Source organism: Aplidium turbinatum, chromosome 1 (assembly GCF_918807975.1).
Source record: "Aplidium turbinatum chromosome 1, kaAplTurb1.1, whole genome shotgun sequence".
NCBI lineage: Eukaryota > Metazoa > Chordata > Ascidiacea > Aplousobranchia > Polyclinidae > Aplidium > Aplidium turbinatum.
The window spans coordinates 15,511,173-15,572,120 of NC_137472.1; the positions used below are offsets into that span (position 1 = coordinate 15,511,173).

Consider the following 60,948-nt stretch of genomic DNA (forward strand, 5'->3'; position numbering starts at 1 on the left):
GTCTCAACTTTCCTCTTGCTGATCTTGGAGCAGTCTAGGAGATGGCGGGTCAAGCTCAAGAACTAGCGCGTTTTGGTAGAGAGTTAATTTTAATTTTATTTGTAATTGTTTATGTGTGTGTATCTTCTTGTTGCCCGCTTGAAGAAGGGCACCTGCTTGTGGGAAACGGGCCACTGCAGTCTGACACCTCATTTGGCGGAGATGCCAGAGAGGAGCGGCCAGAGAGAGGGTAGCTTTCGCTGACCCCAGAGTCGTCTTGGAATGGGCCGCTGCAATCCTGTCATCCCAGAGCGAGTGGGACAACGGAGAGGGACGGTTAAAGATCTCCCGCTGCAATCACTCTTCCGGCATCAGGCCGTTGCAGATGAGTGAGAGGGATGGGTTAAAGGTGGGTTGTTACGCCCTTGGCTGTCTAAACTTCTTCAAAGATGATCTACGACCGTACTGTGCTAGTGAGACCCACCGCTGCAATCAGTCATCCCTACCACCGAGGACGACTGAGAGGGCGGTTGAAGAGTGGATCTCGACTGGTTCTTCTTTCTTCTGACCGTAGGAGGAGGTTTGGAAGGAGTAGAAATGTCAGATGACAAAGGAATGTTATGCTTTTGTGTTATGTCTTTCGTTTTTGTCATGATGACCCACAGGGCTTGAATGGTGGACCGTTTTGTGTCCTGTATATATGTGTCGCCTATGTCCAGAGATATCTTCTTTTGGATGATGGTGTGCTTGGCGACATTCATCATGGTCAGAAGGATCAGGTTGTTCTTTTGTCCTCCAGGGAGTTGGTTGTAAAGGATCATGTCCTTTGTTATTTCCATGTCTTCCTTGGTTAGGTCAAGATATTGTTGTTTTAGGCGCTCCCATATTCCTTGTGCAAAGGAGCACTTGGTGAGGACGTGGGCCACATTGTCTTCTGGTTTTCTGCAGAATTTGCAGTTTGTTTTTCTGTCGGAATGTATTGATCTATTAAAATCTCCCCATTTGTATCCTCCATGTGCAATCCGATAGGACATGGAGGATAGGTGAGGTGGAAGGAGGATTTTGATTCCCTTGTTTTTCAAGAGGATCTCATTCCAAGGAATCTTCTTTCCGTTTTCATCAATCTTGTCAATCTTCTTTTCATTTTGCGTTTTCAGATTGATGTAGATATTTTTGTAGGAAGTATTTTCCCAGTCGTGTTTCAAGCCTTTGAGTTTGCAAAAGGACTTGAAGATGTCCGCATACATTTCGTTTGGAATTGGGGCATGCGGAATGCTGTTGGAGAACAGATGAGGATTAATGTGTCTCATTCTGTAGCTCAAATTGAACATGGCCCATTCGTGCCAGATTTCGGTGGCGTCTTCTAGTGAGAAGAGGTGGCGAATTCTGTCGATGCGGCTTGTTTGAAATTTTGATTGGATGTCCACCATGTTGATGCCTCCATCTTTGACAGGAGGAAACGTCTTGCTTCTCTGGAGCTGTTCGAATGGTGAAGGATACCAGAGGAAGTCGAAGAGGATTTTGTTTAGTTCTTTGATGTGTTGTTTCGTTGGCATCAGCACTCTACTGAGATGCAAAGTGACGGGTACCAAGAGAGTGTTGATGATCGAGATCTTTCCATAGAGGGAGAGTCTTCGTGGTTTGTGGATGTTGGCGATCGTTTGAGTTTTCTTGATGGCGGTCTGCCAGTTCATCTTGTCAAGTTGTGTTTTGTTTGTGCCTAGCCAGATGCCCAGGATCTTGTCGTTGTTCAAGATCGCAGCTTCTGGAAAGAGTTGCTGAGCTCTTTGGGCCAGGTCAGGTTTGGACGCCAGGATCTGGGTCTTTCCCTGGTTCACTTTCTGGCCGGACATCGTTTGGTAGATGGCTAGTTCTTTGTTGATTTCCTTGAGAGATGGAATGTCTCTTGTGATGAATGTGGTGTCGTCTGCATATTGCTGGATTTTGATTGTCAGCTTGGAAAAGCGAAAACCGTTGATCAGATGGTTTTTCTCTATGCGTCGGGTGAGAACGTCAGCACAGATTATGAAATAGAGCATGCTGAGGGGACAACCCTGTCGTATGCCCCTTTTAACGTTTATTCGTTTTGTTAAAGCTCCATTGATTTCTATCTTGCTTTTTGTTTTGTGGTAAACTAATGACAGGTAATTCATCATTATTGGTTTTACTCCGAGTTTCTTCAAGATTCCATAGAGGAAGGAGTGACTAACTCTATCGAAAGCTTTTTCAAAGTCAGTTATCATGACGTACAAGTCCCTGTGTTGTGTTTGAGAAGCTTCCAGGGCAGCTTGTATATTCATTGTAACATGCTCTATTCTGCGGTTTGGTAGTCCACATTTCTGATTCGGACAAATCAGGTTTGTGATCATGGGTGTGAGTCTGTTGGAGAGGATTTTGCTCAAGATCTTGTAGTCTGTGTTGAGCAGAGAGATCGGTCTCCAATTTTTGAGCTTTTCTTTTTCACCTTTTTTAAATATTAGCTTCACTTTTGCTTCTCTCATTGAGGGAGTCATTGTTTTTCTCAAGTAGCAATTTGTAAGCATCTCTAGAATGTCGTGTTTCAGGAAATGCCAGCATTTTTGGTAGAATAATGAGCCGAGACCATCTGATCCAGGTGCAGAATCCTTGTTAAGAGAATCGATGGCGGTTTTTACTTCTTTGAGACTGATCAGCTGTTCCGCTTGTTCAGCTGCGTCTTCCTCAATTTTGGCCTCTCCAAGAATGTTTAAGTAGTTGTTTTGTTCTTGAGAGTTTATGTTGTCTTTTACACCCCATAGGGAGTGGTAGAAGCTGTGTACTTCTTTGAGAATGTCTTCTTTCTTGGTGAGAGTTGTGTTGTTTGCGTCGTGTATCTCAGTGATAGAGGTACTTTTACAATTTTGTTCCTCTGCTTTGAAGAAGCTTTTAGATGGCTCTTCATCGCTAGTTGGGATAGTTCTGGATCTGATTTGCGATCCGACTGCTTTATAATCGTAGAAGTTGTTGATTTTCTCCAAGAATTCCGGGCGACGATCTTCCAGGACGTGGTTTGGATGAGCGTCCAGAGTGTGGAGCTTATTTTTCGCTTGATTGTAATCTTCTCTACGCTTGAGTGCGACATCTTGCGAGAGTTCAATCAGTCGATTTTTCAACATTTTCTTGCCATGATCCCACCTTATAAGCATGTCTGGTGGTTCTATTTGTGGTACGTTTATAGTCCAATTTTCCCAAGCCGTTTCGAGCTCTGTTATGACGTGAGCATATTCTAATATGCTGTTATTGATTTTGTATGAATATTCACCCCATTTGGTGTGTTGTTGATATTGGAGATGAATTATTGGTAATGTGCAGTGGTCTGATGATGTGAAGTATTCATGTTTGATGTTATGATAATTTTCAAGTGCATGTTCATTTATGTATATTCTATCTATCCTGGTCTTACTGTTGTGGTTTTGGCGCGTGAACAGTCTTTTGTAAGGATATTCTTGTCTGAATATGTCTGTCAATTGGTTGTGATGTATTAATGTTCTAAGTGCTGTTTTATCCGGTGTAGTGAAGAAAAATTGCGGCTTAGCAGTGTCCAACGGATCAAGGATCACGTTAAAATCACCAAGTAAGACCACATGTTGATGTTCATATTCCAGCATATCCTCGGAGAGCAGTTCAAAACATGACTTTCTCTGTCCGTTGCTCTGCGGAAGGTATGCATTGAATATGTTTATGTTATTTTTACCACATTTGATGTTGAGGTGATGTATTCGATTTTGTACTATGGTGTGGTGTGTGATTTCGGACCTATCGTGTATGTCCTTCTTTACGATGAACATTGTCCCTGCATAGAAGGGGGTTCTATCAGGTTCTATGTTGTTGTATGTTATGTAATTGTTATGTTGAGCCCACGTCTCGAGTTGATCGGTGGGGATTCTGTGTGTTTCCTGAATTGCCAGTACAGAGAGTCTGTGAGATGTAAAGAATTGTTTGACATCTCGCAATTTCTTGGATATTCCGTTGATGTTCATTGAGCCAACCTTGAGGTTACCCAGTCCGGCGTCCGAATCGTCACTCTCCGTATCTGCGAACATGATTATAGATAGGGAAAAAGCAGGTTAAAGTTTAAGAGGTTGGACTAGACCGTGTAGATGGCTGGGTCGTCGCCGTCTGAGTCCGTGAGCTCACCCACCGAACTGAAGACATTTCGATGGGGAGGAGAGGTCCCGGGCAGTCCAGCCCGCAGAGACTCTCTCGAAGAAACGGACTCCAAGTCAGTTGACGAGTTGTCATTGTCAACTGAGACCGACGCATCCTTGGAGCTGGCGTGGGATGCGTCGTGATCTCTGGGATTCGTCGTCTTCGGAGATTCAAGTTGAGTAAACGATCTCCGCGTGTGTGCGAGTTCTTTTGGAGTCGATGTCTTGGACTCTGTGTTGGACATGGGCTTATCCAATTCAGCATCTGGCGAGAAGATGCTGCGCACGTGGGTTTTGGGTTTGTGTTTCCCTCCTTTGCCCACGGTGATAAAGCCATCGTCGCTCGTGGGGGGGACTTCCTCTTCCTGTTGTTTGGGGCGGTGGGGGTTCTGCCTCTTCCTCTTCCCCTTCCTCTTCCACTACACATTTCCCGGAACTTTTCTCTTGCGTCACATCCAGGCTTGTGAAAGTCTGTTGATCCGCAAACATGGCAGGGTAGACGGTACTTGGCCGGTGACGAATCCCGGGAGCGTTTTGAGTATACTTTGTCGCTCCTGTCCCGGGAGTGTTTTGTTCTTCTTTTAGGCGATCCTAGAATAAAAAGTGTTCTTAGAGCAGCTATAAACAGGCCACTTCTGCAGCTTTTAATGTCACGTTCATCTTTTTATCTCCAGTGGAAACTTTCGAAACACTTTTCCAAATATTTTTTTGTTTTGAAAATTTTTGACATAAACTGATATCTCCAACAGTTGCGAACTGAAAACCTAATTTTAGGGCACAGAAATTTGTAAAAAATTGTTTACGATTCACCACGACTCAAAACCTTGGCCACGCTCAAAGCCGATTGAACAGACTTTGCATGATGTGCATTAAATCAGACGTTGCAAAATCTTCATGACTTGACGGTGTGACCCGCAACTTTGCATTGGATTGAATACTTTGTTGAGCTATTTTCATTGCCTGTATTGTGTGCTTATAACTTTTTCTCCACTTATACTAAAGTTACCAGCTACAATAAGTTAGATTTGCATCATGATTGGAACAAATAGGTTACTGGCACGTAGACTTGTCAAGGAGAGGAGACGTCATCACCGACTCAACAACAGCTCTTCCACGATTCCATTCAACAAACAGACAAAAGTGGATAACAGGGTTATCAGCAAACACGCCCGCACTGCCCAAACACTACATAGGCAGGATACTTTCAGCAGTCCTAGATCCCCACACTGCGAATCCATCATTCAGGACGTCGATCACCTGGTCAAGGATCGCCCAGTCACCAAAGTCAGTGTCGGATATGAAGCAGTATGTGTAGATGAAAATATATGGCAGTATACGACTCTATAATTTTTTCTGGACAAAATAGTAAACAACCTTAGCAATTTTGCTGCAAGTGTAGTCAAGTGATTTTTGTTGATTTTCATACTGAAAGAAGTTTTTTTTTCGTATTGATACGTTGTTAAAATCTAAACATAAATAGAATTCAATTTCACGCTGAGGAACGTAGACCAAGTTCAGCTTAAAACATATGATGCAACGTATGATACAAATTCGTTGCTATTATTTTTGCTGAAAAAAACGTGGGGCCCGTTTTACGTATTGTATCCCGACCAGTCCTGGTTTCTCTCGGAGGCCCTGGTTGCAAAAGTTAAATTCTACTAACTTGTCGAATCTACTTACAATCAAAATATTTTCTGAACAAAAACTACTTGACAACTAGGCTGTACAGTAACAAGTTGTAACTTATGGCAAATCATCGATCAGTAAAATGCATTGTAATGTTCAGAAGTGTTAAATGGGTGTTAATAAATTGAAAATCAACAGCTCAAACTTAAAGTATGACTTGCAATATTGACTTGACATGGCTTCATTCTCATCTAGAGGTTAATCATTCGGATTAAATGACGGAAAGACAACAATCGTGTCAATTTTCAAACATGCTATAGGCCTGCGATATGACATAGCCAGGTGGCTTTAACGGTATTTACCAACGTCTATCCGAACACTCGCTAAACGCTGTCACCACTCGGCCATGCAGTGGAGACCCATTTGTAACATGATGCTCCACACAGAGTTTCAGTCGTCCTGTATGGTTTCAATTATTTATTAACTAGACCCAAAGCATATGGTTAACCGGTTTATTCCCGTTGTCTTTCAAGATTGATTTTGGTGTAAATTCGATATTATGCAGAAAAGTTTGTTGTTGTTCAATTCCATCGCTTCTCGCACAAGGCTTGGTATGAACCAATGCATGAAATATCGTAGCTGCGGAAGTCAGAGCTTACAACGGCACAATTGCTTCGAGTTCCACCATCTGGTTGTCCACTGTGTCCCCATAAAGCCTCACCATCAGATACACGATTGCCATTGATCCATCTCCAGTTTCCTTCAGAACTTATATCGTTCATTCCAATGTACATATCGCCTGCTCGCAAAGCCCCTCTGATCATTCTAAAAACAAAGTGAAAGCTGCAGCTCATTGCAACAAGCAGCATAATCCGTAGGAAGGAAAACAAACAGCTTATTTTCAACTGAAGAAAACTTTTAATAATAAACTGCGTTAAAAGTTTAAGAGCAAAAGATTAAGTGATTAAACGTTTATATTTGCAGTTCAAGAGTACTTGTGGACATTTTGCAAAGTATTAAGTCTGAAGCATTGAGGCAGGCCAACTCACCGGGACCGACAGAGAAAAGTCTTCCTTTGGTGTTATTGCCTAAAAACGATTCCAAGTAGGGACGAATGGAGAAAACTGGCATAAGTTTTAGACCGCAATATTATTTGCTTAATTTTGTTGTAATGTTAGTATTTCTGCAAAGCTTAAATGCAACGTGAAGCGTCATGTGTTGTGCAATGAGTTCTCACTTCACTGCTAACTTTTTTTTACGTTAGGGTGTTTTTAGCTATTACTTCATGAAAGTGATAGCAATGAGTAGAAATGAAACGATGACAGTTGTCGTCGTCGTGTGAGCATCTGGAGTTTAGAGTCTATCCTTTTTCAACTTCAGATTCACGATGTTTTCGGACTAAGCTGGAAGGCTACTAGAGAACAGCCACTGTTTTATGTCATCATCGAAGACACGCAGACCTTTCACTCCATTAGGTGGTTTGAAGATAGTGCAATTATTGATCATTTGGTCTGTTTCTCAGCACACACATTCACAAGAAGAGAAAGAAGCCATTCCCCATTGGTGCATGGTTGAGCAGAAAAGCCCAACGACCGTGTGAAGACGGTTGAGGCGCACCCACGCCTGTTTTTATAGTGTCAGACCGGTGGGACGGGTGTCGGCATCGGGGATGAACGAATGAAGTCTGGTGGTGTTTTACTTCCAATTAGAGTTCCATTTATGGTCCCCCCCCCCCCAATTAACCGCAGAGTTGTTTTGTCCGTAATTTGCTTTGATCAGAAGTTAAGCGGCTTGCACGAATGGGTGTCTTGATTTCAGTCGACCGGGGTGTTCGTTTGGGGGAGCAGAGATCTTGAAATGGAGAAGTTGGTTGGGCTCCAATGCCAGTTGACGGAGAAACAGAGGGAATTCTTCGTGACAAAGCTTAGAAGGTTGGATGCCAGCAAGAATGAAAAGATTCTCCAATGGTGTAGATTTTTGCAGAAATGGAGAAACATTGTATGCATTTATTGATTGTTTTGAAGAACTCGCAATCAAATTTTATGTCCCACAGATGATAAAGAATGGCCTAATCCTTAATGTCCAATTTCTATTCAGAATCTTTTAAAGAGTTCCGCTAAATGAAGAACGTTTTTTGAAATGAGTAATTTTGAGAGCTTAACTCAATTTCAAAAGTTTAACTGAATTTCGAAAGTTTAACTGAATGCGAGAGTTTAATAATTATAAATTGCTTTTTTTTGCAAATACAATCACTTAACTAAATAGGTCATCTGGATTGTTTGAACTGCTCTAATAATTTTAAAATAACCTTTTCAGAGATGAAGTGTTGACTCTAAGCCTACAATGTTAATTTCAAATAAACAACACAGCAAACCAACAAAATCCAAGGGGTGCACTTCTTCGTCTTACGTTTATGGCCGCAGCAGGCCACGTTGCCAAAGCACAGCAGCCAATGGATTGTGTGCACTTCATGATGTTAAATAGTTTTGCTTAGAGAAGCTATAAAAGTTAGCAAAATTGCTGTGAGTGTTTGAGCAAATAAAGCAAATATTGGTTGTAATCTCACTTTCTGATTTCAATGTCTCGAATGCCATAAACTGCCAGATCAGCTTCATTACTTTTGCAAAACCGTCTACTCGCTTCATAATTTTGACGTTCACTTGATAATTTGTATTGATAGCCATTGGATAATCCAATCCACCCGTCGTCTAATCGTGTCAGTGGAGGTCTGGTTGCTAAATACAACAAAAAATTAAAAGACATGCTCACGGCTATGTACCACAGTAGTATAGGAAATATTCTGTCATTATTTTACAGTATCATATGTTGTTATATTTGTTCAATCTGACCATCTTCATGTGTACTCAAACGTTCTACAGGTACCTAGTGCAGCATGTGGATCTATCAGTATGTAACTCTGATGCAGAAGAATGTGGCTATAAATATGGAGACATAAATATAGACTATCAACAAAATTTAGAAGATTTAATAGAAGAAAGAGATAAATGCTTGGGGCAGATGAGCTGTTAGTGAAAATTTTACTATTGAAATAATTAAAAATTATTGAAACAGAGACTTTTGGGCCATCATGTTATACTAATCATGAAACTTGGGCTTACCTTACAGTAACATAATTCACAAAAAAATTAATGCCTTTCAACTCTTATGCTACCGAAGTACACCAAAACAATCATAGAAAAAACTCATTACCCAAAGAAGGAACAACTACAAAAAGAATTGGATTGCAAGACAGATGGGTATTGGGCAAACGATTTGATAGCAAAACAACAGAATAAATTTGCAGGACAAAATTTGAGAGGATCGACAGATCATCAAAAGGTTGTTGAAGGAATGCTGAAAGGAAAGAGGTGCAGAGGAAGAAGGAAACGAACTTGCGGAAATGATGTAAAACAGTGAGCTGACTTGTCAAGCATTGGAAGCAAAATAAGCCAAAGGGCGTGACGTGAACGGCCAACTTTCAGCTTAGAGACGACACATGATGATCATGATGATTATGATAAAAGATGGCCGGATGAGTTGTTAGTGAAATAATTCAAAGTAATTGTAACGGATTTTTGAATTATTGAAACTGAAACTGACTAATAATTAAAAAATTTACACAATTAAAACGAATTTTAGAATACCTTTAATATGTAATAATATATAATAATAATTAATAATAATAGGCCTACCTTTAATATTTAATAATAATACCTTTAATACCTTTAACCGGCTCGGTGGCTTAGTGGTTAGTGCGCCCGCCTCTGTATCGGTAGGCATGGGTTCGATACCTTGTCGGGTCATACCAAAGGCTTTTTAAAAATGGTACTGAATCTAATTTCTGCTTGGCACTGAGTAATGGAGTGGATTCGGGTAATAATGTACTCAGTTGCGCCTCTATACGGCTGCATTGACACTGTCTGCTTTGTAAAGCGCTGAGGAGCAACGCATTCTGCGATGGATACAGCGCTATATAAAAACTAACATTATTATTATTATATCTTATCGAAAACTAAACCTGAACCCTGTCAGTTTAGTTTTATTTTGTTGCTGATCATATTAGCCTACTTGCCCTAACACTATAAGAGTCTATGAAAAATTAAAGTAAAAATATTGACAAAACACTATAATCTTAACAAGTGCCCGATACTGAAATGGCATACTAAGTAAAAAGATTTATTATGTTGGAACACAAATTTATGTTACGTCAAACACGTTTTAAAAAGATAAGCTTAACGTCCTCTCGTTTGACTAGGCTATTATTCATGTTTAATTGGTCATGCAATTAAAAGTTAATAAAGTGCCGGTGCTTCAAGGGTTTCTCAAACTTAACTCGCCCTAAAAGCGCTAAATCCAAAAAGATATTTGTCAGTAGATCATAACGAGTCAATTGACCCTTATTTATAATGAATACTTTTTAACTATTACTACATATATCTAGTATTATCTATTCAGAAGTCAAACGTGTTGACGACGGTGTAAAACAAAATGCTGCTGAAATAACTATTGGAGTCGTCAGTTGACAAAATGCCTGGGCTGTTCAACAAAAGCAGCATCAAGAAAATGCTCACTTGTGGTTTTATCCAACTAGTTAAATACTATAGCCTACCACGGCATTAGATACGCTGCATACATCAGCCTATAAAGGAGTCAATCGAACGGTTTTGTTGTTAGGCCTCTAGGGTTAAGTAGTTTGAAGTTAGCAAAGTCAACGTTGCACAAAAACAATAAAAATAATTTACATGCATCAAATTTATTCATTTCTTACCCGTACTGGTTTCCATAGTTGCTGAAAATTTTAACAAAACAACAATTAGTTTGTACACTACATTTTGAACACTTTGATGAAAAACTTTCAGTGAAAATTTTAAGTAGGCTACTCGCACTAGCCTAAGTCATTTGATGAATCACATTTAAAAAGAAGCATAACATACGTTATTTTACAATTTTACTAAATCGATTTTAGTGGCGTTGATAGGCTACTTGTCCTAAAATAGTGAAGCCTACTACATCAAAATTAATTACTAGTTCACTAAAACCCTAATAGCCCGTTTCACCTTAATATGATCATCAGAGGAAACTTATCAAACAGAATCCACTTGAATACGTTCCTTCTGATAATAATCTTATTAAGGTGAAACAACTAGTTAAGGTTTTTAATAAACTAGAAACTAACTTTGATGTAATTCGCTTTGCTTGGCTTTTCGCTTCGCATTGAGCACTTTTTGTAGTATTGATAACATTTATTGTGTAGCCTATCTGTTTATTATATCATGATTCTTGAAAGGAAAACTTTAATTTTAGCATTCTAAACGATTTGAAATATTAATGTTACTTGTCTGTCGTGTCTCCACTTGTCTTCTTAACGTTGCTATTTCCTCTGAAATAAAATTTGCTTTAGGTTTATTTGCATAATAATAACGAATGTAACATATTGCTTTTTCCCATCGCTATGCCATAAATGAGTGGCTGATGTAAACGGTTGTCCTTCAGTTGACAAAAACCTTCTATTGGAGGTTGAATGAGACTACTGAAACGACGCAGTAGTATGAAATAGACTCGTAGCCTACTATTGTATTTGGGACAACGTTTTACAGTAGCGCTGTACAGTATAAGGTAATAAGAAATGAGTAGCTGTCAATACTAGTGTCATATCGCCAAAACACATTTCGTTATGCCTCATCCGCCGAACCGACTGCAAAGATTGAAGTGATGGAAACTCCTTCGAAACCAGGTATGGTGCCAAATTACTGTACACACCCTGCTTACTGGATGTGGTTCGTTTTGGAGACAGAAAACTTCTTTTTTCAAAAGCTGAAGTTTGACATAAAACATGTAGATTGGTTTCAGTGTTGAGACTATTTGTAGGGGTTCACTCATTTTACTTCATTTTTGTTAATTTTGGTTTATTCATTTCATTCATTCAGCGTATTTCTGAAGAGTTGTACATCAACGTTTTGCAAATAATAAATAAAAGCTATGAGATGGTTTTGATGCGGTTGGAGGGAAAAATAACTTATCAACTCACCATTCCTTAATTTTGTTTTCATTTAAATTTTTATTTTCTTTCGAATTATTATTTTTTAAATTAAACTTTTGCCCGTTATTATCTGTAAACAAACAACAAGTAAACCTATAATTTATTAGTGGCATTTTGTCGTTCATACTATAGTGCCGAGTGCCATAATTGGTGACTTTTTTTTTTGGTCAAGAAAGTGTGGGGAAAGGTCATCAAGAATTCTTACGATTTCACGTCTACTGAGATCCATTGAAAACATTTTACAAATTTTTAATCGTAAAATTTTGCTATAAGTAGAAATTGTTTTTATTTTGTACGATGCATACGATAACGTGTCCAATGGCAGGTGATACACATCAGCTATGAACAGGTTTAATAATAACTCCATGTTGACACCTATTAAATGAGAAATTATTACCACCGAAGTTGAACTCCAAGCAAAAGTTTAAATAATGAGGGTCGTTGGACCTGGATCTAATTTCTGGAGAAGATGCTTTTCATTTGGAGAAGAATATTATTCAAACAAAGACCAACTGTACTGTATATGTCACCTCTTAGTTCTTCCAAAACGGCATTGTCTGGAATGCCAGGTTCTCCTTTGTTTCCTTTTTCGCCAACCCATCCCTTTTCACCCATAACTCCTCTCTTGCCCGGAGGACCTTGCATGCGCCCTCTAGTGTTATCATTTGCAAGAATGGAAGCTCCGCTTGAAGACGTAGTTGATCGCAAGCACGTTAACTGTTCTTGTGCGCAGCAATTCAAAACAAATAAAGAAAGGAGTGCAAGAAATTTAAGATACATCATTATTGTAGATTTATCTGCAACAAATAAAAATCAATCTATGCATGTTTTTGTGTTCATGCGATAAGCTAAAGCTTAGATTGTCTTTTTTTTTTTTTTATGGAGGCCTACTTAGCTGACGATTCAAGGTCTTGTTCCTTGAGAAAAATTCAGTTTTATATGACGTAACAAGTAAATAAAATCAGACCGGTTCGGAAACTTAAGTAATTTGTTGATAGGCTACTGCAACCAAGTGCGGCTTCTTTAGTATCGGTATCTGGAAAAGCACAAGTAAACAGAAACATTAATATTACTTGCTAAACATCACGTATTGTAAGCCTACTTACAGTGCTCTTTACCGGTTAATTTTTGCTCAAGTAGGCTAATTAATAAAGTAATGAAATTTAACTGGTGAAATCAACAAAAGCACAGTAAAAATACAGAGTGGCTATTAGCGGTTAATCAATTTTTATGTTTTAAATTATTTGTGCTTTTCCAGATACTGAGAAGCCGCCTTAAAAGTGGCGAAAGCTTCTTCAATGAATTGCACAAATTTCCAAATCTGCCTGGTTTTATTCAATTGGTTTGTTAAATCGTTCGATTACAATAATGAAGGTTCATTGAGTAACTTTTTATTCACATTAACGTCATAGAGAAACCGGAACAGGCTTCAAGATACATCAGAGCCTACCCATTGTCTTCTTAATAGTGGGATCTGGTTTGGAAACTGAATTTCTAATGTGACCAAACAGAGGTCAAAGGTTCATCACACACTGAGTTGAAATGCAATCAAATATTTATATACAATTGAAATAATTTAATGTAAGAAAAGTAAGATGGCGTTCTGTGGATTATCGTGCTGCTGGTTTCAAATTTAGTGAATTAGGTTCGATTCCCTGGCAAGTCAAATATTACAATGTTATGAAGAAGAAGCGTTCTTTCCGGCCGTCAGCACAAGGCTGAGCACTCACAAGTACAGCAAGCAGCAGTTGCGATTTGGTAACCATAACAGTGTAGCTTCCATGCTAGCCATCCAGACCTCCAATAAACGATAAGTTTCTGGGCAGCCGATTTGTAGCAAGAATTGACAGCGATACCCACGCGATAGACACAAATTACAATGTTATGTTAATGGTAGCCTAACTGTAATCTTAAAAAATTCAATAAATTTGGCATACAGATGTTTGCATTATAGTTTAAGACCGAAGAAGAACTTTCACATTAGCGGTATCACTGGGTTCGATTCGAAGACAAGATGCATGAAAATGAACGTGGGCACGTAAAATGTGGAAAAAAATTTACACAACAAATTGATAAAAAACTTTCAAGTCTGCTGCAAAATAACACTTTTTGGTACAGATTGTCACTTTGTACTTAGCCGAAAGCTTTTTTAATTTTTTTCGCATGAAATTATAAAAGCGTGCGGCGATTCTTTCAATAATGTTATGATTACTAATTACTTGCACATAGCTGGAACTTAAAAAGGTGGCACAAGACTTTCTTCATAAAAAGTTAATAATAGCCTACAAGCTTTTTAGATATTTCACGTTGGTTTAAACCGCAGAGAAACAAGTTCTTCATTTCAGACTGTGACGTCTCAGCAAAGATTTTCCAGCAAAGGACGCCAATGTTGTATATTTCTTCGTATGACCAATTTGTTATTTGTCCTTTTTCTTTGCGTCTCTGCTGTTGATCGCGAGAAATTTTAATATTAGGGCCATTTTGCTTTTCCAAATCTTGTTTTTTTTAAATAATAGACTATATTTTTTTGTATTAACCTACGTTGCGTTGTAACATGCATACCTCAATGATTACTACGACAGGTTAACGTTTTTTTTCATGTTTGCATGAAAAATTACTAACTTGAATTTTATACCTGTCCAACTAAAATATTCATTAATTTTTAGAAAAATTTTTGTAATATTTTGTTTAAATTTCCCATTTAGGCTCATTTTTCTGTCAGTGAATACTTTTTGCTAAAAGTTACCACAAACAGACAATTAACACAATAGATGCTAAGATGCATCATTCAAACAATGACAAAAAAGAAAACCGGTGTAGCAGTCCAAGAGTTACTGCATGCCAAAAGTTACAAGAGTTGCCAAATATTTCATTTAAATTTTATTTAATTTTGTTTCAAAAAAATATTTAAATTTTTAACCTCTCAAAAGGTCAGATTAATAATTATAAGTATTTTGTAATGTTAACTGAAAAGCTTGCATTAGTTTGAGAGCAATGAATTCATTACACTTAGTTAAAACAATTTTCGCTTTTCTATCGATTGTGAAAACGCCTGGCACCGCTGGTAACTTTTGGACTGACAGTAACTTCCAGACTGCAACGCCGCAGACGCAGTCCAAAAGTTACTGCTATTGTAAGTGGGTGTGCTTTTTCGAAATTCTTTTGGGAAAACTTGTAAATGGACTGAAACTTCACTTGGTCAGTAGATTAAACCCTCTGCAAGTGTGCGAAAGATAAATCCCAAGGATAAATATTCTCACCACGAAACCATAATTCTAGACTTTTAAGTTTCGTGCCACGTGTTTTCGATGGGAGTCCAACGGAAATTCATTGGAATCTCAAAGTGTTCAACACTTTCGTAAAAGCTAAAGCCTTCCCCGCGTGTGAGACTGTAATAGCCTACTCACTGATGGTTGATGGCGTTTTGATTACTGGTTGGCCTACATGTAGCCTAAGTTACTTTATATTTCTTCAAAACGGTAGTTATGAAAAACCATTTCATGAAATAGGCCTACATAAAATATAGTCAAAGACTATGTTCGTCAACTACAACTCAAGACCAGCGGCTAACAAGTCAGCCTTCAAATGCAAACTTTGCACGATATATTAAGGTCTGTTGCTGTATAGCTTATTAAATGCCATCGATTCACGTATAGCCCGATTTATACTTTGTAATGTTTGGAGCGATGATCAATTAAATTATTTGTTTCAACAGAGCCATATAGCCTACAATGAGTCAATAAAACACTCATAATACTACATTGTGAATCGTAGGTTGCATTATAGCACAATCAGGATGACAGCAAAAGACTATAAGCTAAGTGGCCATCTAGTCAATCACCTCCCCATGCAAATTTATTTGCCAACGCACGTAAGGCACGGACACAACTTCAAATGGTATAATACAAACAAATCAGGTTAAAATGATAGCCTACGTAAATTTTTAGGTTACAAATTTCATTCCAAAACAGCAACAATTTCTGGTACAAAACTCATCTTTTAACTTTCATCTTATTTTCGCTTCATTCCCAATTACATTTCTGCTGTAAATCATGTTGTTAAGATGCAATGGTGGATAAGTCTTCAAGTTCAACATGTTTTCAATGTTGAAATCATTTATACAAATCTGCTGCAAGCGTCAAATCTGAAAACCCTGTTTTAGTAACTTCTGGACTGGCAGTAACTTTCAGACCGCGTATACGCGGTCCAGAAGTTACGGTAACTTTCAGACCGCAGTAACTCCTGGACCGTTACACCGGAAACAATTCAAAAGTTTTCGGCACAAAATCGTGTCCTTATCAAATATTTATAATACCCATTGGCATAGGCTACAACATAGATTTAGTCTATGTTTGTTAATCTCAGTATTTTTGTAAGATTTATCTGAACACATTGACTGCGCACAATTTAGCATGCTCAAAATACCACCAAACTTACATTGAATCGCATAGACTGCATTGAGCTTTTGTCACACGTTTTTGGTTTGACGTGTCCGAGAAAAACAAGTTATAGTCGAACCATATGAATAGGCCTACTCAGATAAGCAAATGTAGCCTACATCAGTGGTTCCCAACTCATGGGTCGCGACCCAAAGTTGGGTCGCTTGATAATTTTTTTGGGTCGCTTGTTTTTCAGGCATATTGTATCTTGGGCGAAAAAAATAACAATAAAAATTTTTTTAAAACGTGATGAGATCGATCACAAAACTGGAAAATATAAACACAAGTCATGAAGCGTTTAATGTCGAGACATCGGAAAGCTTTGTAGCATGATCGTAGTGCAAGAAGTTTTAACAACTTTCGCTTTTATTATTGTTATTATTATTATTAAATGTAAACCCAACAAAAATTCCAGTCTCAAACATAAATTAACTTGACAAAGTTACGGGATATATATTGTAACGTGCACTATATGTCACGACCGCTATGTCGGACAAACTATGATAAAGTTTTCCACTCGTTGGACCACGCATAGTCTGGTGTGGTAAAACGCATCAAAGACAAAGCCCCAAGTGCTGTATGGACTTATTGATTTCTCCACAGAGAGGCCTTTGCTGTAAAAAAGCTGTCTCAAGAGCTGCACGAAGTGTTGAATGATGTGAAGTGTGTAAATTTCATCAAAACAAGTCCACTAAATCGGCATTTGTTTTTGTCTTTGTGGATTCTGATTATTATCAAGCATTGCTGTTGCACACAGAAGTGCGATAGTTGTCAAGAGGTTGAGTTCTGAAGCGAGTTTGTAATTTGCGGGAGGAGACTGCTATCTTCCTGAAGCAACAGAACTGTGTGAGATTAGCCGAGGAGTTTTTGCAAGAAGATTTCAACGCAAAAGTTACTTACCTTGCCGATATATTTGACTCTCTGAATTCTCTAAATTTATCTATGCAAGGCAACGGTTTTACGGTGATTGATCGCGCCGCAAATGTTTCTGCTTAACACAAAAAACTCATATTCTGGAAAAGTTATGTCACCAGAGATGAGTACGATATATTTCCTCAGCTAACGTAATATATCTGTGGCAATGAAGTTGATATTAAGCAAACGATAATTAGACACCTGGAACAGTTTGCCAAAAAGTTTGTGCACTGCTATGGAGAATCTCTAACACTTAATAACCAAAATGATTGGATAATTGATCCATTTGTTGGAAAAGATCTGCCTCAATTTCCCATCCATGTTGCAGAACAGTTTATGGACATAACGACCGAAGTAGCAAACTGTATTTCTTTTGCGTCCTTCAAAGACAAATACCCCAAAGATTCTGCAAATATCCACTTTTGGGCTTCCATATACAAAGTGTATCCCACAGTTTCACAATTAGGGATTCAAAAACAGATTCCATTTGCAACAACTTGGCTTTGTGAGATTGGATTTAGCGCCATGTGTGTATTGACAACTGAACAGCGAAACTGGCTGGAAGCTAAAGCCGACATGCGGCTATGCCTAAGCAAAATAACGCCTCGATTTCAAAAAACTCACTGACAGCAAGCCAGCACAGCTATCTCATTAGTGATTTGATAAACATATTATTTTCGGAAAAAGTTACTGCTTTTGTAGTGCTATTTGTTTGCAACACAATCTTGTATGGCTTTTAAAATATTACGACAATTTGCTTGGGTCGCAAGATTTTACCGAACTGAATTTTTTTTTTAAATGGGTCGCCTTAAAAACGAGTTGGGAACCACTGGCCTACATAATTCAATTGACACACTTGACTGCGCATGTGACAAACTCTTCCGGTTACCAGTGTCGCTTAAAAATACAAACTCAAAAACTTTAAACTGTAAACTACAAAACATACAATAAACAAGCATTAAAATAGATATGAACACGAAGCCTATTACTTTGTTTACGTTAAAGTTGCTTTTTTTTATATAAACTCTGGTTGCTGATCTCAATCTCTATTATCTTGATTTCCCTACTCTAGACTATTAGCATCTTTTCCTCAAGCAAAATTGCAATCAAGCAAATTGGGCTTAGCCTGCTGTGTCTTTGTTCTCTAATATAGCCTACAGCTATTAAGCAATGCTAATCCTTTTTGCAAAAAATTTCGTTTATTTGAAAGGAGTACCTGGCATAATAAATGCTAAAAATACATTTTTACATTGGCACAACACATGTGTAATAGGCTGCTTAGACATGTAAGTATTCACAAGCGTAGACTATGTGACCAGTTTGGCTAGCTGTTCACTTTTTTCAGAAAACTTAAAATACATTATCTAATCTGATTTAAACACTATAAGCTACACACTACATTTGAAATCAGGTTTTTGTAAAAGATTTTGTAAGCTACATAGCCTATACAGTACTTTGAGTAGCTATTGCATATTTTAATAAAATAATCTGATGTTTGTTTTTTAGTTTTCAATAACCCCGTCTCTATCGCAGACAGGGCCTCTAAGAGAAATCATGACTGGTCGGGAAACAATACTAAAAGTGGGCCCCAAAAAACATTTTTCAACAAAAATACAAGTAACGAATTTGTATCATGCGTTGCATCATGTGTCTTAAGCCGAACTTGGCTACTTTCCTCATCGTGAAATTGAATTTCTTTAAAGTTTCGATTTTAAACAACGTGTATATCTAGGCTATATGAAAAAAAATCTTTTAATGATTTGAAAATCAACAAAAATCACTCGACTACACTTGCAGCAAAATTGCCATTGTTGCTCAATATTTTCTCTTGAAAAAATTGCAGTAGCCTACAGTTATATGATGTGCACATGCACACCTCATACATGTTGTCTTTGGCTACGGCCGTTGAGAGAATTTAGGTCCCGTACCAAAACGATTTTCTGACCTCAAAAAAAGACACTTCCAAGAAAAATGCACCATATCCAAAGAATGCAGTATAGTTTGTTCAAACTCTCTAGTGTTAAGGCAGTGCGGGCGTGTTTGTTGATGAATTCTTGTCTGTTCGTTGTGTGGAATCCTGCAAGAGCAGCTTTTGGGTCGGTGATAACCTCTCCTCCCTTGACAAGTTTGCGTCACTGCGTCTGCGTTGGTTCCAGTCATGTTGTGAATCGAAATTGCTAGAGGTGCAATAGTAAATATAGTAAATTGCTTAGAGGAAAAATTGTAAACACACAATGCGGGTAATGAAAATAGCTCAACAAAGCATTCAATCCATTCCGAATCTTTTGCCATGCAAAGTTGCGGATCACAGCATCAAATAATAAAGACTTTGCAAGGTCTAATTTGATGCACAACATGCATAAACTGTTCACTCGGTTTTGAGTCGTGGTGGTGCATAAACAAATCTTACAAATTTCTGTATGCTAAAACCACGTTTTCAACTTGCAATCGTTAGAGGTACTGGTTTATGTAACAATCTTTCATAGTAACAAAAATATTTGGAAAAGTGTTTCGAAAGTTGCAGTCAATGATATCCTTGAGTAGATATCATGGGGTGATGCGTTCCGGTTTGCAGCTCAAGTTTGCTGGGTAGCTTTCTTGCAAAAGTAGCTTACCAACTCATCCAAAGTGTCACTGTTGTACAACTTGTTTAAATTTGTTCCACGTGACTGCAACTACACATCAGACATACAATGATAACATTTGTGAATAAACTACCAACAGCTAGCAAATCATTTGCAACATAGCGTACAGTAGAATAAATTTTGTTTGTAAGATTGAGCTGGTGAAGCGGATTGAGCTGGTTGTTCGAGCGTTCCGTCCCCCGAAAATTTTTTTTTTTACTTCATACAGTTCCTATAACAACTTAAGCTTGCGAGTAGCCTACTTTCCAGATTTCTGTAACTTTGATTACATCTTTCTTTAACTTCATTAAATTCATCAGCTTATTGTCCATTCGTCGTCGTCGACGTGTGAGCCTCCTCTAGGGCCGATAAACATTCAACAGTTCTTTATCGCTGCATAGCTTATATAAATAGGTTAGTAGAGTGAATCTCGCTTAGGACTGTGATTTACATAATGCAGAGAAGCACAGGTTTGAAAGTGCTCAAGTAGGTTGCTTGGAAATGGCATAGCTTCTTTAGAATTTCCTTTCTGGCTTGGTTGCAATTGAAAATGACATAAGCTTAGTTGATCAATTAGACTACTCAAAAATAATATAATATTTGGATAACACTGCACACCATGAACTCCAACTCTGGTGCATTTAAGCATTAAGCAATGACATCCATAAGCAGAAAAAATAGGCAAAAAGGGTTTACTTTCTTCAATCTTGCTTGGACACTTTTCCAAATATGTTGGATCCATTATCATGTGCCCGGCAAACGCAGTTTTTCAAGTCAAGGTAGGCTACAGTTGGTCAAGCAAACATAATATACGGTTCGCCAAAGCAGCACTAGTTTTCAAGTTAAAATAACATAACTATGATCGAAAAATACTTGTAAAGTTGTAACTACGCATTTCATTCAAAAATTTGTTTATTTTTAAGTTGATAAATTTTTATTTTAGTAGTAAAAATGGGCCCCCCTCAAAAGTGACAAAACGAAAAACTATTCGTTTTTCCTTTACAATGTTATGCTAGGGGGGAAAGTAGCCCGACTTCCTTCCCCTCTAGGAGCAGGGGCACCGGAAGCGGGGGGGCAGGGGGGGCGAATGCCCCCCTGCCCTCAAATTTTCTGCAGATGGAGGGGCAGGGGGGGCAATGGTGCCCTTTTAACGTCATGTAAGCTACTGCACATTTTGCAATATAACAATTTCTGCTATTCGCTTTTAGCCTAATTATAATCTTTCATTTTTGCCTCAAAATAATATTTAGATAATATGAAACCAAGGAACTTTCAGAAAAAATTTATTAATTAAACTACCATTCAACGTTTTATAGGCATAGAAAACTTTTTCTCGAACCGTAGAAAATTTCATTATCAGATCACCGCTTCAATGCGTGATGGAAATCTACAGATAAATCTGCATCAAGCATTGCAGAGTGCAAAAAACAGTGTTGCAGAACGCGTTTTCGAATATTAAATTCTCATCAGTGCAACTACGTTTATGAACGCAATAACAACGGTTAAATTTAAACTCAATACAATACATTACAAACATTATAAGGACATATTCTCAGTGTTCAATTGAATATTAATAAATCCAGAGACATCAGAAAATCACTTCCCGCATGCAATTCCAGACCGACATTACTCGCTTAAGGTTTTTTTTGTTAAAACAAATTTTGCACTCTGCAATGCTTGATGCAGATTTATCTGTAGATTTCCATCACGCATTGAAGCGGTGATCTGATAATGAAATTTCCTACGGTTCGAGAAAAAGTTTTCTCTGCCTATAAAACGTTGAATGGTAGTTTAATTAAATAATATTTACGGCACAAAATTTTGCAACACAGTACAGGCCTTAAACCTCCTTTTTTTTCGGCAGCCATCGTGGCCTACCGGGAGATCCTTCTCGGCGGCCAAATCTGCGTGCTTGGAAGCCAAAATACAAAATAAAAATAACGATAGCACAAGTAAATAGAATTAAACTTGCAACAATGCTAAAATGATCACTTAGCATTGTTGAAGTCTGGGCCTGGGCGACGTCCTACAATAGAATCGTTGCACCACGCAATAACTGCTTTATCGGGATTGTAATCCAATACTATTCAAACGACACTCGCACGAGTGTCTCCAATGTGGCTGATTTTATAGAAGTTTGCCACTCCCCTAGAATTCTTTTTAGCAACGAAAAACAACGTTCGACATGACTGTGTTGACGATGACGGCAAGGTAATAAAATAAGTATTTCAATGATTAAAACATTACTTGTAGGCTTTAACTGCCCTTTATCAGAACTGACGATGCACTAGCAAGTGCGAAATATTTTTTCTGTTACATCTACTGACATCTGATCCTTGCTGCCTTAGCAATTGAGGTTTTAGCTATTTCAATGATGTATAGGCCTACATTACTAAAAGTCTAAAAGACATTACTAAAAGAAGCATAATTTTTGCAAAATATGATCAAAAAATGTTTGCCCCATTGATGTCGACTAACTTAGTTCTCCTTTTCAACAACGATTCAATGTCCGACAACATCGAATCGACATAAAAACGACAATATTGCCGATGTAAATTAGCACTTCGGATTAAGACTTTGTTAAAATAAACGTCGGGAATCACAAACAAGACTTACAGCGCTGGCGATCGCAGATGGATATATTCCATCAATAACAAGTATTCCCCGCACAATGCAACAGTGGCGATTATGACGCGCTGACCTAATTTTGCGTCACTGTTTGATACTACATATTTTCGACAGTTAATCCACGATCATTCTAATGCGAAATTAAATAATTGGCTAGAAGAGACCGGCGGCCAAACTTGGTCGATTGAGGAGGTAGCACCGGCGGTTCATTCAAGCACTACTTAGCGGCCATGGCCGCAGGCTGCTGGCTTGACAGTAGGTTACATCATTATAACATAGCATGGTGCCCTTCTTTGTATACCGGATTATCATTATCGCTATATTTTATATCAAAACTTGAAACAAAATTGGCCTTTTAGTAAACAAAAGTGCCCTTTTTTCGTAATCTTGCCCCCCCAGTCAAAAATCGTTCCGGCGCCCCTGTCAAGGAGCCCCTGATCGCAGATATATTTTACTTGTAATATGTTTCAATGGGGTCTTGTCAAATCGTCATCGCGTTTTTGTGGATCAATTTTCCAAACCTCACAACACATCATTCATCACCAGGGCAGTTGAAAAGATATATATTTGGGCTCGGTACCAATGAGATTCTTTGGCCTCAAATTAAGATATTTACAAAAACGCACTGCTGTATGTTCAAAGAATACGCTGTGGTTTCTCCATGTTTCCGGAACTATTAAAACTGTTCCAGGCCCATAAAACTATTTCGGGCCCGGGTCTAAAAGTACTTCTTGGATCCCCCTGTCAACGCTACTGTTTATGACTGCCCCATTTATGGATTCCAAAATGGATATGACAATGTTACAACGCTTGATAGTAACACAGTTCAATGGCTGCAGTGCTCGGATGGAATGCGTGACTGCTACCGCCTCATACGCAAGAAGAAGTATTACAGATATGTAACAAAAATCTTGGACCTACAAGCTACAACTATGGTTATCCTATGAGCCACCCCCGCTATTTTTTTTCTAAAACTCTTTAGCATTAATATTCCTCACTGTCATGTGACAATAAACTTTTCTCAGAAAGTTTCATAACTGTGGTGGAAAACCAGCCAGTTTTAGGCACTTAGGGAACGTTCAAATATTACGTAACGCTTTTTTTCCGAATTTTTGACCCCCCCTCCCCCATGTAACGCTTTTTTCAATCCCCCCCTCCCCCATGTAACGCTTTTTCACTACGAATTCAGCACAAAAAACTACCATTCCGTACTGTAAAGCGTTACGTAACGTTTTGCTTGAACCCCCTCCCCCCCGATGTGACGCTAACGTAACGCTTTGCATAAACCCCTCCCTCCCCCTCGAAGGCGTTACGTAATATTTGAACGTTCCCTTACAGAGTAATTTATACCACTATAAGCAAATTTTGTTGCCATTTAAAGCTGCAAGTTAAGTAAAAGTAACTGTTGCTTCTTTACCATAGCCTACTTATTGCAAAGTCAAAAAACTCTTCACTGAAAGAAAAATAATCTGGGATACTTTATAAATATTTTTGAACGACAATTGTGGAAGAGTAATTTTCATAAGACGAAGGAAGCTTCCTCGGACGCTTTATCCTGGCAATTTCCCTTTATTGTAGAGGCTCTGAACCACTGACGCAGGCAGGTTCACCGAGATTGACAGGGAAGTTTCCGCTTTTAGGTGACGCTGAACGGAGAGCTTTGCACATGCGTGCACCCCCGAGTTGACCTCTTGTTATCTGATCTCGCTGTTTCTTGATATGCAAAATACAGTGATACCACGAAACAAAGTCAGCAAAACCTCATCGAGCTACGATTTGCAATCATTAGATGTAGACTTGCAAAATACTGTAGTTTCAGAAAGCGATTTATGTCTTAGTCGAGCGATCAAGTCAACAACGGTAGTAGCCATGTTTCACCATGAAGATGCTGCCTTTGCAAGTTTCAGTTGCTTCTTTGTTTTTTCTTTGCTTAAACATCCACCAGAAAAATGCATGCTCGCATAAATAAGTGGTTACGAATAGCATGAGAACTTCAAAGGCAACTTTTGTAATAAGAGGATAACTTTCCATTTGTTGGCACCAAAACGATTGAAGATTTGTTGTATTAAGTTTCTTTTCTGCATCTCGCTTTCTTGAAGCTCGATAATGTGATCTAAGTATGGACTGTTTATATCTGCTGTTGTAGTATCATAAGCAAATGGTTGATGTATCCAAGTTGGATATTATGTTTATTCAAGAAAGTAGTTTTGAAATAAATTTTGCAACTTCTGCAAATGCTCATTAAATACTAGCTTAAAGCCTCTGAACTTTTGGAACTTTGCCATTAATTGCTGTATCGGAACTAAAGGGCGTTTCATTAAGACGGATCGATAAAAACAGTAAATAAAACAATGATAATGGGTAACTTTTATTGATTTCCTTACGGAATTATGTTATTTGGCACATGACATATTATGTGTGAAAAATAAAAAAAAGTAAATAAAACAATGTTAATGGGTAAATTTTATTGATTTCTTTATGGAATCAATGGAATTTATGGAAATAGGCTTCATCACTAAAGATGATTTTTGTGAAAAATCCTCATCGATTTTTCTTTGCTCGTGCGCTCAATCGGCGAACGTACGACGCTTCAAATGGTCAGCAGGCTTGAGTTCTTGTGTCAATTGAATTTTGTAAGCGTGTAGAGATAAATCTTTCGTCAAAATTCGATGCAACGTGGTTGCGAAGAGGTTCAACTTCTGCGCGCGATGGCGAATAGAGGTGCCTGGACTCTCGGCCACATTCTCGCGCACTGCAGCAATGTTTTCAGCTGAACGGCATAAACGAGCACGCAATGGTGTTACTCTCGGTTCCCAGGTCGCATCATCTCTCGAAACAGCGAAGTAAATTGGCCAGCCCAGCAAAATCGTGCGATTTGACGCCTCTGGATTTCTTCCTTTGTGGTTACCTTAAGAGTAAGGTCTATGCCAACAAACCGACAACAATTGAACAGCGGAAGGATGAGATAAAAATTGTTTTATTTACTGTTTTTATTTTTTACACATAATTGTCATGTGCCAAATAACATAATTCTACAAAGAAATCAATAAAATTTACCCATTTATCATTGTTTTATTTACTGTTTTTTATCGATCCGTCTTAATGAAACGCCCTTTAGCCTACTTACTACATCGTCCAGACGTGGAAATTTAACGAAGTTGTTATTTTCTGCTGCAAAACCTCATCGAGCTGCGATTTGCAATCATTAGAATTTGACTTGCAAAATAATGTAGTTTCGGAAAGCGATTTCTGTTTTTGTAGAGCGATCAAGTTAACAACGGTAGTATCCATGTTTCACCATGAAGATGCTGCCTTAGCAAGTTTCAGTTGCTTCTACCTTTTTGTGGACCTCTGCTATGTTTGGCATACATTGTTTGCGTTGTGATGGTCTGAAATAAAAACGAACTGAACATCAACTCAAGATTTCCAATCGTATGATGACGGCATGTTATTGTTAATACACATCACAATTGTATAAATCATCGTATACGTCATTCGATGAAGCGACAATAACAGTTAATGACATGTAGCGGGCAACAGTAATAATAACTACACTATATCAATTAATAAGAATTCGTCTATTAAGAACAGCGCATCGGAAACGACTCACTGGGTGCTCTATCAATTGAGTGTACCCAAGGTGGGTTAATCAAAACAGAGGTTATCACCCTTACGTTTATCAATCGCCGATTGATTAATTCAGCCCCCTCAGCTTTTTTTCGGCCAAGATTTTGCACATTTATTACGAAGTCTATTTTCGTCTTTAGCGAATTTACCTTCTTGATATATAAATTTTACCCCAAGGTGTAAGATTTGATCTGGGAAATTTTACTTACTTAAATTTTAATTAAACTAACTTAAATTTTAGTATTTTACCCCAAAGGTAAAATTTATACCTTTTAACTAGAGGTTAAGTACCCGAAAGCAATCGCAAATAAACGGGGTGCAGTGACAATCTACAAAAGGGAAGAAGCCACGGCTTCCACGTTCAGGGCGCATTTAGCCACAAACGAAGCCGGACGATTTCAAAGTCAGAAATGCCAAGTATTTTGTATCACAATACAAGTTGTTCCAAAAGTCTTGGTCACGTTTTGGCATTAAAATCTCGAAAACTATTAACATTAAAATTTTACTGCCAACCACAGTCTAACAGATATTACGAATTGAAATGTGCTCAAGACTTTCGAAGCACCCTGTATTGCAGTGGGTGATAAAACTGCAATTCATATTCAATTATATTTTCATTGGAGTTACTTTGAACATCATGAAAGTGGTATATTTTTCCTAAGACAATTGTTAGGATCGTTTTTATAAGTTTATAAAGTTACCGTGTTTTCTTTTTTGATGAAAAGAGGTTCTAGTAAACGCTGAGAATGGATAACCTTGAAGTTAACCGTTCGCAAGTAAAATCGATTCAATAAAATTGTACGTATAATCTGAAAATAGAAGCTTGTCACACTGGCAAAGATGAAGGCGCCATTCTTAAATTGAGATGTTATTTTCATGTCGGTGTTTCAAATGGCAATTGAAGCCAGTCTTGTTTTCTGTTAAGTGAATGGGTAACTTATGACACACCGAAATACGCGACATCAAAACACATCAAAGTAACAATTGTGTTGCACAAAAAGGTGATTTTTTAACGTTTTCTAAAATCAATATCGCCTAAATTTCAATGAAAACAAAACGATATAACCCATGTAATAGCTAGGATGCCAATCTTCTGCGATGGTAGCCACGGGAAAAGGTGACACAGAAATGTTAATTAACGTTGTTTTAACGTTTGACACATCCTGGCATCCTTTAGCCAAGAGTGAAATCTAATTATCTTGTGACAAAGACTAAGGTATGCGAACAGAAATACGATGCGATTGCATCAAGGTACGTATGTTTTAACAACTTAGAATAGCTCTCCATTCTAAAAAAAAATCGTACTTCAAACACGTAAACCGACATTGCACAGTAAGAGTTGCGAAGGAACGTACAAAAAAACCGAGCCGTTCCAAGTTGACCAGTACAAATTGTGAGCGCCGAAAGCTTCGATCCATTGCTCGCCATGCTTCGGTCATGAATTATTGTCCAAATAGATTCCGCAGTAGATTTGTTGCATCATTGAGCAGGGTGGGGGACGAATCTCATAATAATGAGATGCGATGATCGAGGAAAGGTGGTGCAGGATGCAAGTTAAAAGTTCAGATTTTTCATCTGAAAATTCATCTCACTGCGAAGATCTTATAACTCAGAAATTCGTTTTCAATGTAGCTTGAATTCTACTGGTCGGTATTTAAAATATACGGACACCAGGATAGACAAAGTTTCAAAGCTAACGACAACGTTAGTATTGTAAACAGCACGTATGCATTTCTTCAAATAAAATAATAGTTTTAAGTTTTTACTTGAATAAATTCATGCGATGATTGCGTCAGCAAAAAGTTTAATCAGAGATTACTTTTTGCAGGTTGTTGCTAATCGGTACACTGCCTCTGCTGTGAAGCAGTTATAGGTAACAACGACTTTTGGCGATCTATATTTAAAATATAACTTTAGTTTAATGCGTTTTTACACTCGTACAGTCGGTTTGGAAATCTTGCAGAGGTTTCCGCAGTAATACTTTGTTTACACAACAACAGTTCTTCTGTTTTTAGTTGAAAGCCCCTCTGCCAATCAATAACAAGATGTTATATTCACTTGTGCATTGTGCCGTTCTCTTAACTTTTATCTTTCCTCCTACAACATAAAGCAAAGATAAAAAGAGCAATTTGGTGTTAATTTAAAAATATAAACTCGATGAAAATGATAAGGACCATGGATGAAAACCGAAAGTTGTCGTTCTTTCTCCAACAATACTTAATGCATTGCGCTAAATTAACAATATCGCCAATACAAGTATATAATGCTTAAACTAGAAGCGTTTGGGAAATAATCATGAATAGTTTAATAAAATGGTTGCAGTTTATGGAACACAAGTTGTTTTGGTAATTTTGAAATGATAATTGTGTGTGCACAATTTATACAAGCAAAGAAAAAAATTAGCCACGGAAAAAGTAAAACACAATTCAGAAAACCCAGTCACAAATTTGCTATGTTTTATTTTAATTCGGGGGGGGGGGGGGAAGGCAATGAAATTGTTAGACCTGAGACGAGATTTCATCTTTCCTTAGGCAGCCCAGCAACTATTTTATGGATCTTACATTGATTCAACGCTCAGAGACGCTAGATTGATGCAAAAATGAAAAAAAAAAACGTAAAAGCTTTAGCGAGCACCAAACTTTCAACAAGAGCAATTCCCCTCTTTTGGAGGTTGGTCGTTGGTTATTTGTGTCCCTCGTTGGCCGGAGGGCTTGTGCTGCACGCCTGACTCCGCTGCGTTTAAATCCAAGCTGATAAAAAAGAAGAGAATTTATTGAAGTCTGATGATAACCTTGCACTAGTTCTTTGAATCCTTCCTCCTGACGTAACATTTCACTGTTTGTTGAAAAAAAAGAATGCTTAAAACTCAACAGCAAAAGTTTATCAAACGCTTTATAAACAACGTTGGTTTTATCTTTAGAAGTGCAAAGTTGACTAAAGTTATGAACACGTGTAGTAAATAGGTTAAGAATGACTAAGAATTGTAAACGTTTGCTCCTGAAACTCCTACAATGTTTGTAAGTTGATGTGCAGCAGCAGTCGGTACCTTAAAGCTATGATTACACACTAATTTCGAAGTAACAAAACGGCCTTAAAACTAGTTGGCCGCAATTCGAAAGGGGTAAGGACATGGTTTGTTGGAAATTTTTTGACTGAAGGTATACTCAATAAATTCATTCACCTTCCATCTTGAATGTTTTGGTAGATCTTCTTCGCAGTTTCAAGGAATACATCTTCAACATTATCACCACTGCAACAAAATGGGACTAGCAATCAATAACTTAATACAGATTTAATAAGATAGAAATAATGTAATATTTAGTCTATGCACGATAAATCTAATCTCACTTTGTGTTGTTTAGAAGGCACTTTTTCTCGATTTGCAACCTCACACATAGAAGACTACGACTTGCAAGTTACAGTTAGTAGACAGACTGAATAGAACTGAAGCGTTCAAAACTTTGTCTCTGGCAATATGCATATTGCATAGCGTATACAAAAAACAGAAGGGAGTTATTTTAACTATCCAGATACAATGCATTAAAACAATGGGTCGTTTCCTCTTCTCACTCTCTCTCGTGACCTTAAATTCTCAACAAAAACATAGATCTATGTTGGAGCAAAGCTTTCTAAATTGAAATCCTATGGTTCGTTTGAGTGCTCACAAGGAAATTTAACAATGATGGAAATCTTAGGTAAATCTTAGGTAGGCCATAAACTAGAAGTTCTACAATGGTCTATATATAATCAATATTTAACGAAACTTTTGACAACAGCGCTAACTATGGAATCCAAATTAACGACAAAAACACAAAATGCATGGTTATCTCCAAACATAGTCCTGAACCCCACTTCACACTTTACCAGGGAGACAGTACAATTGAACAAGTGTCTTCTTTCAAGTTCAACTACCTTGGTTTGCTCACAACAGCAGATCTGGGCAGCGGATGCTCGATATCCCAAGAGATCCATGAGGAAAATGGCTCGCGAAATGAATGTGAATGAAAAGACGATCAGAAAGATTGTTAAAACCGATCTGAAGATGTCCCCCATCAAAATGCAAACTTGCCAACACCTCACAGACCTCCAAAAAGAAGAGACACGCTCGAACTAAGATTCTTCTGAACAAAATGAAGTCAGGTATGGACACGGAAGAGATCATTTTCTCAGATGAAAAATTGTTCAGTGTCGAAGCAATGTGTAACGGACAAAATAATCGTATCCTTGCTAAGTCTTCTGCAAACATTCCTGACTCCATGAAAAAAGTTTTCAGGCGCCAGAAACCGCCTGCTGTCATGGTGTGGGCCGCTGTCTCCAAAACCTGGAAGTCTCCCCTCATTTTTGTTCCACAAGGCGCTAAAGTTAACACCAATTCGTACATTGAGACAATTTTGATTCCTGCCCTTGCAGAGGCTAAGAAACACTTCAAAAAGAAGCCATTCACATTCCAACAAGACAGTGCACCATCCCACACGTCCAAGAAAACCTAGGAATGGTGCCAGAACTATTTTCTTCATCGGCTATGATACTGTAGTAGTAGTAGTAGTAGCCTGGAAGTGGAAATCCTAATGAACAAATCCCTGAGTGGTGACGCCTAGGTGTGACGTGGGCTCATACCACTCAAAACCCTAAAGATGCATGTATATATGTATGGCAATTTATTTACGTTTTAGCGCTTGCTTCCAAGAACAGAAGACCATTTTCGTCTGCAAATTGCTTTGCTTCTTCATATGTGACGTCACGTTGGGCCTCCAAATCTCCTTTATTTCCAATCAAAAAGATTACCTGGAAACATTACATCGCATTATTATGGGTCTACTATTCGGTGAGTCTGATTCGGTGAGTTCCTAACTTCTAACCCCTAACCCTAACTCCTAACCCCTAACCCTAAAACGGCAATGATAATTAGGCTACGGTACCTGATAATTTAAAAAAAAATTGAAAAAATCCCCCGCTAAGGGATCGGACTCACCGAATCAGACTCACCGAATTGGACTAACCGAATCGGACTCACCGAATCGGACTCACCGAATCGGGCCATTCCGCATTATTATCGTGATGCAAAGTATTGGACATGGTTGTGAAAAGTAGACTCCATTATCCGATTTTGGATCAAATATGAATATATATATCTTTCGATTGTCACAGCGATAGCTTAAAGATGAACTTAAAGCCATGGTTTATTTTAGAAAACAACGTAATACCGGTTTTGTTTTAGAAGTACTTCGTCGCTAAACAAAACACATAAATACAAAACAAATGAGAACTCCACGACAGTCGAAAATGTTTCCTCCGTTTTTCGTATATAAGACAAAACTAAATCTTTTGGAGGAATAGTAGGCCTAGTTGGTACTTTTGTTGAAATAAAAAAAGCAATTAAGCATACATAAGTTATAACAGATGGGTTACAAACCTTTAACAAAAGGGGAATATATACCTAACAAGTAATTAAATCCACGAGAAAAAGCTGACAATTGTGGATTTACGATACAGATACCATGCAATTTCTTATTCTATGTTAGTATGCTGAAATAAGCATTTCTGAATCAAGGCAAAAAAATCCGTTTCAAACGAGTTTCTTCGCCTTTTGCATGCTTTGTATTCCTTGCAAAGTAAGAAATTCATAGTGATCTAGCAGCAGCAATACGAAGTTCTTCGAAAGCAGGACAAAAACATATGTGATTCATAGCAACACAGTTGTGAGTCCTATTAAATGCACTCACTGTATTTGGGTTAGTCAGATTCCTCGCGTCAGTTAACCAGCTGCTCAGATGGTTGTACGTGCTTCGTCGTGTGATATCATAAACCATTAGTGCGCCGGCGGCCCCTCGGTAATAGCTTCTAGTGACAGCTCTAAAGTAAATATAATATGCTGTAGCATGTGTAAAAATGTGTAATTGTAGGAGTTTCAGGCTGTTTCCCACCGCATAATTTACTCGCAATCATTCTCGTATCATTTGTTCAGTTTGTGCTTACAGTCCAGAGTGTCGTTATAGTTACAGTGCATGGTCAAATTTATCTTACGATTTTTCATTTTATGTATTGCAGATTTAATTCCTGATGAGGACACACGTACGTGTCGAAAACGTTTGAGTTTATTTTATTTAATTATGTTATATTTTGTGTGAAATAAAGTATGCTAAACCCGCTAAAGTTACTATGTTTTATTTCTCTATGGTTCAACTAGTAAATACTATCGCAACCCACTTAAATTGCTTGACACTGGCCTCAACCAACTAATGCAGTACTGTATATATAGGCCTATATATTTATTGCCATGAAGCTATTCAAAAGTAATACAGCTTGCAAACATCGGAAAATAATGTCATACATCAATACCAGATTAACTGACAACAACAAATGTGCTGTGGTGCACGCACACAAGAAAAGTACGAAGCACAAAGATGCAACAATAGTATGAGCGGCCCAGTCTTATACTTGTTGTGGTGGTGAAAACCCCTTGAAAACATTGAACAACATGTAAACTGTTGAAAAGGAGCGATCTTCCTGGCGTCAGCACTACCTGACTACTCACTACCTGACTTCCTGCTACACTCGACTGCCGAGAAAAAAACATGTAAACTGCCATATGTTACTCGGCAGCCGATTGTAGCAAGAATTAACAATAATGTGAATTGACAGAATGTAAACTTCCATATAAAAACAATAACTTATGTTTTCGCAGAGTCATGGAAATATTAATTAAAGCTTAAATATATAAATACAAGATAAAATATCTTGACAATTTGAAATGCCGAGTCTAAAATTCATACAAACCGAAACCGTTCTTGTCCAGCTGTGTCCCAGATCTGTAACTTAATTTTTTGTCCGGAGACTTCAATAATTCTTGTTCCGAATTCAACGCCAATCGTGTGTGGGCAATCAGCCATGACTGCACAAGAAGACTTAGGTTAACACCACTATATAAATGGTTCTAACCAGGTTTTCATTTACCATGCATGATAAAACTATGACAGAAATGTAAGTACGGTACCGGATTGTGACAATGGAAAACCAGACAGCAAAATCATGAAGGATGAATAATATAGGAATGTTGTTGTCACAAGGTTAATTTAAAATCTTTCTAAATAACCAGATATATTCAAGACAATTGCTTAATTGCTTAGCCTGTCAGCATGCTTAAACCTGCTTTTAAACATATTGCTTTTTCATACAAAAACTCACACTTCTTTTCTGTAAATTGATGCAAGAGGCAAGACTTCCCTACACCCATGTCACCTGTCAAAATATAAACATTATTTAAGTAAGGACAATCATCATCATCATCCAAATTCGGTTTTGCTCCCACTAGCGGGGCTGTGGAGTGTGGAGGAAAAATTATATGACTCCGACTTTTGGGTTTATAACTGGCCGACTTCAGTGTTGCCAGATTTTTCTAAAGTGTGCTTTTTTTCTTATTTAAAAAATTTAATTTCACTTAAGTTGTAATCGAAATGACAACTTTTACAAAATCATACAAAAACAAACACCTCTATTTCTACAAACACTACAAAACAATGCAATTGAAATATATTATAATCCTGAAATTAAAAACACAATACGGACAAGAAGTAATATTTTGAAAATAGATTGCAAACAAACATTTCATTGTTTTGTATCAAGCCAGAGTCAGCCTTTTTTGAACATGCCAAAATCCTTTTGACCAACTCCGACTCCACAGCCTTGGCCCATTAGTGAGGGGGCCAATTCTTCCCTTGCAGCAATTGCTTCAAAATTAAATAGACATAAAACTTAAAAAAACTACTGATTTGCTGTGGTAAAATCTTATCTTTCTTCACAAAAACTTACCTATTATAATATATTTGAATATGTAAGAATAATTGTATGGACCTGCTGCCATCTTGAATGGATGAATGCAACACTAAAAATACAAAAAATAACCATGTCAATAAGTACAATATTATGAGAAAAAAGGGGCGTTCTTTCCGGCTATCAGCACAAGGCTGAGCACTCACTAGAACAGCGAGCAGTCGCGAAACAGTGCAATATTAGTTACAATAACTGAAGCAGTGGGTTAGCACAAAGTTAAATTGAATGCATTACAACCTTGGACCTACAGACATCGACCACTCCAAAAAGGAAACCTTGTGGAGGTCAATGTTTAAAATAGGAGTATATACATGAAAACTACTGGAAAGCCGCCATCAAGCCAGATCCACATCTGCTGACATCCAAGTTAGAGAACCATTGTTTCAAATCATATTGCTTAGATCAGGGTTTCCTAAACTTTTTTGGGCCACAGACCATTATTTGTTTATTTTGTAAATATTTATTCGAGGACCCCCAATACAAAGGTACAACTGAATAAAACCAAATTTCGTTTATTTAAAAAACTGACAACATCAATGGGATGGATGGGATTGCATAATGCATAAGTCATCAATTCTTGAAGTTATTTGTGAAAGGCAAACTCGTAAGTCAGGGTCCACAAAATGTGTGAACCTGTATTTTGTCTTCATGTTGGTAAGAGCTGAAAATGCTGTCTCACACATATGTAGGTCGTGGCAAAAGGCTATAAAATTTTAGTTGCCTTTTGTGATAGCAATGGGTATTCCTCCACAGCACTCAACCAGAAAGAGGCAATAGCTGTTTGATTGAAACTAAGCATTAAAGTTCAATCTTTTTAGCGTCCCGACAGATCGATCTTTGTAACAACAAAATGGTTTAAAATCCAATCAAAACTGTCATATGTCTCTTTTAAAAAGTATGCTACTCCTTGAAATGTACAGAAATCAATTCCAAATGTTGTGTAACATCAGAGAAAAGTAACTGTGTACGGAATTAATTAAGGGTTTGTTCGTAAAGTAGTCACACAGAACAGGAAACATAATATGCACAACATTATCATTTATCCTTGTTTTCCATTATGTTGAGTTTCTTTATGAATGCTGTTTGTTTGCGGCAATTATCTTTGACAGGGTACGTACCGTACAACGTAGTATGTGTGGCTTTTTAATTTCTTGTCATATCGCCACAAACCACCTGTGCAGTCATCGCAGACCACAGTTTGGGAAACCCTGGCTTAGATTACGTCAACGCAACACATGACAAACTACAAAAACTTAAGAAACATCCAAAATATAACTTACATGTGAATGATAACAAATATTTCCAAGTAGAAATTGATCTGCACTCAGTTGTTAATAATGTTTGCCAAAAAAATTATTAAAAATAGAATAAAAATCAATAAATATGAAATCTGAATAAAAGAAAACATGTCGTTTACAATATCAAATACAGTATAATATATACAATTATACATATATATATGTTTTTAATGAAATGACTAGGCCATCGATAAACAACTACAAAGGTTCAATGTCAGTTTTACTAGAACTCAATTGCAGATGTTTGATTGCCGCTTAACAAAAATTCAAACTTGTTGCATGGCACCTAGTCACCTACACAGTAAACACATTGTTTTGTCATGAAACTGTAATAATTCAATGTGAAGTCGTCGATGAGATGTACAGCACATGGAATTCAAAATTTTTCATGAAACACCTCATGTATAGCATTCATAATAGAGAAACATGGCATTTCATTGCCTTCAACTTTGACGAGAAGAGGGAACTTAATGATGATCATAATAGCACTTTTGATATAGCCACTTTATTGAAAGCAGTAGAGGTCTCCAGCTGCGCTAGCCTGTCTATAGGGTCTGCTACTATTCGGTGAGTTCCTAACCTCTAACCCCTAACCCTAAAACGGCAATAATAATTAGGCTACGGTATCCAAAAATTAAAAAAAAACTGAAAAAAATCCCCCGTTAAGGGATCGGACTCACCGAAACTTACAATATTGAGTGGTGCATTCTTACCCATTTAACTATGATCTTTTGTATAGGCTTACATATTTTGTAAAACAGGATTGAGTCTGATGGATGTCTTATTAATAATAATGGTGCAGTGGTGCTTGCAGTGGTGCTTTTTCACCTTGAATAATGATAAGTTAATTCAGTTTATTGTTGTGTTGGCGATAAACAAACAAGAAGTACATCCAAATTGAGTGTCTATCAACACAACAGAATGGCAATGAAAGACCTGTAAGGTCATGTATGTCAGGTGCCACCCTAGCCTGTTGCAGGTAACACAGTACCGTTACTAAAGAACAAATAAAAAACAAATAGACACAGTATGAACAAACAAAAACAAAAGTAAGTCTTGCATCCTAACACTAGGTGACTTTGATCTGGATGGGGTGACTTTGATCAGACACTGTTTTAGCTTTCAGTTTGAGTAGCTTTCAGTGAAAGCAAAACAATTGGAGTTTGAGTGAAGTCCAGTTACTCAAATTGGCGATTACATGGGCTAAAACAGTGTCTGATCAAAGTCACCCTATCCAGATCAAAGTCACCCCGGTGAACAAAGTTGCCCCAGTTGACGGTACGTCATGCATGCAGGCCTATAGTCTGCTTCTTTAAGAAACCTTTAAATGCATTGATTAAATACAATTTTTGTAAAGAGGTAACTTTCTTCAACCATAAACAGACAAACCAAGCAACCACACGGCATTTAACATAATATATCAAACTGAACATAAACTACGAACGTTTTCGGCCATACACATTAGGGTGGTCCTTATTTTTTGACTTTTGAAATTTTTAGGTCTCACCCTCCCAAAAGGTTCCATTTTGGATAAAAACACCCTGTGTGAAATATTTTTGAAAAATATTAATGTTTAGAGGTTCCTCAAGGCCCTTGAAATTTCCCCATACACTATGTATAGGGGGTGTGATACGGTATACATATGAAATAAACTTTTTGAAACCCCTCTAAACAACTTTGTGCAGACATGAAAACACCTGAAAGCACTCTTAATCACACTATTTTAACAGCAATCACAAGACATAATTGTTCCACTCTACGACATAAATGTGTATTGCACAATTTTCACAAAACACAGTTGTATTATTAGAAGACACAATAGCAGGCCTCGAAATTGGTGACATGTCCGCCGTCACAGCATGTGATGTCCGCGGGAAGTACCATCTAGCTCGGTCATATTTAAGGAGCAGTGGGAGTACATAGCTCAAGAGAATTATGAAGATTCTTCCACTGATGAAGAAGCTGCAGATGAATTCAGTTCATTCATGTAGTATTGGCCAAGGAAAACCAACCTCGTGATGATTATCGTGAACTAATGGACATTTTATTGCTTTTTCTTGGAGATACTACACTGGGGCAAGCTAATTTTAAAGCACCTGGTGCAAGCCATCATGCACGGTGGATGATGAAAGTGATATACACCTTTAAGGCGTGGTTATTTTGAAGTCAGTTTCACCTGACGTGCCGTGAGCAAAACGGTCTCTGTGACCTACGTGTGTTTTTTTACACGTATCTATATCAAGGCGTGGATAACAGCTCCTTTGGCTATAAAAGCTCCCAACAATGATTTGTCCTTATATAAAGAATTGGAAGCTTATAAAACTGTTAACAAAGGTATCTCTGAAGCAAAACAACTGAAAAGATGGGTCGTCATCTGTGGTATCTTTCAGAAGAGCTTGTTGTCCTTTCTCTGTTTGATGATGATGTTGCAGCAAACATCAAAGAAGAAATAGTGGAAGTGATGAGAATTGGAGAAGAAAATTTGGAAGCACCCAACAAAAGAGTCACCATGACACTTGACAGCTTAAAAACTAAGACACTATCTTCATTTGCCAGTACAAACACAAAGTTGTTGTTCAAAAAATTAAGCCTTCCAGATTCTTTTCTCCATCTTCCTGTGTCGGAGTGGGAAGAAAACAGTGCTTATCAGACTGTGTCATAACTGGTCATACTTGGCCAAACAGTCTTATCTCGAACAAAAATCTCTACAAAATATGCAACAGTGAACCATTGTCTTGCAAGATCTCCACCATGAGATGGAACATGTTTGGACACATTCTGAGACTTCACCAGGACTCACCTCCTCAGAAAGCCCTTGAATTTGCAATAATTGGCAGCAAAAAGTACCAAGGCCGAACCGGACGTCACCGTACCAATTTATTACAACTGCTGAGATCTGACATCAGAAAAGCTGGCCTGGGATCCCTGCTCAGCACACCACATCTCCATCGATTGCAAAACATCGCAAAGGACAAAACAGAATGGAGATCCTATCAACCTTGTTGAAAGACTGATCGAAGCCAGCGGATGCCAAACGATTTGGCTACACTGGCGGCGGAGACAGTTACAATAATAATCAGACTGCTCGAGAACTATGTAAATCTTTAGCTGTGACCAATGATCATGCAGAAAGAGCTATAGCACTTATCCAAAACTTTTCTGGGCGACTCACTAAGGATGAGGAACAGTTGCAGTACCTTCTTCAAGTCGTTTCACAACATCAAAAATGCATTTATGAACCACTTAAAAAGGCTTTGATGTGATATTTTACCATTTTTGAGGCGTTGACCATTATAACCATTAACCCAATGACTATTCATTTGCATTTAGCAAGTTTGTTTTAACATGACCGCAATATTGCATGAATCACAAATCCAATATATATCTATTCAGCGTGTATTGTTATTGCAACTAAAAGCTCACTTACAGCTATTGCTTTACACTGTTTGTTGCGCAATATTTCAAAGCAATTAAATATGCTTCATCACTTTCAAACATGTGAACATTATCATTTTTTTATGAATGATATTTATCATCAAGATCGCAAAAAAGAACTTTTGTCTTTGGTATACCAAACTGGGTTATTATTTATGGCATGCTGATGAAAACAAGCCCTAACACTTGTGCATTTCAAATCCGCATGGCAAAACCAAGATTACAGAGGTATGACATACATGCATAAAAACGTGAAATTTTCAGAGGCCTCGAGGAACCTCTAAACGTTAATATTTTTCAAAAAAATTTTCACACAGGGTTTTTTGTGGTAAATGGAACCTTTTTGGGGGGTGAGACTTGAAAAATTATAAAAAAATTTTTTTAGCCCCAAATAAGGACCGCCCTAATACACATGTTAGCCCTTTTCAAGTAACGAAAAATAATAACTGATTTTACATTTACATTGAAATAAATAACTGATCTACACAATGAATTGAAAACGAAATACGCAGTTGTTTGCTGCAGGTGCTTCTTATTTGCTTAACGTCGTTTCTTAATTCATCATATGATGCGTGTTTGCCTCGCGGAATTAACCGCCATGTGATGTGCCTTTCTCCTCTGCTTTGCCGTTTCATTCTTATGCACTTCGCTTTAAATTTATTGTGTAGATCAGTTATTTATTTCAATGTAGATGAAAATCAGTTATTATTTTTCGTTACTTGAAAAGAGCTAAGATGTGTATGGCCAAAAACATTCGTAGTTTATGTTTAGTTTAATATATTATGTTAAATGCCGTGTGGTAGCTTGGTTTTATCTGTTTATCATTGATTAAACTTCTTTTAGTTTTTACATCATTATTGGCAGACCAAAGGAAAAGTTGCAAGCTTATATTTTCTTTTTGTCACAAGTTAAGTCTCTACATGTATTTGAGACTTCAAAGATTAGTCTATCCTACCATATTTTGCTGGCACAATCCTTTGAAGTGTTGGTTTAAGGCCAGTTAAAGGCATTTTAATTTCGAAGTCCAGAGCACGGCGAGCGAGAGAAATCTCGGCTCCTTTACGGCTGGTCACAGCGGTAAACCATAATCTCTTCGTGGGAAAATTTTAACTTAAAGTTCCCGAATCCGTTCGTCTGTATATAATGACCGAAGAAACACACACTTGAACTTCTTTTCAAACAGTGTATTTCTGTAAAATTAGCCCGCGGCTATCGAAATGGGGTGCAACGCGATACACCTCTAAAACTGTCACTACGATACAGATTACTTGGATAAAAGACGGAGAATTTGTCCAGCTAGCAAGCACCAAATAAACCAGTTAAATGTGCGACCGACTTCAAACAAACAACTTCGAGAATGAATCAGAAAAATTTGTGATAACTCAAAGGCACGCCAGCAGTAGCGCGACGCAACATTTCATGTTTAAACCGGTTTCAACAGGTTTGACACAGGTCTTACGGACGATGGTGCAATTTTGGCTCATGTTTTAGGAATTTCCATGACGTAATATTCAGTAGACCCGAACGGTTTCTACATGACGTTTGACCAGGCGAACAACCGTCTGGAACAACGGCGTAGCTCATCGAATTGGATGCCTGCTAGGATGGGTAGGTAGTCTGTCGACGTGAGACGCAGGCATCCAGTCACAGTACCGTATGCAGTACGTCGTTAATGGCGGTATCAATGTGGTGGGTGTGAGAACTACGATACCAGACTGGAGCACAATGCTCAGCGGGGCCGTCTTTAAATGTAGCAAACCTCGCAAACCTAGCAAACGTAGCAAACCTAGCAAACCACAAGGTTGCCAGATGGTATTTTTTATTGTATTCTTTTAAATTTCTTGGCTTTTTATTTATCGGGTGCATGTTTTTTAAAACCCTTTTGAACAAGTTACTTGTTTAGTGTTGATGTTGCAGACGTCGCAAACCTAGCAAACGTAGCAAACCTCGCAAACCACAAGGTTGCCAGATGGTATTTTTTATTGTATTCTTTTAAATTTCTTGGCTTTTTATTTATCGGGTGCATGTTTTTTAAAACCCTTTTGAACAAGTTACTTGTTTAGTGTTGATGTTGCAGAAGTTCTATTCTCATCTATAAAAAGATATCAAAATCTCTGCTTTGTTGGGTATGGTTAGTTTCGATATAAATACATTTAAAGCAATGCCTTTGCGATCAACATTTGTGAGATAACCTATTGCAAGTTAATATTAACGCAATATTTGGTAGTCAGACATTCGGGAATCAGTACTCCATCCCTTAGTTAGACCATGGTTGGGTGAGTTCACTAATTACTGGTTTTCTAAAAACCGGGCTGCAGACGATAAATAAAACTTAACTTTTGCAGACGACCGTACTTCCAGCCCTGGGCTACGCAGTGTGACACAAAACGAATAAGTGCCTAATGACAAGTTTTTGTGTGTGTTTAGAAAGTAAAGGATATTTTGTGAACGAAACCGGTTTTTCCAAGGTTTGGTCATTTGAAGTGTGTTTAAAATACCTATATGCTTTGGCTCTTTTTTGGGCTACTTGCAAAAAAATGGTTTGTTTTTGGGATTGGTTTGAAACGTGTTTTGGTTGGGTAATTTTGTGGAATCTGGCAACTCTGCAAGGTTTGCTTCTTTAAATGTAGCAAACCTAGCAAACCTCACAAGGTTTGTACATTTGTACAATTACGGGAAAATATTTTTTGTGTTATGAGGTTTTCTCAGCGGGCGTCTTTAAATGTCGCGAACTCCGAATTCCTCGCAAAGCTTGAGAAGGTTTCTGCATTTGAAAGCCTACCGCAATAGGTTTTCATAGTCTCCCTAAAGATGATAGATTTAGACTAGCAGCAAGTAATGATAAGGTTGTCTGTAGTCTAGGCCTATCTATTTGGTGCAAACTATGAACAGTTGAAAACCTCATCGGCCATCAATTGTAGAAACCTTTCTCAAGATTTGCGAGGTTTGCTAGGTTGGCTATATTTAAAGAAGCAAACTTTGTAAAGTTGCCAGATTCCACAAAATTACCCAGCTAAAAACACGTTTCAAACCAATTTTTTTTGCAAGTACCGTAGCCCAAAAAGGAGCCAAAGCATATAAGCATTTTAAACACACTTCAAATGACCAAAACTTTTGGAAAAACCGGTTTCGTTTACAAAATATTCCTTACATTCTAAACACACACAAAAACTTGTCATTAGGAACTTCTTCCTTTTGTGTCACACGGCGTAGCCCAGGAACTACGGTCACCTGCAAAAGTTAAGTTTTATTTATCGTCTGCAGCCCGGTTTTTAGAGAACCACTGATTAGTGAACTCACCCAACCATGGTCTAAGGGATTAAGTACTGATTCTCGAATGACTGACTACCAAATATAAATTGCGTTAATATTACCTTTCAAGTTTCAACATCTCACAAATGTTGATCGCAAAGGCATTGCTTCAAACGTATTTATATCAAAACTAACCATAACCAACAAAGCAGAGATTTTGATATCTTTTTACTGATAAAAATAAGACATCAACATTGAACAAATAACATAATCAAAAGGGTTTTAAAAAAAATGCACTCGATAAATAAAACGCCAAGAAATAAAAAAAATACAATTAAAAAAAATACCATCTGGCAACCTTGTGATTTGCGAGGTTTGCTAGGTTTGCTACGTTTGCTAGGTTTGCTACATTTAAAGACAGCCCTCAGCGGTAGAATGAACAAGGGCTAGGGTAGTTGTATGAAGAGTTTTGGCACCAACTACCAAGCCGGAACCTGCCAATTGCCTCAAAAGTGCGATGTGTGTAGAATGTAGATCAGTGGTTCCCAAACTTTTTCAGCTTGTGGCACACTAAGATAATTATAAAACGCTCGCGGCACACTTACGTAAAATTTGAAGCTATTTTCTGGAAATTAGAATGAAAACTGACTTCTTGACGATTTTTCATTTCAAACACTTTATTTCAATGAATTTGTTGGAAAAAATTTAATTCGTATGCGCTTAATACCCGTGACTATTATCTTGTAAAATATTTTGGCTCTGTGATTTTCATAGCTCCCGTTATTAGTGATTAATTAGCACGGGGCTAAGATAGCCCGTGGCATACTTTCCGCGTACGAAAACAGCTCGTACTGAGATAGGGTTAAGTCGCATATGCATGTCTGCATGCCTTATTTTAAATATTCCTACAGTTCTTTTCCAAAATTCCAAAAAAATTCGTGGCACACTCGAGAATGGCGGCACACTAGTGTGCCGCGGCACACAGTTTGGAAATCAGTGTTGTAGATAATCTTTTATGCAGTGACTCCAAGTGCCGACGATATGTGAGTGACCTGTCAAGGGTTACCCGACCATTCCCTTCATGCATCATTCAAGCGACAAGCACCTATAAAGCAGCGGCTGAAATCAAGACACTCCTTTGTGCCGCCGCACAACAACTGCTTAAGAACGCAGAAGAACTTGGTTCAAGTGTGGAACACTGGACGAACCACATGTCCGAAAAAATATATAGCCATGACCAAAAATGACTAAAAATGACCGAAATAAATAAAATTGACTGAATTTTTTCAAGTCATTTCGGACAAATGACCGAAATATCTCAGCGAAAAAAAAAACCCAGCTGCGAACTGGCGTCGGCCGCTTTCATTCGGACATGCACAAGTGGGGCCTGGCTCCTTCATCAGAATGCGAGTGTAGTGTGGTGCCACTGAACAGGCTGCAGACCATGTCATCCACCACTGCATAACCCAACGGCCTCCACATGGTGCGCATGGTCTGAGAGTCCTGGACGATGGGACTGCTGAGTGGGTGATGATATCCTGTCCCCTAATCTAGCCTGGAAAGATCTGCTCATACGCCGATGATGAATTTCGAAGCTTTTAGTTTGCCTTCAAAATATAGTCTCATTAATTCAATTCATGTTTCTGTGTCAGACTCAGAATGCAGAAGAAACAATATTGTGGAAATGAAATATAGCCTAAACAAAAAGTTGCAAAACCTTTAAGCTACCAAAAATATTAGTTTGCCTTCAAAATATAATCTCACCAAACATGAGATCAAAAACCTTTTACAACGATCTACATAGAAATTGCACTTCCACGTCTAACAAAAAAAAAACTTCCTTAAACCATTCAATTTACTGTTGACTTGAACTCAAATGTTCTGCAACTGACTAACTGAGCTTAAAACTTAAAAGCTGAATTGCTAAAATAAGTTTTCACACAAAGTTGCCAGATAACAACAATACGCAGAAAACCAAATATACATTAAATAAGATAATGACATAAAACAGTAAATAAGAATGAGTTCGTACAAAATCGCAAAAATCACACATATAAAATTCATATCCTCTCATTTACCTTTCGTAAATGACGCGTATGAAACAAACCAGATAGCACAAGCTACAGTAATTGATTTTCCAACGTTCTAAAAAATTAAAAAGTTTAAAACATGCTTGAATAATGGCTTATGTGGGACAAGTATATGTCTGTGACTGGCACAGTCACAAAATCCAAAAAACAAACAGTCAAAACAAAGCAATGAAAAAAAGGTAAACGATATATTGTTTTTGCAGACAGAAGCAATGTTTTTTTTTTCTGAAATTTATGTGCGGTAAACTCGCTAATCTAAAAGTATTTCAATTACGGGCATTGTTTTGGCAAAAATTGGAACAAACTAAACATAGTAAACTTTCAAAAATATCACAAAGATAATTTTAAACGTGAAATGATACATGAGTAGAAAGAGTCAAAAGAATTACCTTTGATTTATTACCTATTCTGCAACCACAAAAGCTCGCGAAGCCACTAAAGCTTACATTATTTCATTTATCAATTTTTAGCCTAATCTATTACCATAAACAGATGAAACCAAGCAACCACACGGCATTTAACATAATATTTTAAACTGAACATAAACTATCTACGAACGTTTTCGGCCATACACATGTTAGCCCTTTTCAAGTAACGAATTTTGCTTGGTTTTATCTGTTTATGGTTGAAGAAAGTCACGTCTTTACCAAAATTGTAATCTATTACCCTTTTTGATTGCACCGCATTTGTTGACTTTAAAGAAAATAAGGTTGAAGTTTGCTTGCAATAAACAAACTAATAACTGTGAAGTTAACTTGAAAGTTACCAAAATCAAGTATGACAACAAAAAAACAAGATTGAGAAATGCATATTGTATTTTGTTCAAAAAAGAAACATTGGCAACTCTGTTTAGTCTCAAAACAGACAATTATCACGTGATTAAACAAACAAGCTTCATTACATCATTTTCAATTTGTTGACGTAAGCTCAATATCAGTTTTAGCCAATTGTGTTGATTTGCGCACTAACCACAGAGAGGCCGGGATTTAGGTGGGACAGAAGGTGCAGATGCCCCGAGGCCCCCCTACGTGGAAATGATGTGATTTTATGTTATTATTATCTTTTCTTTCAGCCTTTGAAGTTTCTGCAAAATGCTGTGCAGTGCAGTGCTGGATTAATGCTAGCCTACTGTAACAAAGAAGTGGATTTTCGCGCCTTAGGCGCGCCCCCCCCCCCCCGATCTAAAAGTTCCCCAGGCCCCCCATCAGCTAAATCCGGCCCTGTACGTAGACCTACAATTTCTCTTTCACTCCATGCTCGAAAGCAATGTCTACTAAATTTTTGGTCACCAGCCAAGTGTAGCAAATATGGACAGCGATGATAGACACGTATTTCGCCCATTCCTTGATTGGTTAATAAGCTATCGCACCACAGATTTACACCACAGTGTTCCCTTAAACTTGTTGTTATTTTTTTCGAGCTAGAGATTATCGAATACGGACTTTTTTTATATTAACTTCCTTATTGTTCCCGTTGGCTCAGTAGTTACGCGCTCCACTTAAGATCAATCGTCGCTGGTTTGGCTTTCGGGGTGTGTGCTTTAATAGGCTGCAGGGATTGGAAACTTTTTTAGGTAAGAGAGCCATGAAAGCTACATGTTTGAAAATGTAATCTATTTCTATTAAGAACCATATTATGCTTTAGGCCTAACACTTAATATAACTAACATGTAGTGGCAGGTGATGAATTTTAAAAGGGGGAACGGCATCATCGGCATGTAGCCTATTTACTGAAGATGAGAAAAACAGCCAGGGTTCTGGAGGACTTCTCCCATTCTTTTTTTTAATTTGGTGCATTCTAAACGTATTTTTAGCCTTAAAATGTAATGACAAGTTAAGATAAAACTTTCTGCGGACCAGATAACGTCACGAAGAGAAATTAATGGCTCGATCCCGAGCCTTGGCAGCGTAGGCCTATGGAATGGAAGGCGTTTCTTCCATCCCATCTTTCATTCCATCACAAAAATATTTTCCATTTTCCACTCTATCTTCCATCTGTAAATTTTGTTATTCCTGTAATTATAGGCTAGTAGGCTATAGCCTACAATTTTGGTAGAGAGGTGACTTTCTTTAAGATAAAACCAAGCAACCACATGGCATTTAACGTCATACAAATACAGTGAACATAAAACTATAAACTAAGAACGTTTTCGGCCATACTCAAGTTAGCTCTTCTCAAGTAACGAAAATAACTGATTTTACAATAACATCTATAGGCTACATTGAAAATAACTGATCTACACATTACAATGAATTGAAAAACGAAATGCACAACAAGGAAACTGCAAAGCAGAGGAGAAAGGCACATCACATGGCGGTTAATTACGCGAAGCAAAAAAAACGCATTGCACAACAAATTATGAAAAAATGTTTAGGAGATGGGAAGCACCTGCGGCAAACAACTGCGTATTGAGGCGAGGATTGCAGCATTTTATGAGCAAAGCCTCGTGGATTTTCGTATCAAATTCGGTGAAACATTTACGCACAACTCTAAAAGACTTTAAGGATGGTTTGTTGTTTGAGCATGTTTGACAATCGAATATAATGGTCTTTAATTGCACTTTTTCTGTTCAAGTTAGTTAAATCTAAGTGCTCCAATCTAAGTTTATAATGTAGGGAAAGTGGTGTAACGTGGACCAGTGTGTAATTTGGACCAGTCCCCTAACTCAAAAAATAAAAATCGTTTGTCAGTATTTCTGAACAGCTTGAAAGGAAAAATAATAATAGCCCAGATGTGAAAAACTCAACTCATTAGGTTTAGAAACGTGGACGGGAGATTGGAATTTGTGGTTTTGGGTATGCTGATGTTATTTTGGGGAGTTGATTGCTAAGCGCTGAGACGTTATTGGCATGACGTTTGAGTCTGATATGATGTTGGTATTATCTTTAACCTATAGGCTAAGGAGATGTTGTGCTCAATTACAAGACTTGTAATTGTAACCAAGTGTGGAAGTCATAGTTGGTAATTTTTAACAGTGCATGACAGTGTGTAATTTGGACCAGTCATCTCACCTATGCAGCATCGCGTCAGTTCAAAATTCCCAAAGCTGTAGTGTCAAAACATGTCCATAACAGGCTACCAATAAATATGCTACACAAGTGTCAAAAACCATTGGTCGACAACTTGATCTTCCCGAAAATATTGAAGATCAACTGGTCAAACATGTTTTGGAAATGGAGTGAAGATTTTATGGTTTAGGGGCCATAGATTTAAGAAAGCTTGCATATGACATTGCGTCTGCCAATAATATCAATACCCGCTTCAACACTGAAAAGGGTCTGGCTGAAAAAGATTGGTTTAAGGGATTCTTGAACCGTCATCCAGAAATTTCATTTCGAAGACCTCAAGCAACTTCAGTTGAAATTACATACTCCAATGGTCCAAAATACACACCCCAATGGTCCAAAATACACACCATATGTGTAATTTGGACCATTTTTTATTGCTTAATTATTCTGTATTTTTTTATTGTATGTGATTTATATTTTCTACACTGGTTTGCAAGTACCTAGACTGTATCTGGGTGAAAAATAATACACATTGACAGGAAGTTGGCCGAGTTGTGCTTATTTTTCTTTAAGGGGTTCAAAATACACACCTTTCCCCCTAACTTGAAAGTCACCCACACCGCTAATGCCTTTACGCCAAGTTCAGTCACCACCTTGTGACAAAAATCAACCTTGAAAGAAAAAGAGGACATTTTGCAAAAATTTTAAAGGCTGAGAGAAAATAATAACGATAACACAAAATCAAATTTTTCCACGTCGGAGGGCCCTTCAAAAGGGAGGCCCGGGGCAACTGCACCCTTTGCCTCCCCTAAATCCGGGCCTGTCTGAAAAGGCCTGTCGCAATGCTCGTGTTTTTGAAAGATGCGTAACCTAACAATAAATTTAATGTATAGGCTATAAAACGTGTTTTCTAAAGCGATGTTGATAAATGGCAGTGTAAACGAATAAGCTTAATTAGGCCTACCATTCGTCATTTTGAAGTCACAAGTCCTTCCTGTGTCAGTTCAAGGCAAAAGTAGCAGGAGAAGTGGCGGTAGCGCGCTACTTCTGCCCGAGTAGCCGCAGTAAATTAGGTAGCGCGTTACTTTTATCGATTGGTAGCGGATATTAAGCCTAAATTGGAGTAGGCTACTTCTGGCAACTTTAGCCCAAGTAGCCATAATATCGATTGGTAGCGGATATTAAGCCCAAATTGGAGTAGGCTACTTCTGGCAACTTTAGCCCAAGTAGCCATAAGCAACCTGATTAAAGGTAGGTAGTAACTATAGGCTACCTTACACTCTTACAGCGTAGGCCCTATAGGCTACACTGTATCATTCTTCACCAAATTTTGGCCTGGTTCATATGGGAATCTTTTTTTAGTGTTACAAAGTAGTTTCAACTTTCACTGCATTATATCAATGTTTATTGCATCGTTTACCCATCTGGCAACCTTGATTCTGAATCTGCTTTCTAAAACGTTCAGAGGTCTGCGGTCAAATAAACAGCTCCAAACAAAAATAAGGAACTAAAGCTAGGCCTATGTACAAAAAAGAGACATACTTTCACCTCTATAAGCTTATTTGTTAATACTAAAACCTTGAACAATTCTATGTCTGGTTGATTTGCTGCAATAAACCACTTTACATGACCGAAGTGCGCTACAGAAATCATTTTCTTTAGCACCGTCGTTCTAAATGCTTTAAACATCTAAAATTGGGTCAAAAAACCAAACATATTTTAGTTTGCATAGACTCATGTGTTTGAGCTCTCGAAAATAATCAATCAAGTTGCTTTACTTTGCCAGAATTTGGCTTTAGGCTGCGGATTGAAACATACTTTTAGCTAAATGAATGTGGTTGAAATTGCAGTTACGGGGATCTAGCCTAGTCATGGCAGGAGCGCCTACTGAAATCAAACAAAAACCTGAGTTTGCAAACCGACATTTGGATGAATGTGATTTGGGCATTCCATCGAAAATGTAGGTTACTCAATAGAATGCCCTGCATAGTAGTTATAAACGAGGCTACTTAGCCTATTTGGCGACATGACAGGCCTTTCAACTCAGTGACAATCATATGAAACAATAAATTGACGTAAACTTGCGCCAATAAAACAAGAAAAAGTAAAGACCACAAAAGAAATCATGATTTTACAACTGTTTTGACAGAACAGTTAAATTTTATTCTTTCTAATACAATACTAGCCTATAACAGGCTATGCTTGTGGAACGGTATTAGGACGGAATTTTATTATCTCCTCCCATCAACCAGCGGTAATTTCCGCGGCGTCTACGCAACCGCACAATGGCGCTATCGATCCTCGAAGCGGCTTGTTTATCTCTGATGTCCTTGCTGAGACGCAATCGAGCTAAGTGTAACATTGCAATGTTCTTTCTGGTCTCTTGCATTGATTCAGTGAGACCGGCATTTGCCTAAATTGTGAGATGAGTGTGTTAATTACACATTGTTCCCATAGATCACTGAATAATACTGCTGATGTATTATTGAGGATTCAACATGCAACTATGTAGGGACAGTACATTATGAGACGGGCAACTCCGCTGTTCCGGCAACATTAAAAGCGTCAATTGCCAATTTGACAACATATAACATATTTTTTACGCTTTACTACTGACTTGCTTTCAATGAAAAACCTTAAATTACTTCAAATCCAACTTCAAGTCTCTTATATAACCCATAACAAGTACATTATTTTGCAAGACAGAAAAAATGTAACCCTTCAGTGTTACGGCTACGTCAAAAACGCATGTAGTTTCGTATCTCCATGATCTACAATCCCTAGCAACTATGGCTCAATTTTTCACGTGAGTTTGAGCTACTTCAATAAAGAAAAACTTTACTCTACTAATCTCAGTGAGTGGCTTCAGTCAAAGTCCGCACAACCACGCGAAACTGCCGGTACAGAATCGAAATCGACTTTTTCAGTACGACGTTGAAGATTCCCACACTCAATCAAACAAATAAACCAGCGGTACTTATAAGAATAAAACAAACTATAGCCTGAAGCAGTAAGTCCAATTTTCCTCAATTGTAGCGACACAAAACAGTTGGCAGTTGCACACAATAACATGAAGTAAACCCGCAATGCAGTGTGGGCGACCTCACACAAAAAATGCAAAATGAGAAAACAGTCAAACTATACCGTAATATTCAAATTTGTAAAACATTTGCCTAAATTGTATCGAATTCAAGCTGATGCCTGAAAATTAAAGATTTAGATTAAAAGTGGACAAAAAATAATAGGCACGAAGATTCAAGCATATCGTGAGTCTTACGTAATACAATACTATACATGTCTCTTGACAAGAACCAGCTCATATGCACTCTGATTGAGATTTGTAAAGAGTGGCGCAAACGCTTTCAAAATTCTGCCACACAGCTTGTATTTAGTAAACACATCAACGTTGATTGGTTATCAGAGAAGTTTTCTTTTTTTTCAACACTGCTAAAAGGGAGTAAACAATATCACACCAAATCAGAAGAATCGGTTTATTTAAATACAGAGCTTTCGCCACACAAGTGTGGCTTCATCAGTATAAACTTATTCTATTTGAATTAAGTTTACACTGATGAAGCCACACAAGTGTGGCGAAAGCTCTGTATTTAAATAAACCGATTCTTCTGATTTGGTGTGATACTGTTTACTTTATTTAAAATGTTTTGTCACACCGTGCATCCCAGTGGATCATCAATTGAATTATAGAAAAATTTGATGAAAAGTTTAGGAACGGAGTTTCGTTTTGGACTGCTAAAAGGGGTTGGCTATTTCTTAAATTTTAAGTTAAATTTTATACATTACTAAGGAAACCAAACAAAGCCGCTTTTTAAATCACACAGCCAAACCTAAACGTTCAACGGTCGCAAATTTAATAAACTGGAGAGATTTTGAAAAACCTAAGGACTAAGGTTGCGATTCGCCTTTTCAATACGATATTCAAGACTTTATTATGACAAATCAGCAAGTACCTTTATTATATTATTAGCCTCTGGAAGCTGCGATCCAATATGGCGTTGATACACTTTGACCAACGGACGGTTCAAACGCTCTTTCACAGTGAGATCACTGTAGGGAACCGGCCCCAGGGTGTAACCTTCTGCTCTCTCGGTCTGATCGTAGTTGCGTTGGCAGTAATGGAATGCTTTCCGGTTTTGGCCGTTGTTAACATGCATGTAGTGCTGAAAATCGTAAAGTTGTGACTTGTACTGTGTACGCTTAGGGCTTGCTTTAAGTTGAAAACTTGAATTTAAAAACTACTTAAGCCACAAGCTGGTGACATATCACCCTCTTCCAATCTGCCTTGAGTCAGCATGGAAGCAGTACGGCTCTTAAAATCACATGGAATCCTGTTAAGTAACCCATGTTGATGCGCAATCTGCTGCAAGCGGAGATAGCGAATGATTATTAAGCCACAAGCGAGAGCTTCAGAAAAAAAAACTGTCCAAGCTTTTAGAAAATCAGGAACTGAACCCTATTGTAAGAGCAACAATATTCGTATGAAAAAATCAATCCGGTTACGAAATAACTTCCACGACGAGATGCTTTGAGCATTAAACTACAAAACTACATGACTTACAGTAACTAACCTCAAGATTAAAAAATTGTAACTTGAGTAGTTTTCAAGCTCAGGTCATCATTTACAAAACCAAAATAATTGTTACGTGTTACCACACTTTTACAGTCTCGTCCTGACTATAAACCTGTTTGAAGCAACTAAAACTACTCTCACAGCTCAATAGAAACGCAAAAAAAACAGTCTTTTTCAAGGAAATGAACACAACATGAAAGGGCCCTTAAGCCTCCCAAATGCTGTCATACAAGTCAACAGTTGTAAACTGAGCAAGCGACAACTGAGCAAGTGGTTGAAGTTGGAAAATGAGGAAACTGAGTAAGTAACAATTGAGCAAGCCATAACTCGGCATGTCACGAGTCAGCAACTTTAGTTTGGCAAGCGCTGACCAAGTAAGTTCGACGTGAGCACTGCACGTAAATCTCATTTGCTGACTTGGCAGTGGCTGAAATGTAATTGCTGAGTTGAAGCACTTGCTGAGTTGAAGCACTTGCTGACTTGTCGCATGCTGAGTGGTCCGATGTAGAAATTAACTGCTCAGTGGTCCGACGACAATATTTAAACATGCACCCCAGAAGCGCAAATGCAATAGAATTAAGTCTGGTCATGACAGAAAATTTACTTGTTTAACTTCAGACTAATTAGTTTCTACCTTGATTCTAATTTACAATTTTTTAAAACCTACACCAGAGCTAAGTGTTCGGTTCATACAATTATTTCAGTCGATGTAGTCTTACTTGTTTGAATAGCTTATTTCCCAAAAACTACTTTCTCAGACGAGTTAATCAGAAGTCCCTTCAAGTTAGCTTTGTACGGTTTCGGACATACAGCATTTGGAAAAAAATGATACAAACGAGCAATGGGTTATATCTGACCTAGCAAAGAGTAGAATTTGAGATGAAGGGTCATCTGGCAACGCTCTCTACTTTCAGGAGGTAAATTAAGTACTTCTGGAATTGCCTGGTCTATGATTAAAACAGCATAAAAAATAAGAACTTACAGTTAAATTTACGGTTTCTGCTATTTTCTGCGTCATTCCATTGTTGACGGCGACATGGACTATATTCTTTTCAGACTGGCATCTAAACAATGCAACATCACAATGTCATCGTTCATAATGGAGGAATTAAAAAAGGAGAAGATTAAAATAGCTAAAAGCGATAGAAAATTTATCCTATGGAGAAAAAATGCCTCAAAAATTAAATAATATTTATTCAGAAACGTTTTGACTTGCGACTTTCGTAGCGTTTTCAAACTTTTTTGAGCCACGGAACTAAAGTCCCCGCACGGAACACATTTTTTCATTAAAATAATCCTGCAGAACACTAAACAAAAGTTAATAATGATGCAATAAGATAAGCAACACAACAATTTATTCACTTTCAGTTTTGTCCGTGCGATATCTGGGTATGTTAAAATGAGTAGGCCACTAAGTTAATATTCGGGCAGGAATAGCACAAAGACAAACGCGAAGTTCTTGTGATTTTGATTTTTGATCGGTGCTCCATGGAACACTAGCCAAACTAATGAACTTCATTCGCGGAACACTAGTGTTTCGCGGAATACCTGTCGAAAATCACTCCTGACTATTTTATTACTACTTGCGACTTTCTTTTAACGAACCTGGCAATACAGGCTTTAATTTCACGGCGGAGAGAAACAGAGGTGCGACATGCATCAAGGGCACAGTGAATTGCCTCTGCGACTTCAGGAGTGTACGGTCCGATCGGGTCAGGCTCGGGGGTGGATGGTTTCTCACATTGCCTGCAATTAGAAAATAGTAAGAACTCCGGATAGAGGCGTGGGTTAGCGCGCTTCTGACACCTTGTAATATCTGTGCATCTTACAGTTATTAGCACGAAGCAATCCGCACAGCAACCCTCTCAAAAGTGTCAAATTGCCTGCCAGTGCCTTGTGACCTCAACTTGAATAGATCACGTAATCGAAATTGTGGAAGGCACTCAACCGTTATAAAAATAATAAAACAGGTTTGCAGGTTACATATAACAGCTTTATCAGACGGGCAAGGTCAAGAAGGACTGCCTACAGCACATACCTGGTTAAAAACTGAAATTGCCAGACCACGTAAGCTACTCGCTGGTCAGAGATACATGATCTGTTGCATTTTCATCAATAACTTTAATATTTAGATCACTACACTTTGTATTGCAAAAAAATAAACCGTTGAAAACCATGCAAAAATCTCATCGAAAAATTAGTTAAAACGATTGTATAGAATAGACCACTTCATTTTAACATCGAGTTGTGAAGATAAGCAGATCATTACCTATTATTCTAAAAACTAAGGCATACTAGTATTTTACGTTTTGCTATCTTCCAGAGTAGCCTAAACACCACAATCTAAATAAAGCAAGGTTTCGTTTCGACCAGAAAGCAGCACTGTGCAGTGTGCACTGTGCAGGCACCAAACCCAGCTAACTATCATTGCAGAAAGTTGTGCATTTTACTGTCACCTAGTAGTAGGCTGTTCAGGCGAGTCGATCGGAGTGGCTTGATGGTGGTGGTGGCAAATAGACGGGTGGACGGTCATGACCGCATAGTTGATAAGCTCCAGGACCCGGCTTCGTTCTTGCAAGGTGTCACTGAGCCGTTTCCGGCAACAAGCGAGTTCCTGTAAATCAATGTTCGTGGTACAATTGATGAAATAACTTACATAATGTGAAAATGATTTATTATTAACCAATCAGCGTGAGTATGCTGCAGACAAAGCAATAAACATGAAGTATGGAAAAATTATATGAAAACATGGAGCAATCATAAAAAAATGTTTAAAAGTATCTTTTCAGTATTCAATAAGATGTCAGTTTGACACATATTGAAAACATGCTGTCCGCCCTGTTAGCTCAGTGGTTACGCGCCCGACTCAAGATCAAGCGGAGCTAGTTTGGTTCTCGGTTGTGCGCTTGAGCAAAGCATTTCAAAGGCTGCTCTCTATTTAGCGTTACCAAGTGGAATAGCAACGCTTCAACAACAATCAAAAAAGTCACTCTGCCAATCTCGGTAACCGGCCTTGCGTCATTGGTTCAAAGCCCCTACATTCTACAAGTATGCAAAACTACCAGGAATAACCTGAGGGTTTATCCGACCGAGAATACAGATTCAAAAGCAATCAACTGAGTCTTTAGCAAGACACTTGAAGGTCACCCATGAAGATGGACAGTAGACACGCCTTTCACTCTACTTAATTTAAACCTTCATAGGTTATTCCTAGCCTAAGTCAGGATAAGACAGAAAAAGTGAAATTGTGATATATGGATCAGATCAGACAGAGTCATTTCAGACACACAGAGTAAATTCGGTTTTGTCCCCACTAGTGGAGGTGACCGATTCTTTCCTTGCAGCAATTGCCTTCACTACAAGGAAGGAATCGGCCACCCCCACCAATGGGGACAAAACCGAATTTGTATGATGATGATGATGAAAAGACTCTTTTTGATCTGATTCATGTTAATAATAAGTAGAGTATAGTTTAAACCGATACAAGTATGACAAATCGTACTTGTATTTGATTTTGTGTAGTTTGTAATACATCCACAAGAGTTTGTTTAATTCGTTGCAGAGTTTGCCGTTCTGTGATCAGCAAATCATCAGCTGCATCTGGAATCTATGATAAGTAAACTAGTGAGAGGGAAGTTTCTTTTTAGAACTAAATTTTTTTTTAAATTAAGTTATTAAAAGTATAATACATTATTTCAGAAAATAGCTTCTTTTCCTTGACAAGTCTTTGACCTAACCACATCCTCTCTTAAGACGAAGAAGTTTTTAAATCTTTATAACAGACTTAATTTTATAGCTATTGCAGTTAGAACTTGGTTATTATTGTTATCAATAAATGGCAAGGCGTTCTTAAGTATTTCTCTTAACTGGACAAGCGTTCATGGTGACCAGAACTAAACAGTTCATACTGCACAATAAAATAAAAAACAAAACATTGGCCTTGTGTTTCTATCAGGTAGATTATGTTGTGCAAACATTTTAAGATTGTAGATACTCACTTTTTTTGCTGCAAGACAAAGGAAATCAGAAGCCAAAATATGAAGATATTATTATGACTATGCAATAACCACATTTTTTTCAAGGACATTCATTTAATCACTGAGGCTACAGAATACGCAGCAAGCAATCATCCCCTTGACAAGATATAGACTTTTCTCATCTTCAACCATTTAGCTTACTAAAATGTAGTGATAACTATGACAGAACATGAACAGATTTATTTTTGCAAAATGCTATGCATAATATAAAACATCTAAACTTGATTAATCAAAATACCATATTTGTGTATCTCACTGAAATACGCTAAGTTAATTTATTAATTTAAAAATAGGTTTTGACAAAATCATCTAAAAAATTTACTCTTTCTCTGGATGGCCTTGAGTTTCTAAAGAAAATGCTTTGCTTGTTTACAAAAATATCTTTCCTGATGTGCTCATATGCCTTTACTAATGTTTCCTTTGCTCGCATCAAAACTTTGATTTCTTCATTTGTACTTATCAAGTTATCTCTCAGTTTGAATACTACCAATCTAGCTTCTCTCACATAACTATGAATTTGGCCATTGGTTCCTTGGATACAGTTTTCCCGGAAAGTAGGCAAAGGATCAAGCAACCTTGAGTCATCAGTTCCCTGGTTGCATTTTTGAATGATATTTTGTGCATCTTTAATGTTTTGTACAGTGGCATCTCTCCAACATTTCGGGCCAACAATGGCAGTTGTTAATGGGAGAGTTGCCCAATCACCAGTTGCCATATCAAAATCTGAAACTTCTCTCAAACTTAAGACTATTTAAAATCAAGAAAAATGTTCAGATAAATGTGTTGAAAGAAAAAATCTTGCTCAACTTGTCGTTGCGGTAGTCAGATAGTGTTGTGTGGTTGTCTAACAGCTGATAAACTTCCTGTCAAAGATTCATTCAGTGGTATAATCTGCTTCTTTTTGGAACAAAATGTGTGACAAAATTATTTATCTTATCACTCAAAAGCACATGTTACAGACAAACCACGGCAACCCTACGTCTTGTGCACCTAAACAAAAGTGTAATTTGCCTTTAAACTGTAACAACAATATGGCACTCACTCCATCAATGAAGAAATGACAAGATCAAATATATTTCAGGACAGTGTCAGCTAGTGGATGGAACAATTCACAGGCAAAAGCACTTCAATGACAACTGAAAAGTCCACTCTGTCAAACTTGGTGAGAAGTTTGCAAAACTAAGAGTTCGATCAAAAAGATTCCCACAAACGATTTTTCAAGATCCAACATTTTAACATCTATATATCTCAGACTCAAAGTCTAAGTTTGCTATTGGGCTGTAGCAAATCATTACATAGTTATCATGAAGTCAGATAAGTTTATATTTGGTTTAATCAGTGGACTAAATTAACCTTATAATAATAATAATGATGGTGTTGCAAGCACAGTAGTGTCTTTTTGCCTTCATGCTAACTTATGTAGCAAAGTATTATTTTTTAAAATACTACCGCAAACTATTGGCATGTTTTTTTGTATTTATAGTGTACGTTACTGACAGAAGATTTTATTGAATTCAAAGAATAATTATTGTTTCCAAAAACGTGACAAAAAAATAAAACTTGTTTGACAATAATGTATCATATAAATTTGCTACAGAGCCTAATATAAATCCCAAGTCAGTTGAACTACGGAAAGTAGTTTTACAATTTTACAACTTGGTTTCTGAATACTAAAAAGTTTAGGTGTTCATCAGGACAATTATCATTTCTTTCTATCACTAGTTGCAACGTTCATCTGATGAAATTGAAAGTAAAAGCAACAACAAACAGGATGGTTTATTGCTTCACTGACGTTTTGCGCACCACCAGAGCGAATAGGCTAACATACATAATAAAATTTCACAAGGTTATATACTGCAATGTGATTGAAGGCAAGAAAAAGTAAAACGCACAAAATTTAAAAAAAAAATTGGCCACTGATGTGTTACTTTCCACATTAAATTACGTAAAATAATTTAATGTGGAAAGTAACCGCTCACACATCATTGGTTAAAATTTTTTTAAATATTGTGTGTTTTATTTTTTCTTGAGAACGTCTTTAGAAGAGTTGGCTACACTACTACACTAGACTATTTTAGAGAAGATCTGCGGCAGGAGGATCTTGTCTCGATCAACCTTAGGGACTGGTGCAGGCCTCAAAATTCCGGCGGTCATGACCTCCGGAATAACCTCACATGTCTGCCGAAGCCGACTTATTGATCGGTCATAAATGACCGCTGCAAAATTCTTGACAAAAATAGAGTTAATGCAGCAAAAATATATTTTAAATTTGAATTGTTACAATCGTTACAATTGTTACAATTTAACGCGAACAAATATGGAGCTGAAACAATAATAGTACGGTACAGGCAATTGCTTTAAAGATCACATTAGAGTGGCGTGGTTAACGAGCTGATGGCAAAAGTAGCCATTTTTACATCACTTCAACGCCTTGCAATGTTGTCTTGAAATAAAGTTGTCTGAACTTTTCGGCAGGATATGTATATATTCTAATTTTAACAATGAGGATTATTGTGTTACATTGATCGTTTGTTAAAAAGAAACGTCACAAAGAAGCAAGTCTCAGCTGGGTTCCGCACGTGCTTCTAAAGGCGAAAGTGGCGACCTTATTCCCGCTGATACTGATAGAAATAGAATTTCTGCACAGAAGGGAGGGTGTTAGACTAACACTAATATTGTGTTAGTTAGTTAACACTAACACTATTGAGGGCTAACACTATTGAGTCACTAATGTGCATTTGTCTGGACGGTCCTGAGCTAGAGATTTACGCCCCCACGCCGGCAGTAATCGCTTGGCACAACAATTCTATAACGCAAAAATAACGGAATAAGTGATCATAGTTGCTTTTGTAATAAGGAAATTTGAATTGTTGTTTTCAATTGTGTTTATTGCTTGTGCCATTACACGACTGTCATTAACGCACTGATTTATTTGCAAGCAATCTGCTCCAGTATACTTCAGGGTCGGTTAATTAAGCCATCAACCATTGCAGAGTTATTCTGTTGTAGAAAATCTTCTTCTACAAACACGACTACACAATACTGTAGTGTGATTTTGTGCAAAATCTATACGCAAAGAATATGTCCGGTTGAGATATTAAATGTCCGCTGAAATGGCCAGTCCGGTAGGACATGCTTGACCGCCAAAAAAAGTACAAATTTCGAGGCCTGCTGGTGGCATGAAGAAATGCCATCAAACAAAAGTAGCCTCTACAAGTATGCTAAACTGCTCTGCAAAGAAGCTTTTCCAGTCCAAGGATAAAAATTCAATCAATCAATAGATCCTCGATAGAATCAACTCTAGTACCATAAGGGGGATTATGAGATATTAAATCAAAGAGATGGATAGAGAGAGAGAAATAACTTTATTTGCCTATCAGATTCTATGACAGTTCGGTACACAATAAGCTTACATTACAATACATATAATTCATAAAAAATTAAACATAGAGGAATGCATAAGTCTACTCAGATAATTTAGCCAGGATCAGTGAAAGACCATTTGGTCATCTAGTCAACTGCTCCCAAGACACAAAACATCAATTAAAAAAAACAATTTTTAGATCCTTTATACAAGGATAGTAGGCTATAATATTGTGTTACATTATTGTCAGTTATATGAATAAAGATGAAAGAAACACAATGGGTTTGCTATTTACACATGAGAACATCATTACTGGTACCTTTGAATCATTCTAGAAAGGAGTACCAGAACTGATTGGTGATTTCAAAGTGATACCATATAGAAAAATGTTAAGAACTAGTGCCAAACAGAGTAATCTACCACATGAGCCCGTACAAAAATCAGTGAACACCCCCGATGAACACAACAACTACAACGTACAATACCATAGGCTACTAATTTTGCTTGGAGAGGGTATGAAAATATGCTGGACTGCAAACCTTTGCATATTGTTGCTAAGTAACGATGTGGACTACGCTTCAATGATTTTATCAAAAAAAGTAACTTTACAAATTTGGATTGCTCTCCTAAGATCCGAAAAGAGAAAATAAAATCCAGACAAAAAAAAATCCGGATGTAGATTGGTCTTATCTGAATATAAAAATAGCATATGTTCACTTGGTATATTTTGAATAAAACAGTAGGCTACGTATTATTTGGTTGGTTTGGGAATCTTTACCCTCAGACTGGCAAAGCCTTGATAGGTTATTCGTGATAGTTTTGTATACTTGTAGTTGCTTGTAGACAGGGCCGGATTTAACTGATGGGGGGCTGGAGCACTTTTAGATGGGACCTCGTGCAAAAAATATTTTTTTGCATCTACGGCGCGAAAAACTACCGCTACGTCTACAGTAGCGTTAATTAAGCACTGCACTGCATCTTGCAGAAACTTTAAAGGCTGAAAGAAATTTTTCCACTTAGGGGGGGATTCAAAAGTAGTGGAGAGCGGGGCACCTGCACCCTCTGCCCCCCCCCCCCCCTTAAATCCAAGGCGGCTTGTAGAGGTATTTGACGCAAGGCTGGTTATCGAGATTGACAGAGTGAAGCTTCGGATTGTTGAAGTCTTGCTGCCGGAGGATTATTTCATCTATCAGCTGCCGCTGAATAGAGAGCAGTCCTTAGAATTCGTTGCTTAAGCGCCCCACACCCCGAAAGTCGAACTAGCGCCGCTTCATCTCGCAGCTTGTTCGTTCACAAAGTCACGCGCTAACCGACTGAACTATCGGAGTGGACAAAGAAAAGTAGGGGAGATGTGCCACCTATGTAAAATAAAGGAATTGTGTTGTGAAGTTTAGTCATTGTTTCATAGCATGAAGTCAAAACAGTAACAAATTTAATATTAGTTTATTGCTTTTTATCTCATTAAAAAATGTTACTCAAGTGTTCCATAGGTTGGTTGCATAACTGACCAATGGGACAAGAGGGTACGTCCATTGGGACACTTATAGTTAGTTAGATATATCAACGCGGTGTCTGACGTAGCCTATCGCAATGAGAAACAATGTTGTTAACCTTAGTGCTTACCGAACCGTACTTCATAGCACTACATAAAGAAAGTCACATCACATGTTTATTAGACATTCAAATGCACAAGCATTTAGCAAAACAAACGATGAAATTTGCAGAACAAATTCTGAAAATTTTACCTCCCGGCTAGCCTACAACAACTGATTATTATTGAAGGTATGGTGGAAAGAAAGAGATGCTTGAGAACTTGGGGAAATAGTGTAAACTGACTTGTCGAGTATAGGATGAGACATGTCCCAAAGGTAATCGATTCTTCGATTGTATTGTCCCATTGCTCAACCAACCACCATTTTGTGTTCAACTTGCCTGAAAATCTGTCACAGTTGGACATGTAGGTTTCTGTTGCCATAGTTTTAAAGGTAATCATATGACTCAA

The 60,948-nt window shown here is 37.7% G+C and overlaps 2 protein-coding genes across 3 annotated transcripts; both read right to left on the reverse strand.

Annotated features, from left to right (window-relative positions):
- Positions 1 to 5,879: 5,879 nt before the first annotated feature.
- Positions 5,880 to 12,596, reverse strand: LOC145780750 (uncharacterized). The gene is made up of 5 exons (XM_082592380.1): positions 12,342 to 12,596; positions 11,107 to 11,151; positions 10,540 to 10,560; positions 8,338 to 8,506; positions 5,880 to 6,596 (listed from the first exon to the last, which is right to left on the reverse strand). Exons 1-5 carry the CDS (start codon positions 12,592 to 12,594, stop codon positions 6,353 to 6,355), a joined length of 732 nt encoding a protein of 243 aa, XP_082448506.1. The 5' UTR covers positions 12,595 to 12,596; the 3' UTR covers positions 5,880 to 6,352.
- Positions 12,597 to 25,412: 12,816 nt separating this feature from the next.
- Positions 25,413 to 56,568, reverse strand: LOC145768401 (ras-related protein Rab-14-like). 2 transcript variants are annotated; one of them, XM_082579895.1, is made up of 14 exons: positions 55,544 to 55,752; positions 55,048 to 55,152; positions 54,002 to 54,159; positions 53,151 to 53,291; positions 52,528 to 52,609; positions 50,926 to 51,135; positions 33,854 to 33,926; positions 33,230 to 33,283; positions 32,822 to 32,936; positions 31,768 to 31,897; positions 30,711 to 30,829; positions 29,226 to 29,294; positions 28,679 to 28,794; positions 25,413 to 28,141 (listed from the first exon to the last, which is right to left on the reverse strand). In XM_082579895.1, the coding sequence occupies exons 3-13, from the start codon at positions 54,076 to 54,078 to the stop codon at positions 28,686 to 28,688; spliced, it is 1,179 nt and encodes a 392-aa protein (XP_082436021.1). In that variant the 5' UTR covers positions 54,079 to 54,159; positions 55,048 to 55,152; positions 55,544 to 55,752; the 3' UTR covers positions 25,413 to 28,141; positions 28,679 to 28,685. The 2 variants fall into 2 exon arrangements, with proteins under 2 accessions (XP_082436021.1, XP_082436012.1); XM_082579886.1 differs by lacking the exon at positions 55,544 to 55,752 and adding an exon at positions 55,905 to 56,568 and having other exon boundaries at positions 25,416 to 28,141.
- Between the last annotated feature and the right edge of the window lie 4,380 nt (positions 56,569 to 60,948).

Bases quoted from the DNA above. Each gene is read 5' to 3' on its own strand.
- LOC145780750 (XM_082592380.1), bottom strand. From the start codon at position 12,594: ATGATGTATCTTAAATTTCTTGCACTCCTTTCTTTATTTGTTTTGAAT. The intron at 11,152-12,341 runs GTGACATATACA...ATTTTATTTCAG, and splicing joins CGTTTTGGAAGAACTAAGAG to AGGAAATAGCAACGTTAAGA. The intron at 10,561-11,106 runs GTAACATTAATA...TAAAATTTTCAG, and splicing joins AGTGGAGACACGACAGACAA to CAACTATGGAAACCAGTACG.
- LOC145768401 (XM_082579886.1), bottom strand. From the start codon at position 56,297: ATGGCAACTGGTGATTGGGCAACTCTCCCATTAACAACTGCCATTGTT. The intron at 55,153-55,904 runs GTAAATTTTTTA...TACTTATCATAG, and splicing joins CAAGGCCATCCAGAGAAAGA to ATTCCAGATGCAGCTGATGA. The intron at 51,136-52,527 runs GTAAGTTCTTAT...TACGATTTTCAG, and splicing joins CAGAAACCGTAAATTTAACT to CACTACATGCATGTTAACAA.